We start from the raw sequence: 71438 nt of genomic DNA, 5'->3' as shown, positions 1-71438 counted from the left end.
CAAACCCAATCCCCCTCATTAAGACATTAAGAACTAGCTCCTTTCTTCCTCTATTGCCTTTAGTTGAATACACCTATGTTTGGTTCTCTATTTGGTTCTTAACCCTCTCATGCAAATTTACAAACTCTAACCTAGATTCCCCTTCTTTATGTATAAAAGAAGTGTCAAGTGGGAGAGGAATGAGGTCTAAAGGTGTTAGGGGATTTGGTGGAAGCTTGCTTGTGGAGCTTCTATGGAGGCTGGATCTTTGAACTTCAATGAGGTCCTTCAATGGCGATTTTCCACCATGGAGATGCAACGGAAGGCAAAGGAGAAGAGGAGAGAAGAGGCACCATCCACAAGGGAATAAGCTAAGGAAGAAGTAGCTTCACCACCAAGAATATGCCTTGGATAAGAAGCTTGAGGAGGATTCTTTAATGGAGGAAAAGAGAGAGAGAGAGAGAGAGAGAGAGAGAATGAGAGAGGGGGGAGCATGAAATTGAAGGAAGAAATGAGGGAGAGAAGGGGAACTTTGAAGTGTGTCTCACAAGACCTTCATTCATCAAAGTTCCACTTCTCTCCCTCATTTCTTTCTTCAATTTCGTGCTCCCCCCTCTCTCATTCTCTCTCTCTCTCTTTTCCTCCATTAAAGCATCCTCTTCAAGCTTCTTATCCAAGGCACATTCTTGGTGGTGAAGCTCATTCTTCCTTGTCTTATTCCCTTGTGGATGGTGCCTCCTCTCTCCTCTTCTCCTTTTCCTTTCGCTGCATCTCCATGGTGGAAAATCACCATTGAAGGACCTCATTGAAGTTCAAAGATCCGGCCTCCATAGAAGCTCTATAAGCAAGCTTCCATCAAGTGGTAATCATGGCACAAGAACTTCAAGTAGGTGCTCCTTAAACCTCCATTAATTTTTAGCTTTACCTTCTCTTCCATTGTTGTTTCTTCATTTTTCTCCATGTATCTCCTCACATGTCTTGTGCTAAATGTTTTTAACATGATTCTTTAGAGTTTTCACCGATTAAACTTTCTATAGAAGCTAGATTTGATTTTCTATGGTTCAAATTTCTTGTTCTTGTTCTTGAACCATGAATTGTGTTGAGTTTAGGTTCCTTTGAGTTTTGTCTTGTTATTTTTTGTGGCTGAAACCTAAACCATAAAATTCTTACAAAAACATTAAAGTAGAAGAAAACCTCAAAAATCTAAAGTGACTTGTTCACCTATTGTAGTTTTGTCATAGAAGTCATGTCTAGTCATGAAACTTGTCACATAAGATTTCTTATGTTGTGCTGAATTTTATTTTTCTTGTTTCTTTGTCTAACTCATTTGTTCATGAGTGTATGAAATTCTTTTAGCCTATTATTTGATTTGAGTCAAATCTTTCATGTAAATTAGTCCTTAACATGTCCATGCAAAATTCTTAGAGAGTCTTTGATTGTGAACTTTTTCTTGAACTTTTAGGTTTCCTTATAATTGTGTCTATTGTGAATTTGAGTTTTGGTGATTGAATTGCTGCCTGAAATTTTGATCCTAAGTGAATATTAAACTCCTAAAACTGTGATAAACAAGCCTAGTGAGTTCAACATACATAGGAAGGTTGAAAGTAACCCCAAGGCAATCAATATTCCATGCTAAAAAAATCAAAATCTGAAATCGCTGGTGGTGGCAGCTTGAACATATGAACTTGTAAAAACTACAAAGAATTGGTCACTGTGAATTTTGAGCTGAAATTTTTACTGAATTTTCCAGACATCTAGAAAAAAGTTATAAAAAGGAACCAAGTGATTTGGATAAAATAAAAAAATACGAAAAATCACTCAAGTAGGCAGAAAAATCAGTATTCAAGAAAAATAAATAAGGTGAAAGGGAAGTGTGCTTGTTGTTTTGGCTCACAATTTATTCTATAATTGGTGCCTATTTTATACCAATCTTAGTTCTGAAATTTAAATTGAAAATTAGTGTGAAAACAAGTGCCAAAGCTAGAGGTTTGTTGAGTCTTTTTTTGTTTTTTTACTCTACTCTAAAACCATTCTAAGTTTCTTTTGAGTCCTAGCTTGCTTCTATATGCTTTTCATTGCTTTAATTGTTGAATAATCCTTGAAAAATTGTCTTGTTATAAATCCATAAGTTTCACTTTCATTTCATTTTTTTCTTTGGTTATTGCTTGTCTCTTTGTTTCCTTGTTTGTGAGTTGCCATATAGGGAATTTGAAAAGAGGATTGGTGCCATCCCTTGAAGAATTTGACTCAAGAAGCAAGGGAAAAACCACCTTAAGAGCTATTGGACTAAGAAGCACTCCAATTTGAGTGAATCACCAAAGAGAGAACAACCACCAAAATTGAGGACCTTGTTGTAATTTTGTAATTGACAATTACTTACTTTCATTGCTTTCAAATTTTGTAACAAAAAAGCCTTTCATTGGAAGTAAGTTGGGAGCCTCCAATAGGTCACCCTACTTCCATTTGTGTGTAACAATTTTAGGCAATTTTCTCTTAGGATTCTGAGTGTTTTGTTGGGAACCTTAAATGTGGTCATCCAAACACTCTTAGGATTCGCCTAGTTTACATTTCTTGCTTACTTTCATACCTTATTTCCTTTACCTTCCATTGTCAAACCACCTAGATAGCTTGCAATTTACCAATTAGTTTTTTCCTTATCTTTCACACCTCTTTTAGTGTTTATTTTGGCTAGTTTCAACCATAGTTTCCTTTACCTTTTGTTTTCAAACCCCCAACAAGAAAGAACCATAACTTAGGAACCAACATGAGTCTTCATTCTTCATCTAGTGTTAATGGTGAGGGTTCTACTCCTAAGGACCCCTTGTATAAGATATTAGATGAGTTGAGATCCCTTAAGTTATGGAAAGAATAACAAGAGAGAAAAGAAAAAGGTAAAAAAAGAATGGAAGAAATAAGTCAAGATGAAAGAGAGAAAATAAGAGAGGAAGAAAGAAGAAAAATAATGAAAAAAATGAAAAGAGAAAAATATGCCTCCTATAGTAGTCATGACTCTTGCAAGAGTTTAAGTGAAGAACTAAGAGAATATTATAGAGGGCGCCATAGTTCACATACTAAACATCACTCCCAAAGAAGAGAAAAGGATATAAGGCCTAAAGAGGTTAACATTAGCCTCCCATATTTTCGTGGAAAAAATAATGTTGAGGCCTACTTAGATTGGGAAATGAAGATTGAACAACTCTTTTGTTAGTGCTTAGCTTTACTGAGTTTTAAAAGATTGGCTAAAATTTTGTTAAAACATAAGCACTTAGACAATGAAGGAAAGCTGGAGTTGCTGCACATGATGTCAAGGAATCAGATCGGGCTGCACAATGCACAAGGCAAGATAAAATGTCAAATGAAGAATTGAAGCTGCAGGATCCACGATGTCGGATACAATGTCCAGGACATCCTGCCCGAAAATACTGGACACATAAATCTGTTAACAGATTGTGCAGGATCCACGATGTCGGATACAATGTCCAGGACATCCTGCCCGAAAATACTGGACACATAAATCTGTTATCTCTTTAACAGATTATTGTGCAGTTAGCAACAGATTAGACGATCTATCTCTAGGAACGAATTAAAAGATAATTAAAGTTCGAATTACAAACTTGAAGAGTTCGTTCAGGGATTAAAAGATTAAAGATAAAAACTAGAAGATCAAACTTTATCTTTTAGATCTTTAAGTGCAGATTTTCAGGAGAATGATAGATCTCATCCAGCGCAAGTAGTTGCAGCCCAGATACGCACACTGCTATATAAACATGAAGGCTGCACGAGTTTTCTACCAAGTCCGAGATTGAAGAGTTATTTTGTGAGTTTTTGGAACTTGAGTGTTTTGTGAGCCACCTTGATGTCACCCTAACATCAAGTGTTGGACCTGAGTGTGTAGAGTTGATCTCTATAGTGTGTAGAGTTGATCTCTTTTGTTCAGAGAGCAATCTCTGGTGTGTCTTTGATTTAATTGTAAACACGGGAGAGTGATTGAGAGGGAGTGAGAGGGGTTCTCATATCTAAGAGTGGCTCTTAGGTAGAGGTTGCACGGGTAGTGGTTAGGTGAGAAGGTTGTAAACAGTGGCTGTTAGATCTTCGAACTAACTCTATTTTAGTGGATTTCCTCCCTGGCTTGGTAGCCCCCAGATGTAGGTGACGTTGCACCGAACTGGGTTAACAATTCTCTTGTGTTATTTACTTGTGTAATCTGTTCATACTGTCAAATATAATCTGCATGTTCTGAAGCGTGATGTCGTGACATCCGGTACGACATCTGTCATTGATATCAGAATTTCATCTTTGCTTGCCATCATATTAGCGAAGAGGGAAAACTTCCATTGGCTACCCTTAGCTTTCAAGGGTATACCCTCTTTTGGTGGACTTCCCTTGTTAGGGAACGAAGGATTCATAAGGATCCTCCAGTAGAGTATTGGAATGATCTTAAGAGTGCCCTTAGGAAGAGGCACATTCCCTCCTACTATGAAAGGGAGCTTATGGACAAGCTCCAAAGGCTTAAACAAGGGAGTGTGAGTGTTGAAGAATATAGGCAACAAATGAAACTACTCTTTTTAAGAGCTAGACTTAGGGAGGAGGAAGGAACAAGCATAGCTAGGTTCCTTAGTGGGCTTAATATGGAAATGAGGGACAAGGTTGAACTCCTTCCATATAGGGACCTAGATGAGCTAGTCCAACTTTGTATAAGAGTCGAGCAACAACTTAAAAGAAAGCCTTCTTCAAAATCTTATGGCTCTCACTCTTATCCAAGGAAGGACCAAGCCCAGCGAATTTTGGCGACTAGACCTTCAAAACCCAAGGAAGATAAGGGTAAGACCATAGATAAATACACCCCTAAGACTAGTTCCCAGGAAAGGACTAGCAACATTAAATGCTTCAAAAGTCTTGGGAGAGGTCACATTGCCTCTCAATGCCCCACAAAGAAAACCATGATCATGAGGGGTCAAGACATTTATAGTAGTCAAGAGGAGACTACTTGTTGCCCTTCCTCTAGTGGAAGTGAAGATGAAGTAAGGGGTGAAGAGTCTAGTGAGGAAGTCTACCCCCATGAAGAAGGTGACCTCTTAATGGTTAGAAGGCTCCTTGTAGGTCAATATTGTGATCTATCTCAATCCCAAAGAGAGAACATCTTTCATACAAGATGAAAAATTTTATATAAAACTTGTTCTCCCATTATGGATAGTGGATCTTGTTGCAATTGTTGTAGCACAAGATTAGTTTCCAAGTTGAACCTCACTATCATTCCCCACCCAAAACCTTATAAACTTCAATGGCTCAATGAGCAAGGGGAAATGATAGTTAACCAACTAGTGAAGGTACCTTTCTCTATTGGGACATATAAGGATGAAGTTAATTGTGATATAGTTCCCATGGAGGAAGGACATATCCTTTTAGGAAGGCCGTGGCAATTTGATTGGAAGATCATTTACAATGGCCTAACAAATGATATTACCCTCACCCATCTTGGCACTAAATTTGTGTTGCATCCTCAAACACCTTCACAGATGGCCAAAGATCAACTAACTATGAAAGATAAGAGGGATGAGGAAGAAAAACTAGAAAAAACAAAAGAAAAAGAAAGATAGTAAGGCCTTGTCTTCAAAGGCCAAGGGGAAGGAAAAAGAGGAAAAGGATTCCTCCAAGAAGATTGTTAAGAAGGAAAATCATTTTGCAACAAAAGGTGATATTAAAAGAGCATTCCTTCTTAAACAATCTTTCTACCTTCTCCTATCAAGGAAAACATTCCTTAGCACTGTCACAATTCCTACATTTGAGACCTTACCCCCGAAGGTCCAAGAACTCTTACATGAATTTGGTGATATATCTCTCAAAGAGATACCCCCTGGGCTACCTCCTTTAAGGGGAATAGAGCACCAAATAGATTTAGTCCCAGGAGCAAGCCTTCCTAATAGGCCAACCTATAGGACTAACCCTCAGGAGACTAAGGAGATAAATTCTCAGGTTAAAGAATAGTTGGAGAAAGGCTGGGTCCAAGAGAGCCTAAGCTCATGTGCTGTGCCAGTGTTGTTGGTGCCCAAAAAGGATGGTACATGGAGAATGTGTATAGATTGCAGGGCCATCAACAATATTACTGTAAAGTATAGGCACCCCATTCCTAGACTTAATGATTTTCTTGATGAGTTGCATGGTGCCAGCATCTTTTCGAAAATTGATCTTAAAAGTGGTTATCACCAAATCAGAATGAAAGAGAGGGATGAGTGGAAAACCGCTTTCAAGACCAAGTTTGGTTTGTATGAATGGCTTGTGATGCCTTTTGGGCTCACAAATTAACCAATCACCTTTATGAGGCTTGTGCATCATGTCTTTAGGGATTTCATAGGTAGATTTGTAGTCAAATCAATTTGGGCTCACTAATTAACCAAGCATCTTTATGAGGCTTATGCATCATATGTTATCAAATCCTAAAATTTGAGCTCCTAGGGAGCAAAGCAATGTGTGTCTCCTAGAGAGGGCATCAGCTACCATATTTTTTTTTACCTTTTTTGTATTTGATAACATATGGAAATTGCTCTAGGTACTCTACCCATTTTGCATGCCTTTTGTTTAACTTTCTTTGCCCTCTAATGTACTTAAGTGATTGATGATCACTATGAATGACAAATTCCTTGGAAACTAGGTAATGTTCCCAAGTTTGGAGGGCTCTAATTAAGGCATAAAGCTCTTTATCATAGGTGGAGTAGTTGAGGGTGGCACCATGAAGTTTTTCACTAAAATAAGCAATAGGGTTCCCACCTTGTAACAATACAGCTCCAACTCCCACTCTAGAGGCATCACATTCTAGCTCAAAAGTTTTAGAAAAGTCAGGAAGAGCTAGAACATGTGCCTTAGTAAGCTTTTCTTTAAGCAAAGCAAAGGCTTGCTCTTGTTTTTCACCCCAGGTAAATGCCACATTCTTCTTCACCAACTCATTGAGAGGTGAGGCAATTGTAGAGAAATTAGGAACGAACATTCTATAGAAGCTTGCTAACCCATGGAAGCTCTTAATATCTCTGACACTTTTTGGGGTGGGCCATTCTTGGATGGCCATGATTTTCTCAGGCTCCACTTGGACTCCATTTCTACCAACAACAAACCCTAAGAAAACTATATTATCTTCACAAAAGGTATTATTCTCTATATTTGCATAGAGGGTGTTTTTCATAAGGACTAAAAGAACTTTCCTGAGATGTCCTAAGTGATCATCTAGGCTCCTACTGTACACTAAAATATCATCAAAATAAACAACTACAAATCTACCTGTGAAATCCCTTAAGACATGATGCATAAGCCTCATAAAGGTTCTTGGTGCATTAGTGAGCTCAAAAGGCATCACTAGCCATTCATACAAACCAAACTTGGTCTTGAAAGTGGTTTTCCACTCATCACCCTTTTTCATCCTGATTTGGTGATAACCACTTTTAAGATCAATTTTGGAAAAGATGTTGGCACCATGCAACTCATCAAGCAAATCATCAAGTCTAGGAATAGGGTGCCTATACTTTACAGTAATGTTGTTGATGGCCCTACAATCTGCATACATTCTCCGTGTACCATCCTTTTTGGGCACCAACAACACTAGCACAGCACAAGGGCTTAGTCTCTCTTGGACCCAGCCCTTCTCCAACAATTTTTTAATCTGAGACTCTATCTCCTTAGTCACTTGAGGTTTAGTCCAATAGGCAGGCCTATTAGGAAGGCTTGCTCCTGGGACTAAATCTATTTGGTGTTCTATTCCCCTTAAAGGAGGTAGCCCAGGGGGTATCTCTTTGGGAAATATATCACCAAATTCATGTAAGAGTTCTCAGACCTTTGGGGGTAAGGTCCCAAATGTAGAAATTGTGGCAGTGCTAAGGGATGTTTCCCTTGATAGGAGAAGGTAGAAAGATTGTTTAAGAAGGAGTGCTCTTTTAATATCACCTTTTGTTGCAAAATGATTTTCCTTCTTAACAATCTTTTTGGAAGAATCCTTTTCCTCTTTTTCCTTCTCCTTGGCCTGTGAAGACAAGGTCTTACTATCCTTCTTTTTCTTTTGTTTTTCTAGTTTTTCTTCCTCGTCCCTCTTATCTTTCATAGTTAGTTGATCTTTGGCCACCTGTGAAGGTGTTTGAGGATGCAACACAAATTTAGTGCCAAGATGGGTGAGGGTAATCTCATTATTTAGGCCATTGTAAATGATCTTCCTATCAAATTGACATGGCCTTCCTAAAAGAATATGTCCTGCCTCCATGGGAACTATATCACAATTAACTTCATCCTTATATGTCCCAATGGAGAAAGGTACCTTCACTTGTTGGTTAACTATCATTTTCCCTTGCTCATTGAGCCATTGAAGTTTATAAGGTTTTGGGTGGGGAATGATAGTGAGGTTCAACTTGGAAACTAATCTTGTGCTACAACAATTGCAACAAGATCCACTATCCACAATGGGAGAACAAGTTTTATCTAAAATTTTGCATCTTGTATGAAAGATGTTCTCTCTTTAGGATTGAGATAGATCACAAGATTGACCTCCAAGGAGCCTTCTAACCATTAAGAGATCACCTTCTTCATGGGGGTAAACTTCCTCACAAGATTCTTCACCCCTTACTTCATCTTCACTTCCCCTAGAGGAAGGGCAAGAAGTAGTCTCCTCTTGACTACTATAAATGTCTTGACCCCTCATGATCATGGTTTTCTTTGTGGGGCATTGAGAGGCAATGTGACCTCTCCCAAGACATTTGAAGCATTTAATGTTGCTAGTCCTTTCTTGGGAACTAATCTTAGGGATGTATTTCTCTATGGTCTTACCCTTATCTTCCTTGGGTTTTGAAGGTACAGCCCCCAAAATTCCATGGGCTTGGTCCTTCCTTGGATAAGAGTGAGAGTCATAAGATTTTGAAGAAGGCTTTCTTTTAAGTTATTGCTCGACTCTTATACAAAGTAGGACTAGCTCATCTAGGTCCCTATATGGAAGGAGTTCAACCTTGTCCCTCATTTCCTTATTAAGCCCACTAAGGAACCTAGCTATACTTGTTCTTTCCTCCTCCCTAAGTCCAGCTCTTAAAAAGAGTAGTTCCATTTGTTGTCTATATTCTTCAACAGTCATACTCCCTTGTCTAAGTCTTTGGATCTTGTCCATAAGCTCCCTTTCATAGTAGGAGGGAATGTACCTCTTCCTAAGGTCACTCTTAGCATCATTCCAATACTCTACTGGAGGATCCCCATGAATCCTTCGTTCCCTAACAAGGGAAGTCCACCAATAAAGGGCATACCCTTGAAAGCTAAGGGTATCCAATGGAACTTTTCCTTCTTCGCTAATATGATGGCAAGCAAAGAGTTGTTCAACTTTCATTTCCCAATCTAAGTAGGCTTCAACATTATCTTTTCTACGGAAATATGGGAGGCTAATGTTAACCTCTTGATGCCTTCTATCCTTTTCTCTTCTTTGGGAGTGATGTTTAGTATGTGAACTATGGCGCCCTCTATAATAGTCGCTAAGTTCTTCACTTAAACTCTTGCAAGAGTCATGACTACTATAGGAGGCATGTTTTTATCTTTTCATTTCTTTCATTATTTTTTTTTTCTTCCTCTCTTATTTTCTCTCTTTCATCTTGACTTATTTCTTCCAATCTTTTTTTCCTTTTTATTTTCTCTCTTTTTTTCTTTCCATAACTTACGGGATCTCAACTCATCTAATATCTTATACAAGGGGTTCTTAGGAGTAGGACCCTTACCATTAACACTAGATGAAGAATGAAGACTCATGTTGGTTCCTAAGTTATGGTTCTTTCTTGTTGGGGGTTTGAAAACAAAAGGTAAAGGAAACTATGGTTGAAACTAGCCAAAATAAACACTAAAAGAGGTGTGAAAGATAAGGTAACAACTAATTGGTAAAAGTCAAGCTATCTAGGCAATTTGACAATGGAAGGTAAAGGAAATAAGCTATGAAAGTAAGCAAGAAATGTAAACTAGGTGAATCCTAAGAGTGTTTGGATGACCATATTTAAGGTTCCTAACAAAACACTCACAATCCTAAGGGAAAATTGCCTAAAATTATTACACACAAATGAAAGTAGGGTGACCTATTGGAGGCTCCCAAGTTACTTCCAATGAAAGGCCTTTTTGTTACAAAATTTGAAAGCAATGAAAGTAAGTAAATTGTTAATTACAAAATTACAAAAAGGTCCTCAATTTTGGTGGTTGTTCTCTCTTTGGTCATTCACTCAATTTGGAGTATTTCTTAGTCCAATAGCTCTTAAGGTGGTTTTCCCCTTGCTTCTTGACTCAAATTCTTCAAGGGATAGAACCAATCCTCCTTTCCAATTCCCTATATGGCAACTCACAAACATGGAAACAAAGAGATAAACAATAACCAAAGACCAAAAAAATGAAATGAAAGCTAGACCAATATATTTTTAACAAGACAAATTTTCGAGGATTATTCAACAATTAAAGAAATTAAAAGCACATAAAAGCAAGCTAGGACTCAAAGAGAAACTTAGAATGGCTCTAGAGTAGAGTAAAAAAATCTAAAAAAAAGACTCAAGAAAACTCTAGTTTTGGAACTTGTTTTCTCACTAATTTTCAATTGAAATTTCAGAACTAATATTGGTATAAAATAGGCACCAATTATAGAACAAATTTCGAGCCAAAACAACAAGCATACTTCCCTTTCACTTTTTTTTCCTGGACACTAATTTTTCTGCCAACTTGTGTGATTTTTCTTATTTTTTCCTATAATATAAATCGCTTGGTTCTTTTTTTATAATTTTGATCTAGATGTCTTGAAAATTTAGAAAAAATTTCAGCTCAAAATTTGTAGTTATCAATTCCCAGTAATTTATACAAGTTCGTATGATCAAGCTGCCAGCACCAGCGATTTCAACCTAGAAATCAAGAGTAGTGTTTATGTTGCTTAAGGCTTGGATAGTTACAATTTGTATTTGCTTATACTCAATTATCTTGAATAACATAATTCAAGAGAGCTTAAGACTTATTGTGATTAACAAATCCAGCCACAACTCAGCACCACAACTCAACTTTATCATAGGCATCATGTAGGAAACTTAGAAAACAAAAAAAAAAGTTCAACAACAGGACTACTTCTGGGAATTGATTTAGAACATGTTAAGAACACAAAAACATGATTCAAGAGTATATCTATTAAATTTGAACCATAGAAATGCAAGAACAAGTGTGGATCTAAGATTTAATCAATTTATTTTTTGAATCTACTCTAAACAGCACCAAACCACAAGACAATGGAGGATATACATGGAGAATAAGATGAATAAAAAGGAATTAAAGTGAATTGACCAAACAAAAAGATAGAGGAAGCAAAAGAACATCACCTAGATGAAGATGCTCTTGATACCACATGAAGTAGCTCCTGTAGAGCTTGTTTGCCTTGGATCTTCTTCATCAATGGAGTCCTTTGCTTTGTAAAGTTTGATGGCAGCGGAATGGAGAAGGGGAAGGATGATTGGAGATGCCACTTTAAGGACAAGATGAGTCTAGAAGAAGCTCACCACCATAGGAAGCCATGGATAAGAGCTTGAAGATAAGAGAAGATGAATGGAGGGAGAGGGAGAGAAGGAGCATGAAATTTGGTGCCTCAAAAAAGGTTTGAAGTTTGAAGTTTAATTCTCAAATGATCAAAGTTAAAAAAAATACATACACATGGCCTCTATTTATAGCCTTAGTGTCACACAAAATTGGAGGGAAATTTAAATTTCTATTCAAATTTCACTTGAATTTGAAATTTAATTTGTGGAGCCAAATTTTTTAGCCAAGATGAAAAGCTTGAAAGGGGAGAAAGCATAATGCCCTCACTATTGCGAGCCATAGAAGGGTCTAAGATACACATCATCCTTTTTTCCAATAACTATGCTTCATCTAAATGGTGTCTTGATGAGCTGGTCAAAATCATGGAATGCCATAGAACTTACGGCAAAGAGGTTTTACCCGTATTTTACAATGTTGATCCATCGGATGTACGTAATCAAAGGGGTGATTTTGGACAAGGCTTGGAAGCACTTGCACAAAGATATTTATTGCAAAGGGAGAACGATGTGTTGAAGAGTTGGAAGAGTGCACTCAATGAGGCAGCAAATTTGGCTGGTTGGGTTTCAAGGAATTACAGGTATATCTATGCTTTATAGTTTCATGATTCTTATTGTTTTAGAACGAATGTAAATCACCTTTCCTAATTTATGCACTTTTTTTCATATTATTGAAGGACTGATGCTGACCTAGTGAAAGATATTGTTGAGGACATCATTGTAAAACTTGACATGCACTTATTGTCAATTACCGATTTTCCAGTTGGATTAGAATCCCGTGTGCAAAAACTGATTAAGTTTCTTGATGATCAATCAGGCAGAGGTTGTGTTATAGGGATCTGGGGAATGGGAGGATTGGGTAAAACAACCATGGCCAAATCCATCTACAATAAATTTCGTCGTCAGAAATTCAGGCGAAGTTTCATTGAAACAAATAATAAAGGGCATACTGATTTGCAAGTAAAACTTCTTTCAGATGTCCTACAAACAAAGGTTAAGATACATAGCGTTGCCATGGGGATATCTATGATCGAGAGAAAACTTTTTGGAGAAAGGGCTCTCATTATACTTGATGATGTGACTGAGTTTGAACAATTGAAAACCCTATGTGGAAATTGTAAATGGATTGATCATGGAAGTGTACTCATCATCACAACCAGAGATTTACGCCTGCTTGAAGAACTTAAAGATCACCATGCAGTCTATATATGGAAAATAATGGAAATGGACGAAAATGAGTCCCTTGAGCTTTTTAGTAAGCATGCTTTTAGAGAAGCAAGTCCAACAGAAAACTGGAAGAAACTCTCAATTGATGTAGTTTCTTATTGTGCAGGACTACCACTAGCTCTTGAAGTCCTTGGATCTTTCTTACGTTGGAGGAGTAAAGAAGAATGGGAAGATGTATTGTCAACACTAAAGAAAATTCCCGATCATCTTGTTCAAAAAAAATTAAGAATAAGCTTTGATGGTTTACGTAATCACATGGAAAAGGATATATTCCTTGATGTATGTTGTTTCTTTATTGGTAAAGACAGAGCCTATGTTACAGAGATACTAAAGGGCTGTGGACTATGTGCCAGTTTTGGAATAACAGTTCTCATAGAGCGTAGCCTCATAAAAGTTGAAAAGAACAACAAACTTGGAATGCACCCTTTGCTCCGAGATATGGGAAGAGATATAGTTAGTGAAAGATCAACAATTGAACCTGGGAAGCGCCATCGATTATGGTTTCAAAAGGATGTACTTGATGTATTGACAAACAATACTGTAAGTGAATTCTATGTATACATTTTCTTTTAACACTTGGTAGTATTTGCAATTTTTTCATGAGCAATACATGTGTGGTCGGGCTGAGCTTTAAATGAGTTTCTTGTGAGCTAATAATAGAGATTTCCTAATCTTTTTATTTATTTATTTTGCTCTTATCATCACAGGGGACAGAAACTATTCAGGGATTGGCTATGAAATTACATTTCACCAGCAGAGATTGCTTCGAAGCTTATTCGTTTGAGAAAATGAAGGAATTGAGACTGTTGCAACTTGATCATGTACAACTCTCTGGAAATTATGGGTATCTTTCTAAGCAACTGAAATGGATCTGTTGGCGAGGGTTTCCTTTAAAATACATACCTAACAACTTTCATCTGAAAGGTGTAATTGCGATTGATTTTAAATACAGTAAACTTAGACTACTCTGGAAAACACCCCAGGTATATGTTACATGCCATGTTCATCTAAAACTCATAGGTTATTTAAAGTAGTATTAGTTGCCACTTACTACTATTTCCCTTTTTATTTTCTTCTATTATTCTTTTATCAAAAACTATTTGTTGTAGGTTTTTCCGTGGCTGAAATTCCTCAATCTTAGTCACTCCAAGAACTTGACAGAAACCCCTGACTTTTCTAAACTGACAAGTCTTGAAAAGCTCATTCTCAAAAATTGTCCAAGTTTGTGCAAGGTACACCAATCCATCGGAGATCTCCACAATCTTATTTTGATAAATTTGAAGGGCTGTACAAGCTTAAGAAATCTCCCAAGAGAGGTATATAAGTTGAAATCTGTGAAAATTCTGATCCTATCTGGTTGTTCAAAAATTGACAAGTTGGAAGAAGATATAGTGCAGATGGAATCCTTGACAACTCTAATTGCTGACAATACTGTTGTGAAACAAGTGCCCTTTTCAATAGTAAGCTCAAAAAGCATTGGATATATATCCCTTTGTGGATTTGAAGGATTATCACGTAATGTTTTTCCTTCTATCATTTGGTCTTGGATGTCACCAACAATGAATCCGCTATCTTATATTGGTCATTTCTATGGCACATCATCATCTCTAGTTTCCATGGATATACGTAATAATAATTTTGGTGATCTTGCACCAACGTTTACAAGCCTATCAAATCTTCGCAGTGTTTTGGTGCAATGTGACACGCAAATTGAACTATCTAAACTATGCAGAACAATTCTGGATGATATAAATGGTTCAGATTTTACTGAATTACGAATGACACCATATATATCACAATTTTCAAAGCATTCCTTGAGGTCATATTTGATTGGAATTGGAACTGGAACAGGAACTTACCAAGAAGTCTTCACTACTCTCAACAATAGCATATCTAAGGTTCCTTCTATTTATCTTTATTATCTTGACTTCTATATTCATTTTGGCTGTTAATTAAGTGAACATTAAACAACCCGAATGAAATATCTGAAGGAAACTTCAACACCTTTTTTTTTTAATATTGTTTCCCCTCTGTACACATTGCTGTATTTTAAAATACCTTATTTTAATACTCAAAAAGCCAAGTGACAATGGTCATATTAAGCGCTAGGGAATTGATATCCACTCTCTGCTATACTTGCTTCATATTTGTTATATTCCCATTGATCATAAAAGAATTACTGGAATGTAAATTGAAAGACCTCTATGTCCTACAGCGAATGTATAGTAATGATCTACCGTTGATTGATACACTATAGTAATGTTTAAATTTCTGCAATACGTTGTTATTTTCTTAAAAGATCCCATATATGATGATTTGGAATGACAAGATAATGATTGAAGAAGTCCATTTATATATTACAATAGCATAAATGACTAAGCTTTTTAGCTCATGCTACAGGAATTGGCAACCAACGTGGCTTGTGATGTTTCTCTGCCAGCTGACAATTATCCCTACTGGTTGGCCCATACAAGTGAGGGACATTCCGTGTATTTCACTGTGCCTGAGGATTGTCGCTTGAAGGGAATGATTCTATGTGTTGTATATTTATCAACCCCTGAAATCATGGCAACCGAATGTCTAATTAGTGTCTTGATAGTTAATTACACAAAGTGCACCATCCAGATACACAAGCGAGACACAGTAATTTCCTTTAATGATGAAGATTGGCAGGGCATAATATCACATTTGGGACCTGGAGACGAAGTGGAGATTTTTGTGACTTTTGGGCACAGATTGGTGGTGAAGAACACAGCTGTCTATTTGACGTACGGTGAATCAATTGACATGGAAATAGAGCCTTCGTCCGAGCAAAAGGAAAATGCCCTCATTAGATTCATAAAGAAAATTGTAATGTGTGACTTCTGGTAAGTCATCTCTCTTTTTTAGGAACAAGTCGGGATCCCTTGTGTTATTGAATTAAATCCTAGTGTCCTTGATTTCAATTTATTTCTTTCCATCTTTCCCTTGTTTCTGAAATATTTTTGCCTTCAGTGAATTCTGTCAACATAGTTTTCAGTGCTCTCAACTGAACTCAAGGTAGATGCTCGAATCCCCGAAACGATGGCAAATTAAGACACGAGTAGAAAAATGTTCTCAGTAATAACAAAGCACTCTGAACAAGATGATTATGCCTTCCATATGCATATACATTGCAATCAAAAGTCAAGGTTGCCAATGTCCGGATGTTATGATTCATGTTTTGCATTGTTAACCAATTTTATGGTAGTTTTATAGTCAGAAGTATTAAAAAGTACATATTGCCGGATTGAAATATAAGAAAAAAAAATTGAATCACATCCACTTAGAAAATTAGTTAATATCACTTAATTTTGATAGTTTCAATAGAAAAGTTAGTTTCCTAAAATATCCTCTACATTAATTGCATAGGACAAAAAAATAGAATGTTGTTGAAAATACAAATGGCTGACTTTAAGAATTCGATAACTAAGTAAAAATTAAATACAAATGGTAGATAAGGAGCTCTTTTAAGAAATTGATTAGTTGTCGAGGGTATAGAAGGTGTCGATATTGGGATGAGTATTAGGTCTATTGACAGAATGACAGACGAAGCCCAACTATTTAGAAAAGATTGTTAGTAACTGAAGATAGGGGGATTAATGAGGTCAAAGCTAGGTGGAAGGAGCAAGGAAGAGTAGTGGATCAAACCATTTTCAATGATAAGATCCCAATTTATGTGAATCAATACATTAGTCTATAAATATTTGAAATTGTAACTGGAAAAAGACCTTCAACTCAAATTCAAATGAATTTATTTTATTTCCAGATATTATCTTTTCACAATTTATTAGCTTTCTATTATTTTCAGCTTTTCAAGTCCCTTTACCGTTTTTGAGTTAGTTTCTTGATGAACTACTTCACCAACACTAAGTCCTTTTTTGAGTGACTTGGGAATTCCATTGTTAGGAAGCAGATCTCATTTTCTAACGTCAATCGCTTAAACATTATTTTGGAATCGTGTTGAAGCTTTTAGCTGGTACATCGATTTGTTTTCACTGACAACACAATGATGCTAGTCTTAATTAACATGCTCCTCAATAATCACATTGTTTCTATTAAAACATTTTAATTTTTCTCAACTACTGTGACTGGCTTAGAGACAACCAAAGTTGGGTTGCAATTTCATGCCTTTGTTTTAGGCATTGCCTCTGTTTCATTTTGACTTGTCTTTCAGACCTTTCAATTTTAAGGGATGTGAAGCAATTGATTTGTTCATTACGAATTTGATTAGCAATTACAAATCAAATTTCAACTTAAAGGCAAGAATTAAGTCAAAATCTCAATTCGGTATCTTCGATCAACTATTTGATTAGTAAGAATTTGATTCGTTTAAATTGAACTTCGCAGAAATGTCAACTTTTAAGATTTTGGACAAATGTTTGAACTTGTACCCGAAGCATTGTTAGATTTTGTATAAATCGAATTTTATATGAATTTAACTTTCAAAAAAAAAAGTTCCTGGTTAACATTCAATAAATTTTGCTTTAACCTGAAATGCAATCTTCGAATGTAAAGACTGTGAAATAAGAAATATAAATACATAAATGAAAATAACGTATATATATAGTGCAGTAAGTAAAATAAATTTATCTTCCATGTATGAAGTAATTTTGTTTTTAGGGAAAAGTATGAAATACTGTAAACTTACAAAAATGCCAAAAAAATCTTATGATGGGTTAAATAATTTTGATTTTATGAGACAAATGAAACAAGTCTCATCAGGCATTGGTATGTATACTACTATATTTACACAATGTATGACAGTCAACCATGCATATATATACTTCATAATAAGATGTTCAAAAGTCAGGCCCCCAGGAAATTGCATACATAATTAACAATTAAAGCAAACAACTTTGGCCACACTTGCAGAACACAACATCCTTCTGCATTGCTCAACAGACAAACCTACCAAGACATTGTTGCAACGTGATCTTTCGTTAATCTATCTTGTAGGCCCATCCATGTTTGTCCAAGAATGCCTCCACCGCTTCCTTAATGGCCAAGTTTGGCACTAACTGTGATGGATCAAGGGGTTCTCGTGTGATTGGGTCGAATTTACCAACCTGTTTAAGAAGTTGAATTATTGCACATTGACTTCATTGAAGTGGAAAACATTCAATAAAGAAGATGAAACATGCAAATCAGGTTACCTTCTGAAGATGTTCAAGAATCACAGCTCTCTCATATGTAAGTCCACTTGGAGTGATAACAGGATCATGAAAAATGTCGAGTGTGATTCTACAGCACAAATAATCTGGCACCTATAAACTCAACAACCCAATCTGTGTGATTAATAAAATGGTAATCTCCCGGGCACCACTAAAAAAGATTTGATGAAGATAGAATTAAAAAAAAAAAGCCATATGCACACCTCAGTAGGTGTGTCAGCTTCTGCAGCTGTATTGAAGACTCTTTCTAAAGCCTCTAATTGTTCTGAATGGGAAGTAGTAGCGTCATCCACAAATCCTTCCATTTGGGAGTAATCAAGAAAATGTTTTTCCTTCAAAGCCGACTCACAAGCTTCTCTGAGACATTTAACACATTTTATGACGACACTTGACACAGGACACTAAATAATAATCACTAGACAAAAAATAATAGATAGCAGGCAAACTTAAAACAAATCATGCATTAGGTAATAACAAATAAGATACGGACAACAGAACTGCAATCATTGCTAAAGGACCCTCGGATAATAGGTCTGACAATCACCAGAAAAACATACTTCAAGCTCTGCAATTCCCATGATCGTTTGGACAATGATCGCTCCCACTCAAGGTATTTTGCCTTTGCAAGCTCTTGCCATATTTCTTCTACCATATAGCCCTTGGGATTGGCACCTCTTCCAAGATCCAAAGCCTTATTATGATCACAAACAATAGGAGAATCATCAGACATTTGAAATGAAATTAAAAAAAAAGGATAAAATCACTGTTAATATCTCAGAAAAGATCATCTGCTCGGAAGGTAGAACAATGTTATTAGACGATCTGCCTTGTTAGTCATTTTCAATAAAGTGAAAATCTCAGTCAGGTAAATAGTCTTCTATTTTTCTTTTATTTTTTTACTTCTAATCAACAATATAACTTTGTGCCATGACTTGCAATGCATACTGTGTGCCTTACGTAGTAACATTTGATATGCATGTATATATTCTTCAAGACTCACCCCAAAAGATTGAAATCTCAAAACTTGAAAATATGATAATCACTAATCTCCATCAAACCAACCACCACTTTCATATATCACATACGATTGTTATAGATATGTCACCGTGAGCTAACTGAAGGGCAGTTACATACAATGGTATGGTAACAGTTATAAAGAATGAAGGGAGAAGCAATATCGTTTTAAGAAACCTAAACTAAACTAACCTTCACTCAAAAAGACAACTAATAAAATATAAGTCATAATTTGTAGAATAAATAAACCACAACAAATCTCAGGGTAAAACATGAAATATGTGACTAGTTATTGCTTATTTTTGGGTTGTGCTGTGACATTTCTCAACTGTATGAAGTTCTTAAATTCACTAAGTCCCAAACACAAAGTATGCAACAAAACATTGTACAAGTTAAACACTTCAACAGCAGGATTCAATCTTACTAACAAGCAATTAAGCACTAAACGGATTCTTGCAGCAGATACAATATAACAAATTAATAAATGTGCAAGAAACAAACCAAAAAGGTCTTCAATGTCAACAAACCTTCTCCAATTCTTTGATTCCCTTGGCAGATTCTTGTCTCTGTAGCAATGCAAGCCCCAACATGTAGTGGGCCTGAAATGTATACAAAAAGAAAATTCAGCTGGAAAAAAAGACAATCAACACAAAGAACATAGATTAACAATGAAAATAATAAATGATCCATATGCAACAAATATCAGATATAAAATGTAGCTGCCAACAACTTCCACCAAGACACTGGTTTTAAGAATTCTATACAGCTCTACCACAAACCAATACACAGTAAATATCCCAGGATGAAAGTTAATAAGAAACTGCTTCAAGAGTTTACCTAAAACTAATGATGTGAACACACACATGCCTGCACACACAGATATACACACTCCATTTTATCAAACACATTCATGCCAGGTACTGATACACAGTCAGTACACTTGAATACTAGCTAGCCCATTTCCCCACCAAAAAAGACGACTGTTCCAACGAATGTCTTTTTGAGTAGAATTGTAAAAGAAATGTCCATGCCCTTCCTCCAGCTCAGTTGGACATTATTTTTTTTGTTCCACCTTTATCTATTTAAGTGCTCAACCACTTTTCATTGACCATCCTTTGTGCACTGTTCTGATTTTGTCTTGTTTTTTAATTTCATTGACCATCCTTTATGCCTTCTCAATCAAGGGCTCATGGCATCATCTACTAAGAAGCTTGAACTTAATAGAGTTTTTGTTGTTATTGCCTAGTGTGTTTATTAATTATGAATATGTCTCTCATTTTATGATTTTTTATTTTTATTTTTCAGCATTTATAATACATTACTTGATTTGTAACCATATAGTATTTACTATAACAGTCATCCTGCTAGAGAAATCTTAGTGTTGGCCACTCCACGCCACTATTCAGGATTGATAACTATAGCTTATGCTGAAATGTAACTAAGAAAATTTAATATCTAGGCTGAAGATTTATTCCTATAATTTGGCTGGTTTTCATTCTTAGAATGGGCAGATTTGATGTGATATGATTCAATTTGATTCGATTTGTTTAATGTTTATTTATTCCCTTCTATTTCCTTAATTAGGTGAGATACAGTCTATAAATACTATTTGCAATCTCGCTGTAAATACAAGTTAAAAATGCAATTCAGGACTTTTCTTTCAAGTCTTTCTGTCACTACTTCACTGCCAAGTTCCCTAAAATTTGGAGATTTACTTGAATTTCTGCCTCTCGTAAATTAATGTACACTGCTGATCTATTTTTATCTGTTAACAAACATTTTCTAAGATTTAATCAATTTATTTTTTGAATCTACTCTAAACAGCACCAAACCACAAGACAATGGAGGATATACATGGAGAATAAGATGAATAAAAAGGAATTAAAGTGAATTGACCAAACAAAAAGATAGAGGAAGCAAAAGAACATCACCTAGATGAAGATGCTCTTGATACCACATGAAGTAGCTCCTGTAGAGCTTGTTTGCCTTGGATCTTCTTCATCAATGGAGTCTTTTGCTTTGTAAAGTTTGATGGCAGCGGAATGGAGAAGGGGAAGGATGATTGGAGATGCCACTTTAAGGACAAGATGAGTCTAGAAGAAGCTCACCACCATAGGAAGCCATGGATAAGAGCTTGAAGATAAGAGAAGATGAATGGAGGGAGAGGGAGAGAAGGAGCATGAAATTTGGTGCCTCAAAAAAGGTTTGAAGTTTGAAGTTTAATTCTCAAATGATCAAAGTTAAAAAAAATACATACACATGACCTCTATTTATAGCCTTAGTGTCACACAAAATTGGAGGGAAATTTAAATTTCTATTCAAATTTCACTTGAATTTGAAATTGAATTTGTGGAGCCAAATATTTTAGCCAAAATTTCACTAATTATGATTAGTGAATTTCAATTAGGGTTCATCCCACTAATCCAAGATCAAGTCCAAGATTCTCTATTAAGTGTGTTTAGGTGTCAAGAGGCATGTGAAGCATGAAGGACATGCACAAAGTGTGACTATATGATGTGACAATGGGGTGTAGCAAGTAAATGCTCACCTCCTGCATCTGTGTGACCTCCTGCATCTGTGTGTGTGTGTGTGTTAATGTTTTTATCCGAAAGGTTTTAATTTAAATATTCATTCTTGTAATATTCCCTTGGGGGAGATGACCTAAGTTTCGGTTCAGTATTACAATTGGAATTCGGTTACACTTGGCTGACCGTAAATCCTAATGTAATTAAAACATTAATAGATTTTTTGCTTTTTCTTCAAAATTTTAAAAGTAGAGGGTGTAAATAGCAGTATTTAGGTTGAGAATAGCAATCTCCCAATAAAAATGTTTACCGCGTTTCTGATGCACCATTGCTGACTTTATTAGTAGAACATTTTTTCTGAGAATACGCAGTGAAATAATTAACAAACCTCAGAACCTAAAAGCATCACTCTCTCACTCAGTCAACGCCCCCACACACAGCCTCAGAACCGCAGCACACATATATTCTCAAGTTTGATCTGCTGCCACTGGCGTCGGATCTGCTCCGTCACAGATTTCTGCCGCCTGCGATCCTCTACTCAAATAGGTACGACCTCTCTTCCTTTTTTTCTCTGTATAATGCTCCGACACTCGGTTCTAGCGGCCATAATCTTCGAATTCCCTCCCAGCAATTGACACTCTGCTGTGGCTTTTTGTTGTTTGCATTCTTAGTCTCTTTCCACGAAATTGCAATTCAAAGTTGGTGGTGCCAAAACTTGTCATTAGTACTGTGGAGAAACCAGGGAAGCGACATGCCATTTTACGTGACCTGTGTCTGAAGGTATCAACAAAATATAACACTACTCATAGCAAAGCAAAAGTGTACTGTAATTGTTGAAGGCTGATGGAGAGTTTTTTAAATGATCCTGACATTAAAGAAAGTATTCGTCGAAATTTGATGGTACAAAAAGCCGCCAAAGAATTCATCCTCAAGGTATCTATTTTTGTTCAACATATTTCGATGCTCCAATGATATATTTTCGATAAAGGATAGACTTCCACAAAAAAAAAAAAAAAAAATTAACATATATAAAGGATCGATTTCGGTGGGAAAAAAAAGGATATTTCCTATTAATTGCACTTTTTATTCGCCTGATTATGCTGTATCTGTCGGGTGCTATATGTTGATGCCCAGCTACATCGATCTTACTCCCATGTGTTTAAACGAAACTGTTACTAAAAATTAATGGGCATTAAATAATTCTGCTTTTCATCGTTCTTAATTTTGTTTTTCTTGTTTTTTTTTTTTTGTGTTGTTCTTCAAGTGTTTAAATACATGACATAGCACACTAAATAACTAATTAAATGTCTAGGAGATATTTGTTGGACTCTTCAGCTATGTCTTCCTTTCATAGCCTCATACTTGTAATTGGTTTTCTTTCTTCCTCTGAACATAGAGTCATAAACTATATAGTCAGTTTTTATAGTCAAGCTGATAGTACCTTGTACGCAAAAGTTGAATGGTAAATGCTCCTCACCAATTGATCCAACCTTATTGTTGGCATTAACTAATTTCGTTAATCCCGGTAAATTAGTAATTAAATATATTTATTGCATTTTTATTGGATGGAATACAAGTCAACATGTGACTTAACCTAGTACAAATTGAAAAATATTAACGTAATTAACCTGATACAAATTGAAAAATGATTGAAGCAAATGGATGGTTGCATTGTGATTTCTAAGCTAAGCATTGTTTCGAATTCGTTTCCGGGACTCAATGTCGTCTTCATCCTCCCAGATCATGCAGTACGACGTGTTCTTGAGCTTTAGAGGAACAGACATTCGTAGTGGTGTCCTCTCACACCTTATAGACGATCTCTCAAAAGCGGGAGTCAACACTTTCGTGGATGAAAGCTTGAAAGGGGAGAAAGCATAATGCCCTCACTATTGCGAGCCATAGAAGGGTCTAAGATACACATCATCCTTTTTTTCCAATAACTATGCTTCATCTAAATGGTGTCTTGATGAGCTGGTCAAAATCATGGAATGCCATAGAACTTACGGCAATGTGGTTATACCCATATTTTACAATGTTGATCCATCGGATGTACGTCATCAAAGGGGTGATTTTGGACAAGGCTTGGAAGCACTTGCACAAAGATATTTATTGCAAGGGGAGAACGATGTGTTGAAGAGTTGGAAGAGTGCACTCAATGAGGCAGCAAATTTGCCTGGTTGGGTTTCAGGGAATTACAGGTATATCTATGTTTTATAGTTTCATGGTTCTTATTATTTTAGAACGAATGTAAATCACCTTTCCTAATTTATGCACTTTTTTTCATATTATTGAAGGACTGATGCTGACGTAGTGAAATATATTGTTGAGGACATCATTGAATGACTTGACATGCACTTATTGTCAATTACCGATTTTCCAGTTGCATTAGAATCCCGTGTGCAAAAACTGATTAAGTTTGTTGATGATCAATCAGGCAGAGGTTGTGTTATAGGGATCTGGGGAATGGGAGGATTGGGTAAAACAACCATGGCCAAATCCATCTACAATAAATTTCGTCGTCAGAAATTCAGGCGAAGTTTCATTGAAACAAATAATAAAGGGCATACTGATTTGCAAGAAAAACTTCTTTCAGATGTCCTACAAACAAAGGTTAAGATACATAGCGTTGCCATGGGGATATCTATGATCGAGAGAAAACTTTTTGGAGAAAGGGCTCTCATTATACTTGATGATGTGACTGAGCCTGAACAATTGAAAGCCCTATGTGGAAATTGTAAATGGATTGATCATGGAAGTGTACTCATCATCACAACCAGAGATTTACGCCTGCTTGAAGAACTTAAAGATCACCATGCAGTCTATATATGGAAAATAATGGAAATGGACGAAAATGAGTCCCTTGAGCTTTTTAGTAAGCATGCTTTTAGAGAAGCAAGTCCAACAGAAAACTGGAAGAAACTCTCAATTGATGTAGTTTCTTATTGTGCAGGACTACCACTAGCTCTTGAAGTCCTTGGATCTTTCTTACGTTGGAGAAGTAAAGAAGAATGGGAAGATGTATTGTCAACACTAAAGAAAATTCCCAATTATAAAGTTCAAGAAAAATTAAGAATAAGCTTTGATGGTTTACGTGATCACATGGAAAAGGATATATTCCTTGATGTATGTTGTTTCTTTATTGGTAAAGACAGAGCCTATGTTACAGAGATACTAAAGGGCTGTGGACTATGTGCCAGTATTGGAATAACAGTTCTCATAGAGCGTAGCCTCATAAAAGTTGAAAAGAACAACAAACTTGGAATGCACCCTTTGCTCCGAGATATGGGAAGAGATATAGTTAGTGAAAGATCAACAATTGAACCTGGGAAGCGCCATCGATTATGGTTTCAAAAGGATGTACTTGATGTATTAACAAACAATACTGTAAGTGAATTCTATGTATACATTTTCTTTTAACACTTGGTAGTATTTGCAATTTTTTCATGAGCAATACATGTGTGGTCGGGCTGAGCTTTAAATGAGTTTCTTGTGAGCTAATAATAGAGATTTCCTAATCTTTTTATTTATTTATTTTGCTCTTATCATCACAGGGAACAGAAACTATTCAGGGATTGGCTATGAAATTACATTTCACCAGCAGAGATTGCTTCGAAGCTTATTCGTTTGAGAAAATGAAGGAATTGAGACTGTTGCAACTTGATCATGTACAACTCTCTGGAAATTATGGGTATCTTTCTAAGCAACTGAAATGGATCTGTTGGCGAGGGTTTCCTTTAAAATACATACCTAACAACTTTCATCTGAAAGGTGTAATTGCGATTGATTTTAAATACAGTAAACTTAGACTACTCTGGAAAACACCCCAGGTATATGTTACATGCCATGTTCATTTAAAACTCATAGGTTATTTAAAGTAGTATTAGTTTCCACTTACCACTATTTCCCTTTTTATTTTCTTCTATTATTCTTTTATCAAAAACTATTTGTTGTAGGTTTTGCCGTGGCTAAAATTCCTCAATCTTAGTCACTCCAAGAACTTGACAGAAACCCCTGACTTTTCTAAACTGACAAGTCTTGAAAAGCTCATTCTCAAAAATTGTCCAAGTTTGTGCAAGGTACACCAATCCATCGGAGATCTCCACAATCTTATTTTGATAAATTTGAAGGGCTGTACAAGCTTAAGAAATCTCCCAAGAGAGGTATATAAGTTGAAATCTGTGAAAATTCTGATCCTATCTGGTTGTTCAAAAATTGACAAGTTGGAAGAAGATATAGTGCAGATGGAATCCTTGACAACTCTAATTGCTGACAATACTGTTGTGAAACAAGTGCCCTTTTCAATAGTAAGCTCAAAAAGCATTGGATATATATCCCTTTGTGGATTTGAAGGATGATCACGTAATGTTTTTCCTTCTATCATTTGGTCTTGGATGTCACCAACAATGAATCCGCTATCTTATATTGGTCATTTCTATGGCACATCATCATCTCTAGTTTCCATGGATATACGTAATAATTATTTTGGTGATCTTGCACCAACGTTTAGAAGCCTCTCAAATCTTCGCAGTGTTTTGGTGCAATGTGACACACAAATTGAACTATCTAAACTATGCAGAACAATTCTGGATGATATAAATGGTTCAGATTTTACTGAATTACGAATGACACCATATATATCACAATTTTCAAAGCATTCCTTGAGGTCATATTTGATTAGAATTGGAACTGGAACTGGAACTTACAAGAAAGTCTTCACTACTCTCAACAATAGCATATCTAAGGTTCCTTCTATTTATCTTTATTATCTTGACTTCTATATTCATTTTGGCTGTTAATTAAGAGAACGTTAAACAACCCGAATGAAATATCTGAAGGAAACTTCAACACCTTTTTTTTTTAATATTGTTTCCCCTCTGTACACATTGCTGTATTTTAAAATACCTTATTTTAATACTCAAAAAGCCAATTGACAATGGTCATATTAAGCGCTAGGGAATTGATATCCACTCTCTGCTATACTTGCTCCATGTTTGTTATATTCCCATTGATCATAAAAGAATTACTGGAATGTAAATTGAAAGACCTCTATGTCCTACAGCGAATGTATAGTAATGATCTACCGTTGATTGATACACTATAGTAATGTTTAAATTTTTGCAATACGTTGTTATTTTCTTAAAAGATCCCATTTATGATGATTTGGAATGACAAGATAATGATTGAAGAAGTCCATTTATATATTACAATAGCATAAATGACTAAGCTTTTTAGCTCATGCTACAGGAATTGGCAACCAACGTGGCTTGTGATGTTTGTCTCCCAGCTGACAATTATCCCTACTGGTTGGCCCATATAAGTGAGGGACATTCCGTGTATTTCACTGTGCCTGAGGATTGTCGCTTGAAGGGAATGATTCTATGTGTTGTATATTTATCAACCCCTGAAATCATGGCATCCGAATGTCTAATTAGTGTCTTGATAGTTAATTACACAAAGTGCACCATCCAGATACACAAGCGAGACTCAGTAATTTCCTTTAATGATGAAGATTGGCAGGGCATAATATCACATTTGGGACCTGGAGACGAAGTGGAGATTTTTGTGACTTTTGGGCAAAGATTGGTGGTGAAGAAGACAGCTGTCTATATGACGTACGGTGAATCAATTGACATGGAAATAGAGCCTTCGCCCGAGCAAAAGGAAAATGCCCTCATTAGATTCATAAAGAAAATTGTAACGTGTGACTTCTGGTAAGTCATCTCTCTTTTTTAGGAACAAATCGGGATCCCTTGTGTTGTTGAATTAAATCCCAGTGTACTTGATTTCAATTTATTTCATTCCATCTTTCCCTTGTTTCTGAAATTTTTTTGCCTTCAGTGAATTCTGTCAACATAGTGTTCAGTGCTCTCAAATGGTTGACTTTAAGAATTCGATAACTAAGTAAAAGTTAAATACAAATGGTAGATAAGGAGCTCTTTTAAGAAATTGATTGGTTGTGGAGGGTATAGAAGGTGTCGATATTGGGATGAGTATTAGGCCTATTGACAGACGAAGTCCAACTATTTAGAAAAGATTGTTAGTAACTGAAGATAAGGGGATTAATGAGGTCAAAGATAGGTGGAAGGAGCAAGGAAGAGTAGTGGATCAAACCATTTTCAATGATAAGATCCAGTGTTGTTAAATGGCGGCCATGGCGGCGCCATGGCGGTTTTCCGTGGCGGAATTTCGAAAAAACGCCACCGAATAGCGGTGGCGTTGCGGGTTTGGGATGGCGGCGCCATGGCGGCCGCCATAGCCATGGCGGTCGTGGCGGGGTGGCGGAAATGGCGGAAATGGCGGATTTCGTGGGTTTTTGTCCGCGGTAGGAGTTGGGCCGACCCGACCCAACCCTACCCGGCTATTCTTTAAATAAAAAACTTCATCCTTACCTGCCTTCAGCCTACCCACGAACGAACCGCACGCGACTTCTACAGCTTACCCAGCCGCACGCACGAGAACCGCCGTGACGAGCCTACCTGCAGCCGCGACGACACCACCCAACAGCCTACCTGCAGCCGCGACACCACCCAGCCGCCGCGACACCACCCAGCCGCCGCCGCGACACCACCCCCTGCAGCACGCACGAACGGCGGCGACGAGCGAAGAAGAAGACCCCGGCAACGCACGAAGAAGAAGAAGACAGGAAGAAGACGAACGAAGAAGAAGAAGACGCGGTCTGCTTCTTTTTTTTTTTTAATTTTTTTTGGGCTTTTTGCTGTTTGACACCCCATTTTTCTGTCTACAGCTTTTTTTTTTCCTTTTGCTATTTGACACCCCTTTTTACTGTCAACAGTCTGTTTTTTTTTTTTTTTCGTATTTGACACCACAATTTTTTTTTTTCTGTTCAGACCTCTTTTAAATGGCTGAACCATCATCCGATGCTGCTACTGCAAGTGCAACGAGGAAAAATAAGGCAGACCCAGGCTGGAAATATTGCCATTCACTAGTGGAAGGAGATACAAACACCATTGTTTGTAATTTTTGTGGAAAAATCACTAAGGGAGGAATAACCCGAGCCAAACAACACCTGATTGGGAAGTCGGGCAACGTTGCAGCTTGCAAGAAAACTCCCCCAAATGTAATCGAAGAGTTGAAGGAATATATGGCTACAAAAAAAAGTGGGACCACTTACAGTACTTCTGGCAGTGGTAATATGGCAAATATAAGAGATTTTGAATTTGGTGAACCGATTGGATGTGATGGAAGTGAAGAAGATGAGTTTGCGGACTCTTGTAATGCTGCTGCAAGTGCAAAGACAAAGTGTGGGACTAAAAAAGGACCAATGGACAAATTCTGTAAGAATCCAGAAAATGCAATCAATCGGAGAAAAATGGAGATGCTGAGGCAAATGAACATAAGAGAGTCAATGGATAAGAATGAAGTATTGAAGGTGCATCAACATATTGCTCGCTTTTGGTACCAAGCAGGTTTGTCATTCAACCTCATTAAATTGAAAAGCTTTGAGAACATGGTTGCAGCCATTGGTCAATATGGGCCACATTTGCCCATTCCTAGCTATCATGACATCAGAGTTCCACTCTTGAAGAAGGAAGTTGAATATACTGAAAATTTGATGAAAGGCCATAGGGAGCAATGGGTCAAGTATGGTTGTACTATTATGTCCGATGCATGGACTGATCGGAAACAAAGATGCATCATTAATTTTTTGATTAACTCTCAAGCTGGTACCATGTTTTTGAAGTCTGTTGATGGCTCTGATTTTGTGAAGACAGATGAAAAGCTTTTTGAGTTGCTTGATGCCATTGTGGAGGAAGTTGGAGAAGAGAATGTTGTTCAAGTTGTAACCGATAATGGGAGCAACTATGTTTTAGCGGGTAAGTTGTTGGAGGAGAAAAGGAAACATATTTATTGGACTCCTTGTGCAGCTCATTGTATTGATTTGATGCTTGAAGATATTGGGAAGCTTCCCTTGATAAGGAAGACCATTAGAAGGGCAATTAATCTAGTTGGGTTTATCTATGCCCATTCTAGTACCTTAAGTTTGTTGAGAAATTTTACAAACAAGAGGGAATTGGTGAGACATGCTATTACTAGATTTGCCACTTCTTATCTAACCTTGGAAAGGCTTCACAAAGAGAAAGCCAATATTAGAAAAATGTTTACTTCTGATGAATGGACCTTGAACAAGCTATCTAAGGAGCCTAAGGGAAAAGAAGCTGCAAAGGTAGTGCTCATGCCTTCTTTTTGGAATAGTGTGGTTTACACTCTTAAAGTCATGGCTCCACTTGTGAAAGTGCTTCGTCTTGTGGATGGTGAAAGGAAACCAGCCATGGGCTATATTTATGAAGCAATGGACAAGGCAAAAGAAACAATTATGAAGTCTTTCAACAACAATGAAAGCAAGTACAAAGATGTGTTTGAAATCATTGATAAAAGATGGAATTGTCAGCTTCATAGGCCATTGCATGCAGCTGCCCACTTCTTAAATCCAGAGTTCTTTTATGACAACACTGACTTAGAGTTTGATTTTGAGGTCACCAATGGTTTGTTTGAGTGCATTAAGAAGTTGATTCCACAATTTGATGTGCAACAGAAAATTCTAACCGAGTTGCATCTTTACAAGATTGGTGCTGACCACTTTGGTTCCGACTTTGCAATGGCTCAAAGGAAAACCCATTCTCCTAGTAAGAAACTTTTATCATACTATTTTTTTTATGTATTAGTGTTAGAATTCAGAATTCTAAGTTATGCTCTTGGTTGGTAATTGGTATTGCAGCATATTGGTGGCGAATGTTTGGGTCACAAACTCCAAATTTGCAGAAGCTGGCTATTAAGATTTTGAGTTTGACTTGCAGTGCTTCAGGATGTGAAAGAAATTGGAGTGTGTTTGAGCAAGTAATTGTGACAAAACTCTAACTATACTTTTTAATTTTATTTAATTTTGATGATCAAGTTATATTTGGAGTATATTTGAGATTGAAATCAACATTTATTTGTTATGTTGTAGATTCATTCCAAAAAAAGAAATAGGCTTGAGCACAAGAGGTTGCATGATTTGGTGTTTGTCAAATACAACCAACAATTGAAGCAAAGATATAATGCAAGAGATGAAATTGATCCAATTTCTCTTAATGATATTGATGTATGCAATGAATGGCTCGTGGGAGAGATGGATCAAGATGATGATAATGATGCTGGAAATGATTTGGTATTTGAAGATGATGATGCTCTAAATTGGGCAACTGTGTATCAGGCTTCGGGGGTTGGAGAGTGTAGGATGTATACTAGGCGGAAAAAGCAAAAAACAAGTGTTGCTGCTGCCCAAACTTCTAAAAAACAGGCAATGGTTGTTGGATCTTCATCAAGGAAGCAAAAAGCAGTCCAAGAAAATGATGAGGATCTAGATGTTGAGGAGAATATTGATGTTGAATCTGAAGAAGAAGAAATCATGGTCAATTTTGAGGCGTCTGATGGGGAAGAGGGAGAGGGAGATGCTCCATTACCATATGATAACAACGAAGATGATTATGTTGGGATTGGAGAAGATGATTAGAGCCTCAACCTTCACTTTGCACTTTGCATTATGTTTTTATCATTTTCTTATTTTGAACTCTTTAATGAGTTTATTTGGTGTTGGTACTTGATTATTGTATGAACTCATGAAACTTTTTTAGTTTATTTGAATGCAATCCTTTGTTTTTTTCAATTTCAATGAGTTTATATATATGTTTTTTTTTTTTTTTTTGTGTCCGCCATGACATCCGCCATTTTCCGCTACGCCATCCGCCATATTTTTATGGCGGATTTTTGACTTTCCGCCATGAACCGCCATCCGCCATTAACAACATTGATAAGATCCCAATTTATATGAATCAATACATTAGTCTATAAATATTTGAAATTGTAACTGGAAAAAGACCTTCAACTCAAATTCAAATAAAGTTATTTTATTTCAAGATATTATCTTTTCACAATTTATTAGCTTTCTATTATTTTCAGCTTTTCAAGTCCCTTTACCGTTTGAGTTAGTTTCTTGATGAACTACTTCACCTACACTAAGTCCTTTTTTGAGTGACTTGGGAATTCCATTGTTAGGAAGCAGATCTCATTTTCTAGCGTCAATCGCTTAAACATTATTTTGGAATCGTGTTGAAGCTTTTAGCTGATACATCGGTTTGTTTTCACTGACAACACAATGATGCTAGCCTTAATTAACATGCTCCTCAATAATCACATTGTTTCTATTAAAACATTTTAATTTTTCTCAACTACTTTGACTGGCTTAGAGACAACCAAAGTTGGGTTGCAATTTCATGCTTTTGTTTTAGGCATTGCCTCTGTTTCATTTTGACTTGTCTTTCAGGCCTTTCAATTTTAAGGGATGTGAAGCAATTTGATTTGTTCATTACGAATTTGATTAGCAATTACAATTCAAATTTCAACTTAAAGGCATGAATTAAGTCAAAATCTCAATTCGGTATCTTTGATCAACTATTTGATTAGTAAGAATTTGATTCGTTTAAATTGAACTTCGCAGAAATGTCAACTTTTAAGATTTTGGACAAATGTTTGAACTTGTACACGAAGTATTGTTAGATTTTGTATGAATCGAATTTTATATGAATTTAACATTAAAAAAAATTCCTGGTTAACATTCAATAAATTTTTCTTTAACCTGAAATGCAATCTTCGAATGTAAAAGACTATGAAATAAGAAATATAAATACATAAATGAAAAAAACGTATTTATATAGTGTAGTAAGTAAAATAAATTTATCTTCCATGTATGAAGTAATTTTGTTTTTAGGGAAAAGTATGAAATACTTTAAACTGTCAAAAATGCCAAAAAAATCTTATGATGGGTTAAATAATTTTGATTTTATGAGACAAATGAAACTAGTCTCATCAGGCATTGGTATGTATACTACTATATTTACACAATGTATGACAGTCAACCATGCATATATATACTTCATAATAAGATGTTCAAAAGTCAGGCCCCCAGGAAACTGCATACATAATTAACAATTAAAGCAAACAACTTTGGCCACACTTGTAGAACACAATATCCTGCTGCTTTGCTCAACAGACAAACCTACCAGACATTGTTCATTTGCAACGTAATCTTTCGTTAATCAATCTTGCAGGCCCATCCATGTTTGTCCAAGAATGCCTCGACCGCTTCCTTAATGGCCAAGTTTGGCACTAACTGTGATGGATCAAGGGGTTCTCGTGTGATTGGGTTGAATTTACCAACCTGTTTAAGAAGTTGAATTATTGCACATTGACTTCATTGAAGTGGAAAACATTCAATAAAGAAGATGAAACATACAAATCAGGTTACCTTCTGAAGATGTTCAAGAATCACAGCTCTCTCATATGTAAGTCCACTTCGAGTGATTACAAGATCAAGAAAAATGTCGAGTGTGATTCTACAGCACAAATAATCTGGCACCTATAAACTCAACAACCCAATCTGTGTGATTAATAAGATGGGAATCTCCCGGGCACCACTAAAAAAGATTTGATGAAGATAGAATTAAAAAAACAAGCCATATGCACACCTCGGTAGGTGTGTCAGCCTCTGCAGTTGTATTGAAGACTTTTTCTAAAGCCTCTAATTGTTCTGAATGGGAAGTAGTAGCGTCATCCACAAATCCTTCCATTTGGGAGTAATCAAGAAAATGTTTTTCCTTCAAAGCCGACTCACAAGCTTCTCTGAGACATTTAACACATTTTATGACGACACTTGCCACAGGACACTATAAATAATAATCACTGAACAAAAAATAATAGATAGGAGGAAAACATAAAACAAATCATGCATTAGGTAATAACAAATATGATACGGACAAAAGAATTGCAATCATTGATAAAGAACCCTCTAATAATAGGTCTGACAATCACCAAAAAAACATACTTCAAGCTCTGCAATTCCCATGATCGTTTGGACGATGATCGTTCCCACTCAAGGTGTTTTGCCTTTGCAAGCTCTTGCCATATTTCTTCTACCATATAGCCCTTGGGATTGGCACCTCTTCCAAGATCCAAAGCCTTATTATGATCACAAACAATACGAGAATCATCAAACATTTTTGAAATGAAATTAAGAAAAAGAAGATAAAATCACTGTTAATATCTTAGAAAAGATCATCAGCTCGGAAGGTAGAACAATTTTATTTTTCCTTCACTTCTTCCCAAGTGTTGAGACTTTTTTTTGGATGTGATTGGAGCCATGCCTTTACTTTACCTGTCAAGGAGAATGAGAAAGCTCTGAGGTAGACAACTTCAACATCTTCATCAAAAGCTCCCATGGTACTACATAACTCCATGAAGGTAGACAAATATATGTATGGATCTTCATGATCCATTCCAGCAAAAGGGTGTGAACCAATCCAACCGAGCAATGTTGGCTTCAACTCCAAAACCTTGTTACCAAAAGGAGGAATGACTGTTGTTTTAATGTTTTGGTTCTTATTGATAAGCATAGTCACCAAGAGTCCTCCTTGGTGTTCTATTTCTTTCCCCTCCTCTATTAGCCATAATATCAATTACAAGTGGCCTTTCTGGTAAAGGAGAACCAATAGCGGAAGATTCACCAGATGGCTTAGTGGTTGCTTTTTTCTTTTTTGTCATGTTCTTCCTTTTAGTCTTGACAATTTTTGGATCAAATAACAATTTATCTGCAGAAAATTTGCCTTGGATAAAGAAAAAGGAACAAACTACAATAAGTCGTAAGCACCAAGGTTAGGGAAAATAAAATATAACATGAGAGAATTTATAGAAAATCAAAATTAAATAAATAACTGAAATAAGGAAAATGACCTATTAAAATGAAAAATTAAATCTTAACTAAGTGAGCAACTCAAGTCCCCAACAACGAAGCCAGAAACTTGTTAGACTATTGGCAAACATACCAATGTCGTCATAGGTTATAGATTTTATAAAAGAGGTCATCTCCACGGGACTTGAGTTACTCGATTTCTCAAAATAAAAGTAAACAATTCAATAGTTATGTACAACAAATTCAATCGAAACCTCATGGGTTTAATAGAAATAATGAAAGTAGCAGAAATAACAGAATTAGTGCGTCGGAAATATGTAAAATTACAAAAACAAGTAAAATGAAATTAATTAATTCAAAATAAACGTAGGATTGAACTTCATTGTTCATACCCTCAATATCCAAATAGTATTAATACATATGAATCATTTTCTAACAATGCTGATGTACACATTAAATCACCCCTGAATCGATCCCTCACATTTAAGAATCCTAAGAATATTAACTGAATATCGATTCCTCACATGTGAAATAAAAATCTCAGCATTACACTCATAATCTCATGTTATTTACAATCAAAATGTTATACTCTATTCCTAGTAACGTAACGTAAAGAGTAAATTCATTCAATTCAAATTCTAAGAGTAATTTCGAGTCAAACTTGAAATTCAATTTCATGAAACTAGTGATCAAATAGAATCAAGCATTATGAACATAATGAAATCACCACTAATGAGTAGAAAAGATTCATATATATTATATAGAATATCAAAAAAGATACATAAATGTACAAAAATTACATCCAATCCTTCGGAGAAACTAGTCGATCATTGTGTAGAGCACAAGATCAACAGAAGAAATGATGAAGGATGCGACCCACATCCACTTCTTTGCAGCTCCAGCTCTGCCTTTTCTCTTTTCTCTCTCTTTGTTTGTGCTTCTTCCTTTGGTTTCTACACTACATAGCTACTGGTTTCTCCTTTTTCATGGCTATTTAAACAAAATGGTCCAAAATGTGTCAGACCAACTCGCCCAAGCAAGTTGGTTCCTTCAAGTTGAAGTAATCTCACTAGCCCAAGCGAGTCGATTGCTAGCCCGAGCGAGTGGCACTCTAAAATTCTTCAAAAATGACCCTTTTACTCTTCATCTCGGCATGATTTTTGGATCCAACATACAACCATTAGAACATAAGAAATTACGGATGAATCTTCCATATTTAAACAAAAACATTTATAAATATACAATATATAAAACAACTAGAAATTAAGGTAAGTTTATAAGAAAAGTATTAAAATCAAAAGATAAGTGCTAACATTCTAATCCCAAAACTAACTAAAATATGGCACTTGTCAATCTCTCCATGGCAAATGGTCATCTTAGTCTCAAGATACCCACAATAAGCCATTTTGCTTTGGCAGAGAGGGATCTCACCATAGCGAAATTGACTCATAGAGGTGAAGCACTCTTTGCCTGTAAGCTCGCTCTGGCAGAGAGGGATCTTGCACAAGCGAGAGCTTTGTAATTGTAAACAAAATAAAAAATTAATAAAAAAACAAAATAAATATAAATATGTGGTATTTGACCTGAGTATTTCTACCCATTTTTGCCAAAGCAAATTGACAACTTGTTGAAGTGAAAATTGTATGAAATTTATTTGGCCAATTGGATCACATTTGGTCCAATTGAATTTATGCACCCATTTTTGCCAAAGAAAAGTGACAATTCACTGTAGCAAAAGTGGACATGAGTTTATTGGATTAGATGTACCACAATCATTGTGGAGAATTAACATTTCGCTGCAATGAAAATTTAGAAAGTGAGGGTAACTAAAATATTTTTCCCTCTTTTAATCTTTCATTTTTACTCACACACATAATTTGGCTCAAGAGCTTTCTCAAAGGAGAACCCTAATCCCTGATCCATTCTCATCATTTCCTTACTCAAATCACCTCACTACGCTCACACCTTTCACCACTTTTTGTCATTTCATTTCACTTTCCATTTTCATTTTCATTCAATCGCTATTCAAGTAAGTTCTCTATTAGTTGTTTTGGTTTATTTTGCTATTTCTTTAGTTGGTAAACAATGAATATTTGAGAAATAGCAAAAAACAATTATACATAAAGTGCTTTTTACATTGCTTAGATTTAGGTTTTAGGATTTTTCCTGAATTCTACGATAGGAATTAGGGATCTTAAACCCTAGATTTGTAGATAGGTTAGTTTAGGAAGTTCTGTAGTTGATGCTTGTTGGTGTTTGTGTTGGAATTTTTGTGATTGGTTCTGCATAACCATGTCAGAAGTGATTTTTCCAAGGCGAGGATTCTAGTCGCCATGGTGAAATTAAACAAAAATAGTTTAAGTGTGTGTGTGTGTGTGTATAAATAAATAAAAGAAATAAGAGATCAAATTTAATTAAAAGTTTTTTTGAAATACATTTAAATACAAGCCTTTTAAAAGGGTAAAAGGCTTACATTCACTTTTCTAACACCATAATAAAACTTGTTCAAATAATTAATAATTCATTTCGGCTCAAAACAAGGTTGTCCAAGAGCTCATACAATCAATATAGAACCTTATACCCTAATGTCACATCCTATCAGAACATTGTGTCCCGACGTCCTTCAGCTTAAGGTTCCTTAAAACAATTCACCTAGTCATCTGCTCCCCCGAACACAAAGTTCAAGATCATCACAGGATCCAAACACAAACAACACACAGAGAGTGAGTTATCACATTCCTAAATAATAGAGAAAAATAAGACAACATATAGGTATAAATATTATATAACAAAATACAATTTACTTGAGCATAACACACGTTATTTCATCACACGTCTCACTCGTTTTCACAACATTCGCATACTCAATAATCAAAACACAATATCATCAAATCTATCAATATAGAACAATACACAAGCATTATGCAGCAGATACACTAAGACTCAATCCTATATGCAATGTGGTACAATGTCAGTGAAAAACCTCGTCGAGCGCCTAGGAGTACATGACAAGACAAACCACACACTAGCAAGTCAAGTCACTCTCACTAGGTAATATCATAGTGAGACCAGTCAAGGTCACAGTGTTTTGCGAGAATGCTCCAACCATGTGTGATCGGCACATGCTTAAAGGAGCACTCAAACCGGGTAACCCCCAAGGCCTACACTCCGAAGAGTCCGTCAGGGCCTCTCCCTCCTGATTCAGGTCCAACCTAGAAAACATTTTAGCACACAAACTCTATCTATGAACTGTACAAAACACACAACTCCTCAATTGTTCTCAAATATTTTTAACTCGTCGCCCTTTAAGGGTCTTAGCGTTAACTCGTTGCCCTTAAAGGGTCTTAGCATTAACTCATCGTCCTTAAAAGGACTTAACATTAACTCGTCTCCCTTAAAGGGTCTTATAGTCGTGTAATTGTACAATCCACAGTTTACAACTCAATGCACACAACATCTCAATCACATGCATACTCAATTTATCACAAACACTCGATCTCAATTCATGAATCATACGCACTTTACCTATGAACTATGCAACACACACAACTACTCAATTATTTTCAAAATCATTTTAACTCGTTGCGATTGTGATTAAACTCGTCGGGTTCTCACAATGGATCTCATCACAATACTCGTCGCGCAAAACTCGTCGCCCTTAAAAGGTCTTATAGTTGTGTGATTGCACAATTCATAGCTCACAACACAATACACATCTCAATATACATGTATTTTATCATTCATCACATGTTCAATTCATCACATACTCACAATTTGAATCACCATTTCATATCCTCAATATAACAATTTATACAAAAGACTATCACAACCTGGGGAGTAAAATCCCTCAAATAATATTACACAATTATATCAAAATCATAGGTCAAAATATACAAATATCAAGAGCACAAATTATCAAGCAATTCTCATCAGAACATCGATATTTTATTTACAATCATAAAGGAAAAATTGCAATTTAATAAATATCCCAAAATAAAACCCCAATTCAATCCTCTAAGGATCCCTACACATGTTCTCACTAATCCCCAATTGTGAATAACACATCCTTACCTCTAAGCGGGCTCATGTGTCTTCCGACAGTGATAGTGGCATCTCTAGCGGTTCCCTGAGATTCCTCCAATTTTTTCTCTGACTGCTCTGATAGAGTTCCCAAACGTCGGAGGGACAGAGAAAGGATTCAAGTCTTCATTTGTACTGTCTTTGCGCGATTACTATTTCTATCTCCATGAACAAAATCTCGCAAATCCCAATGGTAAAGGTGTGCGGAAATAAATTCCAAACAACATATCAAAATTTCAATAAAATCCAACGGTTAACAAATCCGGAATTGTAACTTTACCGAGACAGCTCTGGGTTTCTGCGGGAAAAGAAAAAGTCACAATGCGAACAATATTTCTCTCAGCTCCGACATAATTTCGTAATTCCTAACGGTGAGAATGCTCATAATTGAGTTTCGAACTTGGTGATTACATTTCATGACAATCCAACGATAAATGAATCCGAGATTGTCATTTTTATTAGACAGGTTTAGTGGTCTGTGAGAAAAAGAAAGGATTTTGGGAAGAGAAGAGAGAAAAACGAAAATGAGAAAAAGATGAGGCATCGTCAGTCTAAAAAACTGACTTAACATGTCTCTACTTATACTTAGGGTACTTACAACTTATTATTTACTTTATTTATTTATTTTTATTATTTTATAAAAAAAACTTTATTTTATTCTCTATCAAATGAATAAATAAAATACCTTTTTTTTATTTTCTCTCAAACCATTATTTTATTATAATTATTTTTCTTTATTTATTTAATTATGAAACATCATCATTCTCTGAAATTTTATTTACGAAAATGGGATGTTACAGTTTTGTTTTAAAAAAAGAGAGGATAGTATAGAAGACTTACCACATTGCCTTCTTTCCAGTACTTTCATTGTTTATTTCTACAGTTCATAGTCTGATCTTAAGTTTGCGGTCACCATGGAAACCCATGCTTTCGCTTTAGCAAAATGAATCGCAGAGACTGATAAATCTATAGAGGTCATTTTTGCTATGGTTAGAATTCATTTCGCCAAGGTGAAAGGACTTCCAAAGATTTTCTTTGCTTTCAAGATCCATTTAGCTACAATGAGACTATCATTTGCCAAAGTGAAATGATTTCTAGGGGCTATTTTAACTTCAGGGGTCCAAATCACCATGGCAAGTGTATGTTTTGCTTTGCCGAATGCAGTTCCACAGGCTTGAAGAGTTTCAGGGTCAATTTTTCAATGGCAAGATTTTATTTTATTATAGCAAAATGACCAACTAATGCAAAAAATGCTCTTTATAACTTCTCTTGGTTTAAATTTTTCAATGCTCATTCTTTACTAACAAGCTAGAAATTGTGTATCCTTTGTTTGTGTTGTAATTTTGCAAATGGCAAAGACAAAGAGTCAGTCATACAAGGAGTCAACTTCCTCTAAGAAGAGGAAGCAACCAGATGAAGGTACTCCTTCAAGGAAAGCTCCTGAAACTTCAACTCTCAACAATCTCAAGTGTGATATGAACATGCTAACGATGATGAGAGGTTGTTCAACAAGTATGTTGAGGCTAGATATTATGTGAGTCTCAAGAGGAGGATCTATACTGAGAGTACTCTCTCTAGAAAAATATATCTTTTATGTTTTGTTTTGATTAGTTTTAGTTTTAGGTAGTTTAAAATATAAAAACACAAAAATATTTTTATCCGAAAGGTTTTAATTTAAATATTCATTCTTGTAATATTCCCTTGGGAGATGACCTGAGTTTCGGTTCAGTATTACAATTGGAATTCGGTTACACTTGGCTGACCGTAAATCCTAATGTAATTAAAACATTAATAGATTTTTTGCTTTTTCTTCAAAATTTTAAAAGTAGAGGGTGTAAATAGCAGTATTTTGGTTGAGAATAGCAATCTCCCAATAAAAATGTTCAAGTAATTGGTATCTTTACGCATTTTGGTGGTTATTGTTGATTTATTTTTATCTAAATAAGCATCCTTACCGCGTTTCTGATGCACCATTGCTGACTTTATTAGTAGAACATTTTTTCTGAGAATACGCAGTGAAATAATTAACAAACCTCAGAACCTAAAAGCATCACTCTCTCACTCAGTCAACGCCCCCACACACAGCCTCAGAACCGCAGCACACATATATTCTCAGGTTTGATCTGCTGCCACTGGCGTCGGATCTGCTCCGTCACAGATTTCTGCCGCCTGCGATCCTCTACTCAAATAGGTACGACCTCTCTTCCTTTTTTTTCTCTGTATAATGCTCCGACACTCGGTTCTAGCTGCCATAATCTTCGAATTCCCTCCCAGCAATTGACACTCTGCTGTGGCTTTTTCTTGTTTGCATTCTTAGTCTCTTTCCACGAAATTGCAATTCAAAGTTGGTGGTGCCAAAACTTGTCATTAGTACTGTGGAGAAACCAGGGAAGCGACATGCCATTTTACGTGACCTGTGTCTGAAGGTATCAACAAAATATAACACTACTCATAGCAAAGCAAAAGTGTACTGTAATTGTTGAAGGCCGATGAAGAATTTTTTAATTGATCGTAAAATCGCCATCGAAGAACAAAAGCGCTTTAGTAATAAAATTACTGAGAGAATGAGGACAGCAAGAGCTGTAAGCCAAGCCGCCAAACAATTCAATGACCTGGTATCTATTTTTGTTCAACATATTTCGATGCTCTAATGATATATTTTAGATAAAGGATAGACTTCCACAAAAAAAAAAAAATAACATATATAAAGGATCGATTTCGGTGGGAAAAAAAAGAATATTTCCTATTAATTGCACTTTTTATTCGCCTGATTATGCTGTATCTGTCGGGTGCTATATGTTGATGCCCAGCTACATCGATCTTACTCCCATGTGTTTAAACGAAACTGTTACTAAAAATTAATGGGCATTAAATAATTCTACTTTTCATCGCTCTTAATTTTGTTTTTCTTGTTTTTTTTGTGTGTTGTTCTTCAAGTGTTTAAATACATGACATCGCACACTAAATAAATAATTAAATGTCTTGGAGATATTTGTTGGACTCTTCAGCTATGTCTTTCTTTCATAGCCTCATACTTGTAATTGGTTTTCTTTCTTCCTCTGAATGCATAGAGTCATAAACTATAGTCAGTTTTTATAGTCAAGCTGATAGTACTTGTACGCAAAAGTTGAATGGTAAATGCTCCTTATTGAACCAACCTTATTGTTGGCATTAACTAATTTTGTTAATCCCGGTAAACTACTAATTAAATATATTTATTGTATTTATATTGGATGAAATACAAGTCAACATGTGACTTAACCTAGTACAAATTGAAAAATATTAACGTAATTAACCCGATACAAATTGAAAAATGATTGAAGCAAATGGATGGTTGCATTGTGATTTCTAAGCTAAGCATTGTTTCGAATTCCTTTTCGGGACTCAATGTCGTCTTCATCCTCCCAGATCATGCAGTACGACGTGTTCTTGAGCTTTAGAGGAACAGACATTCGTAGTGGTGTCCTCTCACACCTTATAGCCGCTCTCTCAAATGCGGGAGTCAACACTTTCGAGGATGAAAAGTTTGAAAGGGGAGAAAGGATAATGCCCTCACTATTGCGAGCCATAGCAGGGTCTAAGATACACATCATCCTTTTTTCCAATAACTATGCTTCATCTAAATGGTGTCTTGATGAGCTGGTCAAAATCATGGAATGCCATAGAACTTACGGCAATGAGGTTTTACCCGTATTTTACAATGTTGATCCATCGGATGTACGTAATCAAAGGGGTGATTTTGGACAAGGCTTGGAAGCACTTGCACAAAGATATTTATTGCAAGGGGAGAACGATGTGTTGAAGAGTTGGAAGAGTGCACTCAATGAGGCAGCAAATTTGGCTGGTTGGGTTTCAAGGAATTACAGGTATGTGTATGCTCTATAGTTTCATGGTTCTTATTATTTTAGAACGAATGTAAATGACCTTTCCTAATTTATGCTTTTTTTTCATATTATTGAAGGACTGATGCTGACCTAGTGGAAGATATTGTTGAGGACATCATTGAAAAACTTGACATGCACTTATTGCCAATTACCGATTTTCCAGTTGGATTAGAATCCCGTGTGCCAAAACTGATTAAGTTTGTTGATGATCAATCAGGCAGAGGTTGTGTTATAGGGATCTGGGGAATGGGTGGATTGGGTAAAACAACCATTGCCAAATCCATCTACAATGAATTTCGTCGTCAGAGATTCAGGCGAAGTTTCATTGAAACAAATAATAAAGGGCATACTGATTTGCAAGAAAAACTTCTTTCAGATGTCCTAAAAACAAAGGTTAAGATACATAGCGTTGCCATGGGGATATCTATGATTGAGAAAAAACTTTTTGCAGAAAGAGCTCTCATTATACTTGATGATGTGACTGAGTTTGAACAATTGAAAGCCCTATGTGGAAATTGTAAATGGATTGATCGTGAAAGTGTACTCATCATCACAACCAGAGATTTGCGCCTGCTTGAAGAACTTAAAGATCACCATGCAGTCCATATATGGAAAATAATGGAAATGGACGAGAATGAGTCCCTTGAGCTTTTTAGTAAGCATGCTTTTAGAGAAGCAAGTCCAACAGAAAACTGGAATAAACTCTCAATCGATGTAGTTGCTTATTGTGCAGGACTACCACTAGCTCTTGAAATCCTTGGATCTTACTTACGTTGGAGGACGAAAGAAGAATGGGAAAGTGTATTGTCAAAACTGAAGAAAATTCCCAATTATAAAGTTCAAGAAAAATTAAGAATAAGCTTTGATGGTTTACGTGATCCCATGGAAAAGGATATATTCCTTGATGTATGTTGTTTCTTTATTGGTAAAGACAGAACCTATGTTACAGAGATACTAGATGGCTGTGGACTACATGCCAGTATTGGAATAAAAGTTCTCATAGAGCATAGCCTCATAAAAGTTGAAAAGAACAAACTTGGAATGCACCCTTTGCTACGAGATATGGGAAGAGAGATAGTTTGTGAAAGTTCAAAAAATGAACCTGGGAAGCGCAATCGATTATGGTTTCAAAAGGATGTACTTGATGTATTGACAAACAATACTGTAAGTGAATTCTATGTATACATTTTCTTTTAACACTTGGTAGTATTTGCATTTTTTTCACGAGCAATACATGTGTGGTCGGGCTGAGCTTTAAATGAGTTTCTAGTGAGCTAATAATAGAGATTTCCAAATTTTTTTATTTTTTTATTTTTGCTCTTATCATCACAGGGGACAGAAACTATTCAGGGATTGGCTGTGAAATTACATTTCACCAGCAGAGATTCCTTCGAAGCTTATTCTTTTGAGAAAATGAAGGGATTGAGACTGTTGCAACTTGATCATGTACAACTCTCTGGAAATTATGGGTATCTTTCTAAGCAACTGAAATGGATCTGTTGGCGAGGGTTTCCTTTAAAATACATACCTAACAACTTTCATCTGGAAGGTGTAATTGCGATTGATTTTAAATACAGTAAACTTAGACTACTCTGGAAAACACCCCAGGTATATGTTACATGCCATGCTCATTTAAAACTCATAGGTTATTTAAAGTAGTATTAGTTGCCACTTACCACTATTTCCCTTTTTATTTTCTTCTATTATTCTTTTATCAAAAACTATTTGTTGTAGGTTTTGCCGTGGCTGAAATTCCTCAATCTTAGTCACTCCAAGAACTTGACAGAAACCCCTGACTTTTCTAAACTGACAAGTCTTGAAAAGCTCATTCTCAAAAATTGTCCAAGTTTGTGCAAGGTACACCAATCCATCGGAGATCTCCACAATCTTATTTTGATAAATTTGAAGGGCTGTACAAGCTTAAGAAATCTCCCAAGAGAGGTATATAAGTTGAAATCTGTGAAAATTCTGATCCTATCTGGTTGTTCAAAAATTGACAAGTTGGAAGAAGATATAGTGCAGATGGAATCCTTGACAACTCTAATTGCTGACAATACTGCTGTGAAACAAGTGCCCTTTTCAATAGTAAGCTCAAAAAGCATTGGATATATATCCCTTTGTGGATTTGAAGGATTATCTCGTAATGTTTTTCCTTCTATCATTTGGTCTTGGATGTCACCAACAATGAATCCGCTATCTTATATTGGTCATTTCTATGGCACATCATCATCTCTAGTTTCCATGGATATACATAATAATAATTTTGGTGATCTAGCACCAACGTTTAGAAGCCTCTCAAATCTTCGCAGTGTTTTGGTGCAATGTGACACAGAAATTGAACTATCTAAACTATGCAGAACAATTCTGGATGATATAAATGGTTCAGATTTTACTGAATTACGAATGACACCATATATATCACAATTTTCAAAGCATTCCTTGAGGTCATATTCATATTTGATTGGAATTGGAACTGGAACTGGAACTTACCAAGAAGTCTTCACTACTCTCAACAATAGCATATCTAAGGTTCCTTCTATTTATCTTTATTATCTTGACTTCTATATTCATTTTGGCTGTTAATTAAGAGAACATTAAATAACCCGAATGAAATATCTGAAGGAAACTTCAACACCTTTTTTTTTTAATATTGTTTCCCCTCTGTACACATTGCTGTATTTTAAAATACCTTATTTTAATACTCAAAAAGCCAAGTGACAATGGTCATATTAAGCGCTAGGGAATTGATATCCACTCTCTGCTATACTTGCTTCATATTTGTTATATTCCCATTGATCATAAAAGAATTACTGGAATGTAAAAGACCTCTATGTCATACAGCGAATGTATAGTAATGATCTACCGTTGATTGATACTCTATAGTAATGTTTAAATTTTTGCAATACGTTGTTATTTTCTTAAAAGATCCCATTTATGATGATTTGGAATGACAAGATAATGATTGAAGAAGTCCATTTATATATTACAATGGTATAAATGACTAAGCTTTTTAGCTCATGCTACAGGAATTGGCAACCAACGTGGCTTGTGATGTTTCTCTCCCAGCCGACAATTATCCCTTTTGGTTGGCCCATACAAGTGAGGGACATTCCGTGTATTTCACTGTGCCTGAGGATTGTCGCTTGAAGGGAATGATTCTATGTGTTGTATATTTATCAACCCCTGAAATCATGGCATCCGAATGTCTAATTAGTGTCTTGATAGTTAATTACACAAAGTGCACCATCCAGATACACAAGCGAGACACAGTAATTTCCTTTAATGATGAAGATTGGCAGGGCATAATATCACATTTGGGACCTGGAGACGAAGTGGAGATTTTTGTGACTTTTGGGCATAGATTGGTGGTGAAGAAGACAGCTGTCTATTTGACGTACGGTGAATCAATTGACATGGAAATAGAGCCTTCGCCCGAGCAAAAGGAAAATGCCCTCATTAGATTCATAAAGAAAATTGTAACGTGTGACTTCTGGTAAGTCATCTCTCTTTTTTAGGAACAAATCGGGATCCCTTGTGTTATTGAATTAAATCCTAGTGTACTTGATTTCAATTTATTTCTTTCCATCTTTCCCTTGTTTCTGAAATATTTTTGCCTTCAGTGAATTCTGTCAACATAGTGTTCAGTGCTCTCAACTGAACTCAAGGTAGATGCTCGAATCCCCGAAACGATGGCAAATTAAGACACGAGTAGAAAAATGTTCTCAGTAATAACAAAGCACTCTGAACAAGATGATTATGCCTTCCATATGCATATATATTGCAATCAAAAGTCAAGGTTGCCAATGTTCGGATGTTATGATTCATGTTTTGCATTGTTAACCAATTTTATGGTAGTTTTATAGTCAGAAGTATTAAAAAGTACATATCGCCGGATTGAAATATAAGAAAAAAAAATTGAATCACATCCACTTAGAAAATTAGTTAATATCACTTAATTTTGATAGTTTCAATAGAAAAGTTAGTTTCCTAAAATATCCTCTACATTAATTGCATAGGACAAAAAAATAGAATGTTGTTGAAAATACAAATGGCTGACTTTAAGAATTCGATAACTAAGTAAAAATTAAATACAAATGGTAGATAAGGAGCTCTTTTAAGAAATTGATTGGTTGTCGAGGGTATAGAAGGTGTCGATATTGGGATGAGTATTAGGTCTATTGACAGAATGACAGACGAAGCCCAACTGTTTAGAAAAGATTGTTAGTAACTGAAGATAGGGGGATTAATGAGGTCAAAGCTAGGTGGAAGGAGCAAGGAAGAGTAGTGGATCAAACCATTTTCAATGATAAGATCCCAATTTATGTGAATCAATACATTAGTCTATAAATATTTGAAATTGTAACTAGAAAAAGACCTTCAACTCAAATTCAAATGAATTTATTTTATTTCCAGATATTATCTTTTCACAATTTATTAGCTTTCTATTATTTTCAGCTTTTCAAGCCCCTTTATCGTTTTTGAGTTAGTTTCTTGATGAACTACTTCACCTACACTAAGTCCTTTTTTGAGTGACTTGGGAATTCCATTGTTAGGAAGCAGATCTCATTTTCTAACGTCAATCGCTTAAACATTATTTTGGAATCGTGTTGAAGCTTTTAGCTGATACATCGATTTGTTTTCACTGACAACACAATGATGCTAGTCTTAATTAACATGCTCCTCAATAATCACATTGTTTCTATTAAAACATTTTAATTTTTCTCAACTACTGTGACCGGCTTAGAGACAACCAAAGTTGGGTTGCAATTTCATGCCTTTGTTCCTGGTTAACATTCAATAAATTTTGCTTTAACCTGAAATGTAACATTCAATAAATTTTGCTTTAACCTGAAATGCAATCTTCGAATGTAAAGACTGTGAAATAAGAAATATAAATACATAAATGAAAAGAACGTATTTATATAGTGCAGTAAGTAAAATAAATTTATCTTCCATGTATGAAGTAATTTTGTTTTTAGGGAAAAGTATGAAATACTTTAAACTTACAAAAATGCCAAAAAAATCTTATGATGGGTTAAATAATTTTGATTTTATGAGACAAATGAAACAGTCTCATCAGGCATTGGTATGTTTACTACTATATTTACACAATGTATGACAGTCAACCATGCATATATATACTTCATAATAAGATGTTCAAAAGTCAGGCCCCCAAGGAAACTGCATACATAATTAACAATTAAAGCAAACAACTTTGGCCACACTTGCAGAACACAACATCCTGCTGCATTGCTCAACAGACAAACCTACCAAGACATTGTTAATTTGCAAGGTGATCTTTCGTTAATCTATCTTGTAGGCCCATCCATGTTTGTCCAAGAATGCCTCCACCGCTTCCTTAATGGCCAAGTTTGGCACTAACTGTGATGGATCAAGGGGTTCTCGTGTGATTGGGTCGAATTTACCAACCTGTTTAAGAAGTTGAATTATTGCACATTGACTTCATTGAAGTGGAAAACATTCAATAAAGAAGATGAAACATGCAAATCAGGTTACCTTCTGAAGATGTTCAAGAATCACAGCTCTCTCATATGTAAGTCCACTTGGAGTGATAACAGGATCATGAAAAATGTCGAGTGTGATTCTACAGCACAAATAATCTGGCACCTATAAACTCAACAACCCAATCTGTGTGATTAATAAGATGGTAATCTCCCGGGCACCACTAAAAAAGATTTGATGAAGATAGAATTTAAAAAAAAGAAGCCATATGCACACCTCAGTAGGTATGTCAGCTTCTGCAGCTGTATTGAAGACTCTTTCTAAAGCCTCTAATTGTTCTGAATGGGAAGTAGTAGCGTCATCCACAAATCCTTCCATTTGGGAGTAATCAAGAAAATGTTTTTCCTTCAAAGCCGACTCACAAGCTTCTCTGAGACATTTAACACATTTTATGACGACACTTGACACAGGACACTATAAATAATAATCACTGGACAAAAAATAATAGATAGCAGGCAAACTTAAAACAAATCATGCATTAGGTAATAACAAATATGATAAGGACAACAGAACTGCAATCATTGCTAAAGGACCCTCGGATAATAGGTCTGACAATCACCAGAAAAACATACTTCAAGCTCTGCAATTCCCATGATCGTTTGGACGATGATCGCTCCCACTCAAGGTATTTTGCCTTTGCAAGCTCTTGCCATATTTCTTCTACCATATAGCCCTTGGGATTGGCACCTCTTCCAAGATCCAAAGCCTTATTATGATCACAAACAATAGGAGAATCATCAGACATTTGAAATGAAATTAAAAAAAAAAAGGATAAAATCACTGTTAATATCTCAGAAAAGATCATCAGCTCGGAAGGTAGAACAATGTTATTAGACGATCTGCCTTGTTAGTCATTTTCAATAAAGTGAAAATCTCAGTCAGGTAAATAGTCTTCTATTTTTCTTTTGTTTTTTTACTTCTAATCAACAATATAACTTTGAGCCATGACTTGCAATGCATACTGTGTGCCTTACGTAGTAACATTTGATATGCATGTATATATTCTTCAAGACTCACCCCAAAAGATTGAAATCTCAAAACTTGAAAATATGATAATCACTAATCTCCATCAAACCAACCACCACTTTCATATATCACATACGATTGTTATAGATATGTCACCGTGAGCTAACTGAAGGGCAGTTACATACAATGGTATGGTAACAGTTATAAAGAATGAAGGGAGAAGCAATATCGTTTTAAGAAACCTAAACTAAACTAACCTTCACTCAAAAAGACAACTAATAAAATATAAGTCATAATTTGTAGAATAAATAAACCACAACAAATCTCAGGGTAAAACATGAAATGTGACTAGTTATTGCTTATTTTTGGGTTGTGCTGTGACATTTCTCAACTGTATGAAGTTCTTAAATTCACTAAGTCGCAAACACAAAGTATGCAACAAAACATTGTACAAGTTAAACACTTCAACAGCAGGATTCAATCTTACTAACAAGCAATTAAGCACTAAACGGTTTCTTGCAGCAGATACAATATAACAAATTAATAAATGTGCAAGAAACAAACCAAAAAGGTCTTCAATGTCAACAAACCTTCTCCAATTCTTTGATTCCCTTGGCAGATTCTTGTCTCTGTAGCAATGCAAGCCCCAACATATAGTGGGCCTGAAATGTATACAAAAAGAAAATTCAGCTGGAAAAAAAGACAATCAACACAAAGAACATAGATTAACAATGAAAATAATAAATGATCCATATGCAACAAATATCAGATATAAAATGTAGCTGCCAACAACTTCCACCAAGACACTGGTTTTAAGAATTCTATACAGCTCTACCACAAACCAATACACAGTAAATATCCCAGGATGAAAGTTAATAAGAAACTGCTTCAAGAGTTTACCTAAAACTAATGATGTGAACACACACATGCCTGCACACACAGATATACACACTCCATTTTATCAAACACATTCATGCCAGGTACTGATACACAGTCAGTACACTTGAATACTAGCTAGCCCATTTCCCCACCAAAAAAGACGACTGTTCCAACGAATGTCTTTTTGAGTAGAATCGTAAAAGAAGTGTCCATGCCCTTCCTCCAGCTCAGTTGGACATTATTTTTTTTGTTCCACCTTTATCTATTTAAGTGCTCAACCACTTTTCATTGACCATCCTTTGTGCACTGTTCTGATTTTGTCTTGTTTTTTAATTTCATTGACCATCCTTTATGCCTTCTCAATCATGGGCTCATGGCATCATCTACTAAGAAGCTTGAACTTAATAGAGTTTTTGTTGTTATTGCCTAGTGTGTTTATTAATTATGAATATGTCTCTCATTTTATGATTTTTTATTTTTATTTTTCAGCATTTATAATACATTACTTGATTTGTAACCATATAGTATTTACTATAACAGTCATCCTGCTAGAGAAATCTTAGTGTTGGCCACTCCACGCCACTATTCAGGATTGATAACTATAGCTTATGCTGAAATGTAATTAAGAAAATTTAATATCTAGGCTGAAGATTTATTCCTATAATTTGGCTGGTTTTCATTCTTAGAATGGGCAGATTTGACGTGATATGATTCAATTTGATTCGATTTGTTTAATGTTTATTTATTCCCTTCTATTTCCTTAATTAGGTGAGATACAGTCTATAAATACTATTTGCAATCTCGCTGTAAATACAAGTTAAAAATACAATTCAGGTCTTTTCTTTCAAGTCTTTCTTTAAACATGGTATCAGAGTGGTACCATCCGTGACCTATCCTGTCACTACTTCGCTGCCAAGTTCCCTAAAATTTGGAGATTTACTTGAATTTCTGCCTCTCGTAAATTAATGTACACTGCTGATCTATTTTTATCTGTTAACAAACATTTTCTACTGTTCATCTCTTGTTGTTTTGTTTTTACCTTTGATCTTTGAATTTTTCTTTCAAAAGATTCACCTGTTGACTGTTGTCTGGCTGCTGCCTCGATTTCTGACTTTTTGTTCGATGTGCCGCTTTTTTTTGTTGCATTTATTGCAACATTTGGCACTTTCATGTTTTGTGCTCCTTAATTACAGCATTTGGCACCTTCAGTGTGTCCCTTCTCTGCTGTCTTGATAGCAACATTTGGCATGGCACCTTCATTCTGCCCTTTTTTTGCTGCCTTCATTGCAGCATCTGTCACATTCATAGGCTACCTTCATTATAGCCACTTAGCAATAGCCTACATTTTTTTTCTTTGCACCCCTGATAAACTGAAACCACTGCCAGAAGGTTCACATGGTCATTTTCCAATTAGAGCTTAGCCTATATTCATCAAGGGACTTTAGACAGAGCACTTTTATGACCGAACTTTAAAATTGTGAATGATAGACATCCATTCACCAGCTTGAGGGGGATCCTTGAAATGTAATCCTAAAAATTTGTTTTATTTTATTCTTGTAATTAAGCTGAAGATTTATTCTTATAATTAGTTTGATTTTTCTTTCTTAGAATAAAGCAGATTTTGTGATGTGATGTGAAGTGAAGTGATTTGATTTGTATAATAGTATTATTTATTATTTATTCTCTTTTATTTGATTAATTGGGTGAGGTGAAGTTTATAAATATCATATGTAATTTCTATATCAAACAATGTTGTTAATGGCGGATGGTGGTTCATGGCGAAAAGTCAAAAATCCGTCATAAAAATATGACGGATGGCGTAGCGGAAAATGGCGGACAAAAAAATAATAAAAATATACGTATAAATATAAATAAAAAATTAAAAAAACAATGGATTACAAAAAAAAACAAAAAACGGGTGTCAAAAATAAAAAAGGGTGTCAAATAGAAAAAGGAAAAAAAAACTACCCTCATCAAAAACGGGCGTCAAACAGAAAAAAGAAAACGCCCTCAAGAAAAAAGAAAGCAGACAATTCTCAAATGCCTACAAGACTTTCTTCCTTCTTTGTTTGAGAGGCCAGTCTGCCATGGACAAAACAAAAAAAATGAAACGCACCAGAACACTGCCGTCGTCGTGTGTCATGCGACGGTCACGTGTGACGGTCGCGTGCGTCATGCGTCGTTCGCCGGTCTCTCGCGTGCGCCGTTCGTCGGTCTCTCGCGTGCGTCGTCTGCTGGTCTGCTGCCGTCGCGCTAGAGAACGTCGTCTGCGGTTGTCGTGTGCATTGCCGACGCTTACGCCGTCGTTCGTCGCGCTGGAGACTGCTGCTGGTCGCGCCGCTGAAGAGGAGAAACTCGGGTATGGTTGGCTCGAGTCAGCCCAACCCTGTCGCGCACGTTTTTTAAAATAAAAAATCCGCTATTCCACCATTCACGCGATTCCGCCATGACCGCCATGACTGGCCGCCATAACGCCGCCATAAGCAACCCGCAACGCCATCGCTATTTGGTGGCGTTTTTCCAAAATTCCGCGACGCCATTCCGCCATGGCCGCTTTTTAATAACACTGCTATTAAAACAATTCAGATTTATTCTTTTCTTTCGAGTGTTTCTTTAAACAGTTTAGAAACACAACTCAACATCGTTGCATCACTAATATAAAATAAATAAAAAATTGGTTTAGAGCATCTTACATATCACATGAAAAGCATGACACGTTATACAATTTTACCCCAAAACAGCAAGTTACCGTTTGATTTAATGGAAACAGAAGGGAGGGAGAAAGGATGAAAATTCCAAATTTCTACTTTTTGTTTGAGAAAGAGAAAGGGAAAAAGGGAGGGGGAAAAAAAGCTTCCCCCTAAATAAGGGAGAAAGTGGGGGGTGGAAGTTAATTTTCTTTTTTTGGCTTTAATTTCCTTAAAAATCAAATTATTTGTAGAATAAATAAATTCTTTTATATTAAGAAAAATAATATAGTAAATAGTTTAGTTTAATAATTAATTAATATAAAAAGCTTAACTATCTCTCTTCTACTTCTATCCTTCCAAATTATCTATTATTTTTTTCTCAAACTATTTCACATCTAATACAAATAGGTATTAGTGAAACAAAGTTGTCATTTAAACTGGCGCCCTGACTTCATTGATTTTTTACCTCTACCAAGCACATAATTAATCCTTGAGTTACAAAATCTAGCAATTGTTTTACACAATCCAACCACTGAAAAAGGATCACTTCAGATTCAGATTTCCTAAAAAAGCCTTTCTGAATGGACTAGATCCTATTGCAATAAGCAACTATCACAAGACATGCAGGTTTCACTTTGAGAAGTAATAGGAAATGTGGAATAGTAGAATTGGAATTGACAAGGCCAATCCACCCAAGGAAATTGCTTAAATTTTGGGTAGCATGGAAAAGATTTGAAATTAAAGGATTTGAGTGGTATGAATCTATCCCCACAGTTAGAAATGCAATATGTATCATGTCAATGTTTTCACAGAGAACTACTGAAGTCCCAATACTAAATAAAGTTTTTTTATCCGTAGGAATCAAAGACAGATACAATGAAGTTAGCAACTCATGCAACCTGCTCAACCAACTAAGCTACCTCTTGGTCAATAACTAATAAGTTAAGTACAATGCAACATAGATACAGAGTCGGGAAATTCTTAAAAATTCAAGATATTATATACAGCCTAAATACATTACCATAAATTAAATAAACATATTTTATATAAATGCACAATATATCTGTACAAAGACATTGATAATTTCTCAATAAAACATAATGACATCAGAGGATGATAATCACAAAAAAAATCATAACAAAAATCCCTAGTTATATAACTTTCTTTCTCTTGCCCGTATCAGAACAAAATCATTTCTCCTATGGAGATGTTACAAAAAATTACATTTTTCCCAACTAATGTCAATAAAAAGGTGTCACTAATCCTATCAAAAGAAGCCTGGACTCTATAAAACTGTCTACCTTTTACTAGCTTTAAGGATAGAGATGAAACGGAATTCATAGTATCAATCTCATATCCCAAACGCATTGATCAATAAAAGTTAAAAAAAAACAAGGAAAACACTGTCATGCTCATATTGGTATCAAACATGCGTCTGGCACTGATCTTTGCCATTTTCTTAGTATCTGAGCTTCATAGTTCACATTTCAAGAATCTATGGCCATCATGAAGTTTTATACACCATGGATCACCAAGAACAAATACATCTATTCAAAAGAAGCCTATATAATTGTCTAACATTTACTATAGATCAGTGTTGTTAAATGGCGGCCATGGCGGCGCCATGGCGGTTTTCCGTGGCGGAATTTCGAAAAAACGCCACCGAATAGCGGTGGCGTTGCGGGTTTGGGATGGCGGCGCCATGGCGGCCGCCATAGCCATGGCGGTCGTGGCGGGGTGGCGGAAATGGCGGAAATGGCGGATTTCGTGGGTTTTTGTCCGCGGTAGGAGTTGGGCCGACCCGACCCAACCCTACCCGGCTATTCTTTAAATAAAAAACTTCATCCTTACCTGCCTTCAGCCTACCCACGAACGAACCGCACGCGACTTCTACAGCTTACCCAGCCGCACGCACGAGAACCGCCGTGACGAGCCTACCTGCAGCCGCGACGACACCACCCAACAGCCTACCTGCAGCCGCGACACCACCCAGCCGCCGCGACACCACCCAGCCGCCGCCGCGACACCACCCCCTGCAGCACGCACGAACGGCGGCGACGAGCGAAGAAGAAGACCCCGGCAACGCACGAAGAAGAAGAAGACAGGAAGAAGACGAACGAAGAAGAAGAAGACGCGGTCTGCTTCTTTTTTTTTTTAATTTTTTTTGGGCTTTTTGCTGTTTGACACCCCATTTTTCTGTCTACAGCTTTTTTTTTTCCTTTTGCTATTTGACACCCCTTTTTACTGTCAACAGTCTGTTTTTTTTTTTTTTCGTATTTGACACCACAATTTTTTTTTTTCTGTTCAGACCTCTTTTAAATGGCTGAACCATCATCCGATGCTGCTACTGCAAGTGCAACGAGGAAAAATAAGGCAGACCCAGGCTGGAAATATTGCCATTCACTAGTGGAAGGAGATACAAACACCATTGTTTGTAATTTTTGTGGAAAAATCACTAAGGGAGGAATAACCCGAGCCAAACAACACCTGATTGGGAAGTCGGGCAACGTTGCAGCTTGCAAGAAAACTCCCCCAAATGTAATCGAAGAGTTGAAGGAATATATGGCTACAAAAAAAAGTGGGACCACTTACAGTACTTCTGGCAGTGGTAATATGGCAAATATAAGAGATTTTGAATTTGGTGAACCGATTGGATGTGATGGAAGTGAAGAAGATGAGTTTGCGGACTCTTGTAATGCTGCTGCAAGTGCAAAGACAAAGTGTGGGACTAAAAAAGGACCAATGGACAAATTCTGTAAGAATCCAGAAAATGCAATCAATCGGAGAAAAATGGAGATGCTGAGGCAAATGAACATAAGAGAGTCAATGGATAAGAATGAAGTATTGAAGGTGCATCAACATATTGCTCGCTTTTGGTACCAAGCAGGTTTGTCATTCAACCTCATTAAATTGAAAAGCTTTGAGAACATGGTTGCAGCCATTGGTCAATATGGGCCACATTTGCCCATTCCTAGCTATCATGACATCAGAGTTCCACTCTTGAAGAAGGAAGTTGAATATACTGAAAATTTGATGAAAGGCCATAGGGAGCAATGGGTCAAGTATGGTTGTACTATTATGTCCGATGCATGGACTGATCGGAAACAAAGATGCATCATTAATTTTTTGATTAACTCTCAAGCTGGTACCATGTTTTTGAAGTCTGTTGATGGCTCTGATTTTGTGAAGACAGATGAAAAGCTTTTTGAGTTGCTTGATGCCATTGTGGAGGAAGTTGGAGAAGAGAATGTTGTTCAAGTTGTAACCGATAATGGGAGCAACTATGTTTTAGCGGGTAAGTTGTTGGAGGAGAAAAGGAAACATATTTATTGGACTCCTTGTGCAGCTCATTGTATTGATTTGATGCTTGAAGATATTGGGAAGCTTCCCTTGATAAGGAAGACCATTAGAAGGGCAATTAATCTAGTTGGGTTTATCTATGCCCATTCTAGTACCTTAAGTTTGTTGAGAAATTTTACAAACAAGAGGGAATTGGTGAGACATGCTATTACTAGATTTGTCACTTCTTATCTAACCTTGGAAAGGCTTCACAAAGAGAAAGCCAATATTAGAAAAATGTTTACTTCTGATGAATGGACCTTGAACAAGCTATCTAAGGAGCCTAAGGGAAAAGAAGCTGCAAAGGTAGTGCTCATGCCTTCTTTTTGGAATAGTGTGGTTTACACTCTTAAAGTCATGGCTCCACTTGTGAAAGTGCTTCGTCTTGTGGATGGTGAAAGGAAACCAGCCATGGGCTATATTTATGAAGCAATGGACAAGGCAAAAGAAACAATTATGAAGTCTTTCAACAACAATGAAAGCAAGTACAAAGATGTGTTTGAAATCATTGATAAAAGATGGAATTGTCAGCTTCATAGGCCATTGCATGCAGCTGCCCACTTCTTAAATCCAGAGTTCTTTTATGACAACACTGACTTAGAGTTTGATTTTGAGGTCACCAATGGTTTGTTTGAGTGCATTAAGAAGTTGATTCCACAATTTGATGTGCAACAGAAAATTCTAACCGAGTTGCATCTTTACAAGATTGGTGCTGACCACTTTGGTTCCGACTTTGCAATGGCTCAAAGGAAAACCCATTCTCCTAGTAAGAAACTTTTATCATACTATTTTTTTTATGTATTAGTGTTAGAATTCAGAATTCTAAGTTATGCTCTTGGTTGGTAATTGGTATTGCAGCATATTGGTGGCGAATGTTTGGGTCACAAACTCCAAATTTGCAGAAGCTGGCTATTAAGATTTTGAGTTTGACTTGCAGTGCTTCAGGATGTGAAAGAAATTGGAGTGTGTTTGAGCAAGTAATTGTGACAAAACTCTAACTATACTTTTTAATTTTATTTAATTTTGATGATCAAGTTATATTTGGAGTATATTTGAGATTGAAATCAACATTTATTTGTTATGTTGTAGATTCATTCCAAAAAAAGAAATAGGCTTGAGCACAAGAGGTTGCATGATTTGGTGTTTGTCAAATACAACCAACAATTGAAGCAAAGATATAATGCATGAGATGAAATTGATCCAATTTCTCTTAATGATATTGATGTATGCAATGAATGGCTCGTGGGAGAGATGGATCAAGATGATGATAATGATGCTGGAAATGATTTGGTATTTGAAGATGATGATGCTCTAAATTGGGCAACTGTGTATCAGGCTTCGGGGGTTGGAGAGTGTAGGATGTATACTAGGCGGAAAAAGCAAAAAACAAGTGTTGCTGCTGCCCAAACTTCTAAAAAACAGGCAATGGTTGTTGGATCTTCATCAAGGAAGCAAAAAGCAGTCCAAGAAAATGATGAGGATCTAGATGTTGAGGAGAATATTGATGTTGAATCTGAAGAAGAAGAAATCATGGTCAATTTTGAGGCGTCTGATGGGGAAGAGGGAGAGGGAGATGCTCCATTACCATATGATAACAACGAAGATGATTATGTTGGGATTGGAGAAGATGATTAGAGCCTCAACCTTCACTTTGCACTTTGCATTATGTTTTTATCATTTTCTTATTTTGAACTCTTTAATGAGTTTATTTGGTGTTGGTACTTGATTATTGTATGAACTCATGAAACTTTTTTAGTTTATTTGAATGCAATCCTTTGTTTTTTTCAATTTCAATGAGTTTATATATATGTTTTTTTTTTTTTTTTGTGTCCGCCATGACATCCGCCATTTTCCGCTACGCCATCCGCCATATTTTTATGGCGGATTTTTGACTTTCCGCCATGAACCGCCATCCGCCATTAACAACATTGCTATAGATTTAAAGATATAAAGGAAAAGGCATTCAAATTAACAAACTACCAAAGTCATGTCCCAGATGCACCTGTTGAAAATCAGAATTAATATTCTGATTCTAGTATTAATTACAGTTTATAGGAATATCATCTTTGATTTAGAGAAAACAAAATATCCTCTATTTATGTATAATTAATGTAATTATCCTATATAACCAAACATTTGTTGTGTACTCTAACAAAAGTATTCACTTTATTTCCCTTTATTTTCTTCAATTTTACATGGTATCTAGAGCTAGGTTGAAGGAATAAGGAAAAACCATCCCTCACCAAGGACAGTGGGTCCTTGATGAGCCCTTTTGCTCGCTACCCTCTTCCGATAAACCCTATCTCCTTTTCTAGCAACTTCTTTCACATTTCTCCCAGCTTCTCTATACCCGCGACCTTTTTCCTTTTTCCGCATTCCAGTGGACCCTTCTACTAGTAGCCCCTTATCTCGTCCCCTGTTCCAGCGACCTTTTTCTCTGTTTTCCAGTGTTTCTTTTTCTGCCAACCACCGCTGCTCCGATCACCACTTCGGTCGGTGACCCCACCATCAGCATCACCATCCACCAATCTATACGATGGTGGTCACGGTGTCATGAACGGTCCAGCGACACTCCTGCGCACGCTCTCTCTTTGCCAGCCAAACAACAGCCGCATGTCACTGTTCTCCAATGCCTGACAGTACCTTTGTCGGCATACTTCCACCTCCCTCGACGTCCCTTCCTCTTGCACCTACCCCTGCAGTTTCAGGCCATTCCGACCTCTTTCGACATGGTCTCTCTTTTGTAACCCATTCATTTTTCCAGCTTCTTTCTTTTGTTGCAGATACTGTTTGTTTGTCCTTTTTGCTGCACTCTCATGGCTGCTTTGAGTTCCTGTGAGAGTTTTAGCCAATGGTTTGCCGCCGCCTCCTACTTGCCGTTCATTTTCAGGCGAAGAACTTCAATCGCCTATTCTGCAGCGGACTTTTTCAATGTGTTTTCCGGCCACCACCTTCAGCTTGCCGCTTATTTTCCGAGAAAGAACTTTTCGGTTGCCTATTCTGACATTGTTCCTTTCCGGCGTGTTTTTCAGTGACTTCTCTCACTTCCCTGGCTATTTATAACAATTTCGTCTCTTCAATTTGAATAACTTTGGGTCTCCACGCTTCGTTTAAAGCTTTCAAATCTTGGTGTTAAGAAGATTGGAACTTGCTTTGGATTTTTTTATGCTGATGGGTATTCCAGCTCTCTCTTCCTAGCAATATTCCCGGATTTCACCAAGATCCCTGATTTTGTTATGTTTTTTATTTATTAGTGGGAATAAATTTTCTTGTAACAAGTTGATTGCTTAGAGCATCTACAATGCATGATTGCTTAAATGAGTTGATTCTGTTATTTGTGAGCCCTACTATGCCACATAGATTTAAAAACTCTACACAAAAATTTACTCCAATGCTAAAGTTGCTAGAGTGAGTGCTTAACTTGAGCCACATTAAATTTTGTAATTGAAAAATGGTTCTTTAATTGGTAAGAATGAATTAAGGAACTGTTGCTTATATAAACAACTCACTTAAGCATCACATTATTAATCAACTCATGAAGCACCCACGTTGGAGATGCTCTTAGTAAGCTTCAGCTAGAGGGGGAATGTTGAAAATCAGAATTAATATTCTGATTCTAGTATTAATTACAGTTTATAGGGATATTATCTTTGATTTAGAGAAAGTAGAATATCCTCTATTTATGTATAACTGATGTAATTATCCTATATAACCATGCATTCACTGTGTACCCTAACACAGTTTTTAGACCAAATATCCCTCAGTTTCTTCTATTTTACAGCACCGATCAATAAAAGTTCAGGAAAAAAAAGGAAATGGAAAATACTATCGTGCGCATATTGCTATCAAAGTATCAAAGTCATATCCCAATTGCATCAATCAATAAAAGTTCAAAAATATGGACAATATTACCACACATGTATTGCTATCAAATATGAGTCCGGCACCAATCTTAGCCATTTTTTAAGAATCCAGGCTTCTTACATCATATTTCAAGAATCTATGGCCGTCATGAAGTTTTGCAAGCCACAAACCACCAAGCACAAGTACATCTATCCCAAGGTGAAGACACAGTCACACAACTAAACGTGCAGCACACTCAATTCAAAAGAAAATCCCACATCTTAAACCATCAAATGAGCCTATACTCAAAACCAATCATAGAAGCTAACTTATTAGCCAATGCGTATACAACAAAAGGAACTACAATATCACAAGGAGATTGGTCACAATGAGCCTATACTCAAACCAACCATAGAAGCTAAATTATTAGCGATCGCATATACGACAGCAGGAACTACAAAATCACTAGGAGATTGGTCACAAAAACCTTAACTGAATTGCTGTCCAACTGAATTGCCTTCCGAGAATCTTCCTCTACTCTCTCCCAATCACTACAACCAAACCAAACACATTTAAAAAGCATTCTGAATCGCACCACAACCACTAAATTTCCGGAAAATTGCACACAAATGCAACCACAATAAATCAAATTAATACCATAAACAAAACAAAGAACTGCAGAATTAAACGCTCACACATTACATACTTGCGCTTGAGATGGCACAGCGCGCGATTCGTCCAATAAACCGGAACATTAGGGCACAGCGTAATCGCCTTCAAACCCAAACAAAAAACATACAGAGAAAAAAAAAACAAAGGGTTAATTAATCACTCAATTTCTCGGTAACGGTAACGATAAAGGGAACGAGAAGAGTAATACCTCGGTGTAAGCGTCGATGGCGGCACCGAAACGGTCTTTTTTGAAGTAAGTGTTGCCGTCAATTCGGAGTTTCTCCGCTTGTTTCGCCGCCGCCGCGTTTGGACCCATTACGCCGAAATCTCTCGCTCTAGAAAATTCTATCGCACGCGAATGGGTACATGAAAAAACTAAAATGTGTGTGTATTTATTTAATGTGGAAATGTGTGGATATTAGACCGATACAAAGAAATAATAAAAAAATGTTGAATGAAAATGTTTGTGTGTGTATTTATGGATGGATTGGTGAGTTACGGAGGGAGAAGGGGCATTGTTCGAGAATTTTCCCAGGGTTTGAAGGGAGAAGGGGTATGAAAACGACGAAGACGAAGAGAGTAACACAACGTGTTGGGGAAGTTGTCGTTGACCCACTCGGGTTGGGCACATAATTGTTATAAGTTTAATTACCTTTTTATCCCCCATAGGTGTAACCATTGGTTTGAAGGAAGGCTTCTGTGGACACAAACCTAAAACTAAAAGTGATATGTTAGACACAACCAATGAAAAAAACTGCCAACACATTAATTATTTTTTTGAGATTATTCGTTTTTTAACCATTGGACCCTTTCTTTTTCCTCCTCTCACCACTTCTTCCCACCGTGTTCTGCTATTAGGTTGTCGTAGCCCACACCGCACACCTCACTCCTTTGTAAACTGGGTGACGTGTCTTCTTTAAAAATCTATCTTGTGTTAATGGATCAGGTTGAAATACGCAACAGTGTTTGATTAGGTGCTTTTATTATGGTTTTGTAAGAGAAATAAGTGAGTGGAGTACGTGACACGACTACTTAAGTGGCGCGCGGTTGACACAAATGATGCAAAAGCAGTGCGAGAAGGCGCGGTTGACACAAATGATGCAAAAGCAGCGCGAGAAGGCGCGGTATTTGACTTTGACCATTGATCGTCGTTCCCTGTTATTCCTTAATCGCTAACGACCCTTCCGTTATTATCAAAATGTCTTCACCGACCAGGAGGAAGAAGCCGGTTGTTGCGGTGAGAAGAAAGGATTTCGGTGCTTAAAAAAACTTTATTATTTCTTTATTTAAATTTAATTCAATATATTGATATAATGTATTTTAATTTTTATTGGTTGTGTCTAACACGTCACTTTTAGGTTTGTGTCCATGCAGGCCTTCTTCTTCTTCTTTTAAGTAAATTACAAAGACTTGTATTGTTTTTTGCTTTAATTACATCCTATATTCTTTCCCTTTAACATTACTTTAAGCCCTTTTGTCCTAGATGACATCAGGTTCCATTAAAATTATTTAATAATAAATAATAAAATTTTATTTTTTGATAATCCAAAATTGCCCCTTTCATTTAGGGTTGGGGGATGGCTTTTGTTCAACTCTCTCTTAAAGCCTCTCCTTTGCATTCACCATTGATTTGAAAAAATCCATATCTATGACAAGAAAACTCAAAATTGGGAAAATATCTAATGGTGAAGGGAGCACAAGGGAGATGAAGAGGTTACACCCAAAGTTAAAGACGAAGACTTACTAGTTGATTTGTGAACTGACACAAGGACAACATCGCGGTGGTGGTCGAAGGACTTGGTTTTAGTTCAAAGTCATAGTGGTGGTGTTGCTGGTTTGACACGACTAAATCATTGTTAGCACAAACTCTTATTGTTGCTTCTCCTACAAGAACATGCTTGTTACATTCATTGGCTCTAGCATGGCTTTCGTTGTGGAATCCACTACTATTTCAATCTCCTCTATTATTGTGATTTGTAACCTATCCATGCATTATGAGATTAACTAAAAGGTCTTTGTTGATTTTGATTTTTATTTCAATCTTTGTCATTTTGGAAGATTGAAATTTCTCTAATTTTCATTGAACCAAATTAGTGAGTTTGTGGAACTGCTTTTGCAATTTTCATGTATTGAATTTTTTATAATTTTTATTGAACCAATTTTCCAATTGGGATTCGCGGTCTATGGGGTATTGTTCTTTGTTTAGGATTCCTTGGTATTGTTCTATTGTTTAGGATACTTTGGTTTTGATTATTTGATGTGCCCTTTGAAAGTAAATTGAAAGGTATTGATTTTTTTATATTCCTACTATATCACCACCCATATTTCGAGTCCCTATTTCATCCAATTCTTTTCAAATCCTTGAACTTTCTACCATCAATGTTTTGCTGCCTTTTCTTTTTATGTTTATTTTTTTATGTTGGTATTACTTCGTAAAGAGATTCATAGTCATGGTTGGGTTCTTATGGATTTGTGTTTGACATATTAAAGATTATATTCTTGTCTATTTCTTTGGTTGTGCATGCTAGCTCTCTCTTATTTGTTTTGCACAACAATAAAGGTCTCAATTTTGAACTAGCATGTGCAAACTTCCCTTATCATCTTTGTTTATGAATTAAATATTGTTTTGTATTTGATGCAATCCACCCTAGGAAGGGACCAGTTACCAGAGCCATGAGTAAGAAGTTCCAAGAGGATTGGGCTAGAGCTGTTGAAGAAGACCCTAGGGTTCTCATGAACCTCAGGGTAGATTTTTGAGCCCATGGGACAAGGTTGGATCCACTTATCTTTGTACATATTAGATTAGGATTTCATTATTTTTTATCCTTGTATTTAGGGTTCCATAATGTACGTAAGGTACCCTAGAAATGTAGGATTTTTTTAGCCCTTGTATTTTAGGGCACCTAGACTAGTTTTTGTATTAGGGGTAGTTTTGTAATTTCACATGCATTAAGTGAATATTTGTAATTTCACATGTATTAGGGGTAGTTTTGTAATTTCTCATTACCACATCATATAGTCACACTTTGTGCATGTCCTTCATGCTTTACATGCCTCATGATAGCTAAGCACACTTAGTGGATAATCTTGGATTAGTGGGCTGAATCATAACTGAAATTCACTAATCATAATTAGTGAAATTTTGGCTCTACAAATTCAATTTCAAATTCAAGTGAAATTTGAATAGAAATTCAAATTTTCCTCCAATTTTGTGTGACGTTTAGGCTATAAATAGAGGTCATGTGTGTGCATTTTTTAAACTTTGATCATTTAAGAATTAAACTTCAAAGTTCATACATCTCTTGAGGCACAAAATTTTGTGCTCCTTCTCTCTCTCTCCCTCCATTCATCTTCTCCTACCTTCAAGCTCTTATCCATGGCTTCCTATGGTGGTGAGCTTCTTCTAGACTCATCTTCTCCTTGAAGTAGTGTCTCCTCTTAACTCTTCTTCTTCTTCATTCTGTTGCCATTAAAATTAAAGAAGCAAAGGACTCCATTGATGAAGAAGATCCAAGGCCTACAAGCTCCACATGGAGCTACATTAGTACTTTATCACAAGTACATGTGCTCCAATACCAAAATGACAAATTGACATCAATAACATGACTGCTTGAAGAGGAGTCTTACTTCCATTCTTCTCCTTGCTCTCTTCTAGGTATCTCTCATGACTTGCTTGCTCTGGATAGAGCATCTTGAGGGGCATAGTCATATCATATAACTCCATGAACTCGTGTTATTTTTGCAACTTTAAGCTCATGGTAGCAAGCATGAGATATCAAATATCAATGATGCCGTCTAAGTGCTTCTGATAAGCATCTTTGTCAAACTATGATGGATTAGCCACATGTGGCATAGGGGTTTTCTCATTGAGCATGTATAGCTTACATACTTGTTTGAGGATAATCTTCAAGTTTTTATACCAATCTAGAAAGTTATTTCAAGATAACTTGTCCTTCTCATGGATCAATCAAAATGATAATGTTTTTGCATTCATGGTTATTTTAAAACATTTAAATATGCAGATTTTAGTATCACGATTTAAAACATATTTAACAAGGACTTCTGTTAAATATGCTTCCATTATTTTACTCAAATCAATAATCCTCAATATTGACTCAAAAAATCTCATTGAAAGATTTTCTAGTGGACCAAGATCCATATATAATTCATCTTGAGTCAACTTTGACTAATCACCCAAACCTTAGTTAATTAGGTAGGAAACTCTTTTCCAATTGCATTCATATGCAACTTATGAATCAATTAGGTGAATAACTCCTTATTCCAATTGATCTTATAAATTGAAACCCAACTCATGCCTCCAAGCCATTACAACCCTATTGAAAATCGTGGTTAAGTCAAACCCAATGGTTAGCAATTTATTTGTTTAGCATTTGACTTATTTTACAATATCAATATGATGATAAAATGGATTACTATGATGTTTTTACCTCTTTGTCTTATTTGACCTTACAACAATCTTGTTATGCAGGTGTATCTTGACTACCATATGGATTGAATAGCATGGTTGTTGATAAGTAACCCATCAAGCCTACTCAAGGAAATTGATCATATATCTCATGGTCATTAAAGTACAAACTATCATAATATCCATGAGAAGAATGGAATTTTGATCAACCAAGCTCTTCCATACTAATAAATCAAGCAGTGGATGTGCATTCAGGTTGTAGAGGCATTCTTATTCTTTATGAGTAGCTTTGTATAATTGGTTGTTGTAGCTTCCATTAGAGGTATAAATTATTATTGCTCTCCAGGTAAGGGAAAAGTTTATGTAATTGATAAACAACATTGATGTTCAATGGTATATTCTCAAACAACTTTTTTTATTGTTAATATCTAGTCATTTACCATAATCTCAAAATTAAAAACATATGAGTTATCGTCTAAACTTGTTTGTCTTGCTTGCCTCTTTTGTGTTGAAGTTCTTGTTGGTGTGTATAAATGGATGTTTCCTATTGCATATATTTTTTTTGTGTGTTGTCAAATTGAGTTTGATATGGCTTTCTAAGTGGGAGACAACTACCTTATTGTATTTGGTTTTGTGAGAACTAGTGTTTTGTAGGTTAGAACTAGTTCAAGGTTACCAATCTACTTGTTGATATAAAAAAAGGTACCAATCTACTTTTTTGGGGGCCATGGGGGTTAAGCAAGAGTTAGTTGCTTGCAAAATCCTTAGAGTATTTAGGACACTTCATGGGTGGGGCGCTTCTTTCTTTTGTAGTAATTAATCATGTTTGTGATAACAAGTTGAATAGGTAAGATGTACTTTAAAGAGGACATTGGCACAACTATTGATCACTTTCTATGATACTATTTTGGTTGAGTTGTTACCAACAAAACAACTAATGCACTAGCAGTTATATGCAAGCTCATTTACTAGTCCAAATCAAAGCCATGAATCATACTAATACTTATATTTTTAAATTTAGGCTTCAGTGGATGTGTTATTTAGTTGAATTATAATTGTATCTTTTCAAAGTTGATTTGCTTGAAAGGGCAACATTACCTCTTGCTAAGGAATTTGTTATTTATAGTGATCATGAATCACTAAGTACTTGAAAAGGAAAGGTAAACTCAATAAAAGGCATGCCAAGTGGGTATAATACCTTGAATAGTTTCCTTATGTGATCAAACACAAGCAAGGAAAGGTAAATGCAATGGTTCATGCACTTTCTAGAAGGCATACTTTATTAGCTACTCTTGAGACTAATATGCATGCTTTTGAATACATCAAGGAATTCTATGTGCATGATGGCAACTTCTCTAAAATGTATGTTGCATGTGAGAATATGGCACATGGAGGGTTCTTTAGGCAAGATGGTTACTTATTTAGAGGAAAATGTTTGTGTGTGCCTAAGAGCTCTTTGTGTGAATTATTGATTAAGGAAACTCACAAGGGAGAGTTAATGGGGCATTTTAGGGTACAAAAGACTTTAGATATGTTGCATGAGCATTTTTATTGGCTTAGCATAAATCATGATGCTCATAAACTTTGTGAGAGATGCATTGTTTGTAAAAGAGTCAAACCTAAGGTAATGCCTCATGGACTCTATACTCCCCTTGGAATGAGTTGTCTATGAATTTTGTGTTAGGGTTGCCTCACATTAAGAAGAGAAGGGACTCCATTTTTGTGGTTGTTGATAGATTCTCTAAAATGACCTATTTCATCCCTTGTGGCAAGGTAGATGATGCCCTTCATATGCCAGACTTGTTCTTCAAAGAAGTGGTAAGGCTTCATGGGATGCCCATGAGCATAGTTTCGGATTGTGACTCCAAGTTTTTAAGTCATTTTTGGAGGACCTAGTAGAGGGAAACTTAGAACAAATCTTCTCTTCTCTACCACTTGTAACCCACAAATAGATAGGTAAATCGAGGTGGTTAATAAGATCCTTTCAACCATGCTTTGGTCGACCATAAAAACGAACATCAAAACATGGGAAGAATATTTACCTCTTGTTGAATTTGCTTATAGTATGGTTGTGCACGCTACTAATAAATTATCTCCTTTTGAAATTGTGTATGGTTTTAATGTAAACATAAAGATATTGAAGATGATATGAGGCCATTTATATTATGCTGATGAGTTGTAATAATGAATGCTAGTATTCTATTAGAATCTTTTGTTATTGATTTAATGCTTAATTGTATGTGAAAATCTTGTATCCATGCATCCTAGACTAGGATATGTATTTCAACATGCTTAATTGATTGACATAGCATTAATCCATGAAAGTTAGTTAAACAGAATTGAAACTTTCGTAACTTAGCTTATAAAATCTCTTAAGTTTCAATTTTGCATCATAATAATCAACTATATGTTGATATAATTGACTATATCGAGGCTTTGTATCTTAGGATTGAGATTAATTCACATTTAATCAATTATCATTAGTACATAATCAACTATTTGGGTCTAAAGTGTTGGACAAGTGGCCTCAATAACTTAAGAGGGGGTGAATTAAGTTTTAAAAATTTTCCACTAACAAACTTTAACCCCCTTTTAAATGATAGGCTCAGAATGCAGAAGAAGAAACAACAATCAATTTAATCGATGTTCTTTAAATGTGCAAGACAAAATTGATTGCAATAAAATAAATGAGATAAGGTAAGAGAGAAAATGCAAACTCGATTTATACTGGTTCGGCTACTTCCCGTGCCTACATCTAGTCCTCAAGCAACCCACTTAGAGTGGATGATACAAATTGAATACAAGATGATGAGGCTCTGAGTGCAGTTCCTTTATTATTTTTGTCATTCTCTTCATGTTGATGGAGTCTCATAAGTTCCATTTCATGTTCCTGAAGCTTTCCAAAAAGAGTTTCAAGAGACATGTTAATAAGATCTCTTGATTCTGCAATTGCTGTTACTTTTGGTTGTCATTGTCTACTTAAACATCTCAGCACTTTGTTAATGAGATCTTCATTAGGAAATATGTTTCCCTATGATACAAGATGATTAACTATATGTGTAAATCTCTTTTCCATATCTTGTATGGTCTCATTTTGATTCATTCTAAACAGTTCATATTCATGTGTGAGAGTGTTTATTCTAGATCTCTTGACATTAGTTGTGCCTTCATGGGTTATGTTCAGCTTCCGGCAAGTGCACCGGATCACACAAGTAGTATAAAACGGTAAGAACCGAGTATCGAACACTCGGGGAACTTGTGTTATTTGGTAAGCTATTTCAGCAAATAGGCGTCTAGTGTGTAAAAGTAAGTGTGAATATGAACAAGTGTATAAACTATCAAAAAGAAAGAAAATCACGCGAGAGAAATGATGTGTAAAAACAAGTAGAGAACACGTTGGTCATCCTAATAGGTGCTTGATGCTAAAAAGATATTCTCTATCTAACAATGCTCATGTGTTCTTATGGTGTCTCCTGAGATACTAAACCCCGATTCCTCATGATAGTTTAGCCTAATCCTGATCAAGCATCATCCACATATTCCTCTTGTAAGACTAAACTCAACCAGGACCGCATTAAGACACACATACTCAACTAACTTATCGCACCCCGATTCCTCGTGAAAGCACGACAACTCAGCCCAACACTATCAAGGACTTTAGAGTTAGACCAGTTTCCACTGTTGAATGACCCTAACAAAGCATGTATCTACGTGATCAAGGTAAAGGCATACTGGAATGAAAAGCAGATAGCACAAAGAACACACAAAACATCATTAAATAGATAGAAATATATTTACATCAGGTACCTACAGGGAAGATCCAACAAAGGATTTAGCTTTCCATACCAGGAAGCCTTCTTAACAACAAAGAGAAGAACAAGATGAAAGATTGAAAAAATACAAGTGGTGAGGATGTCTCCTTCACCTCTAGAATCTCACAATCACTCACAAACTCATCTCAAGCTCTCAAACCGGCTCTTGCTTCAAGCTCTGGTCTCTATAGATCTTCACACAACAAAATCTCTCAAAACTCTCTGGAACTTGGACATTTCTCTCTCTAGAAACCCTAGACATGCAAAGCTCTGAATCCCAGTCCAAACTCCCTTCACAAAATTTGATTTCAGGCTTAAATAGGTGGCCTTGTTCATGCTCGTGCACTTAGCGCGCGTATGGACCGCTTAGCGCACGTTAGTGATTTTTGGCTTAGCGTGCCTTTCTCGGTTAGCGGATGAACTCAAACAGTGCACTTAGCGAACCTGTACAACTCATATTCTTCTGGATTCTTCCTCGCGCTTAGCCCAGGAGTGTTGTGCTTAGCGGATGCTCACTAAGCCAAGAGATTGGCTTAGTGAGAAAGTGAAAACAGCCTTTTCCAAAGCCTGCCTAATTAACCTGAAATTGAGAGAAAATGATTATTAAACATACAAAATGAAAATACTAAGCATTTATTACCTATACTTAACAGAAAATACTTATAACATTACAAAATAATCATAAATTGAGAGAGTTTGATACAATTTATACAAGTTTTATACACAAAAGTTAGTCGTTTTCACCGATTAACAAGTTACTTGTAATGTATCCCACATTTCTTTTGCATTTTTTCAATTTAAGACTCTAAAATATTCATCCATGCTTAATGAAGAAGTGTTTATATTTTTTGCCTTTAAATTGTATTTAACCCTTCTTCTTTCATCATCATCCTATTCTTCTCTAATTTTTTTATAGTTTCATTTCCCACTGAAATTGTAGGAATCAAGGGACCAATTTCAATGGCTTCCCATATATTTAAATATATGGCTTCTATAAAGATCTGCATTTGGGTTTTCCAATAATGACAATCCTCGCCATTGAAAACAAGAGGCTTATTAATAGAATTTCCCTCAAGAAATGGAAAGTTAGATGAAGCCATAATTATTCTTGAAGTTTTTAAACTTTAAACAATAATCCTGCTCTGATAACACTTGTTGGACAAGTGGCCTCTTTTAAATGATAGGCTCAGAATGCAGAAGGGGGGTGAATTATGTTTTAAAATTTTCCCACTAGCGAACTTTAACCCCCTTTTAAATGATAGGCTCAGAATGCAGAAGAAGAAGTAACAATCAATTTAATCGATGTTCTATATACGTGTAAGACAAAATTGATTGCAATAAAATAAATGAGATAAGGGAAGAGAGAAATGCAAACTCGATTTATACTGGTTCGGCTACTTCTCGTGCCTACGTTCAGTTCTCAAGCAACCCACTTGAGATTTTCCACTATCTTTGTAGATCTTTTATAGACTTTGAACACACCTTGGGATCCTCACCCTTGTGTTCAAGATTCTCCAAGAGATAACCCGTCTCTTGATTACAATTCTCACAATCCAAGAGACAATCAATCTCTTGATTACAACTGACTTTCTGAGATGAACAAAAAGATTTCTCTCCTTTAAAGTGGATGATACAAATTGAAGATCCTAGAGGAATTTCTCTCTTTTAGAGATGATAATACAATTTGAAGTTCCTAGATGAATTCTCAATAGATTTGTAAGTGTTTACCCAAGAGTTGTTGAGAGAGCATTTGACAATTAAGTTCTTTTAAAATCTCTCTTATTTTTTGAAGTTAGACACACATATAAATAGACCCTTCGTGCCTTTACAAAATGGTTTGAAGATATGTGTCTTTTCAAAAAGCTTTTTGTAAAATTCTTCACTGGTAATCGAATACAGATTTCTGGTAATCGATTACATAGTTATATTTTGAAGGGTCATGTCTTTTCAAAGTATTTTCTAAAGTGTCATTGTTGGTAATTGATTACAAATATCTGGTAATCGATTACATGATTCAAAATTCAAATTCAAAACCCTTTTTTAAAAGTTTTTTTCAAAATTGTCTTCTGGTAATTGATTACATTGCCTGGTAATCGATTATTAGAGCCTTGGATGTTGGAAACAATGTGTTTTAAGGAAAAAGCTTGATCAACCAATTATATTGCTTGAGGCCTTATCTTTTTCTTGATCTTATTTTCTTTGACCTTGAATTATTCTTGAAGCAATGCTTAACCTTTGAATGTTTGTTGAAGCTACCTTGTATTAATCTTAAAGCAATGCTTAATCTTTGAATGTTTATTGAAACAACCTTGTTGTTTAATTCTACTTTGGCATCATCAAAACCTTGTATTCATACATTCACATGAAGGTTATTTCATTGCCATAGTTAATCAATTATATGAGAATATGATTGACTTTATGTTCTTCAGGAAACCCAAGTATTGTGTGTTGGACAAGTGGCCTTAGATATCTTAAGAAGGGGGGGTTGAATTAAGATATCACAAACTATTTCCCTTATTAAAATTTTATTTCACTTTCTATTCAAGTTATAAATTCCCTTAAAAATGAACTTCTTAAATATTGATTCAAATAGAGCAATTTCAATATGAATATAAAACAATAATAAATAAAGGAGTTTAAGGGAAGAGAGATTGCAAACTCAGATTTATACTGGTTCGGTCACACCCTTGTGCCTACGTCCAGTCCCCAAGCAACCTGCTTGAGAGTTCCACTATCTTGTAAAAGCCTATTACAAGATCTGAACCACACAAGGACAACCCTTCCTTTGTGTTCATATTTCTTTACAACAAGAGACCCTCGGTCTCTTAATCCTTTTTCAGAATAAAGAAGAAGAAAAGAAGTAATCTCCCTTGAAAGAGATAGATTGAACAATTTGAGCACTCAAATAATTCCTTATTGAATCACAAGTGTTTTGGCCAAGGAATTTGTAAGAGGATAAAATGATTTTGCTTTTTAAGAGGATAAGACCTTTTTGTTCTGAAAAACTCTTAGCAAATTCGTGTCTCAAGTCACATATATATAAGCCTTTGATGGCCATTCAAGAACCAAGTAAAAACATGTGACTATTGA

The 71438-nt window shown here is 36.0% G+C and overlaps 5 protein-coding genes, 1 long non-coding RNA gene and 1 pseudogene across 10 annotated transcripts; 5 read left to right on the top strand and 2 right to left on the bottom strand.

Moving 5' to 3' along the window:
• Window positions 1-11768: 11768 nt before the first annotated feature.
• LOC114390400 (protein SUPPRESSOR OF npr1-1, CONSTITUTIVE 1-like) lies at window positions 11769-15900 on the top strand. Its single transcript, XM_028351128.1, has 6 exons — window positions 11769-12112; window positions 12209-13298; window positions 13466-13741; window positions 13868-14656; window positions 15159-15625; window positions 15753-15900. The coding sequence occupies exons 1-6, from the start codon at window positions 11793-11795 to the stop codon at window positions 15799-15801; spliced, it is 2991 nt and encodes a 996-aa protein (XP_028206929.1). The 5' UTR covers window positions 11769-11792; the 3' UTR covers window positions 15802-15900.
• A 1545-nt stretch (window positions 15901-17445) lies between these two features.
• LOC114390404 (E3 ubiquitin-protein ligase CHIP-like) lies at window positions 17446-60784 on the bottom strand. 2 transcript variants are annotated; one of them, XM_028351132.1, is made up of 8 exons: window positions 60319-60784; window positions 60145-60212; window positions 59926-59989; window positions 19492-19563; window positions 18508-18641; window positions 18154-18307; window positions 17933-18043; window positions 17446-17845 (listed from the first exon to the last, which is right to left on the bottom strand). In XM_028351132.1, the coding sequence occupies exons 1-8, from the start codon at window positions 60424-60426 to the stop codon at window positions 17720-17722; spliced, it is 837 nt and encodes a 278-aa protein (XP_028206933.1). In that variant the 5' UTR covers window positions 60427-60784; the 3' UTR covers window positions 17446-17719. The 2 variants fall into 2 exon arrangements, with proteins under 2 accessions (XP_028206933.1, XP_028206932.1); XM_028351131.1 differs by lacking the exons at window positions 17446-17845; window positions 17933-18043; window positions 18154-18307; window positions 18508-18641; window positions 19492-19563 and adding exons at window positions 47227-47628; window positions 47716-47826; window positions 47938-48091; window positions 48294-48427; window positions 49278-49349 and having other exon boundaries at window positions 60319-60761.
• On the top strand, window positions 23194-27345 carry LOC114390399 (annotated as a pseudogene).
• Window positions 27075-46002, top strand: LOC114390398 (protein SUPPRESSOR OF npr1-1, CONSTITUTIVE 1-like). Of its 4 annotated transcripts, none has more exons than XM_028351125.1 (8): window positions 40274-40505; window positions 40660-40929; window positions 41723-42180; window positions 42276-43362; window positions 43531-43806; window positions 43933-44727; window positions 45225-45691; window positions 45819-46002. In XM_028351125.1, exons 2-8 carry the CDS (start codon window positions 40804-40806, stop codon window positions 45865-45867), a joined length of 3258 nt encoding a protein of 1085 aa, XP_028206926.1. In that variant the 5' UTR covers window positions 40274-40505; window positions 40660-40803; the 3' UTR covers window positions 45868-46002. The 4 variants fall into 4 exon arrangements, with proteins under 4 accessions (XP_028206928.1, XP_028206926.1, XP_028206925.1 ...); XM_028351124.1 differs by having other exon boundaries at window positions 40632-40929; XM_028351127.1 differs by lacking the exons at window positions 40274-40505; window positions 40660-40929 and adding an exon at window positions 27075-27200.
• On the top strand, window positions 28316-31076 carry LOC114390401. The gene is made up of 3 exons (XM_028351129.1): window positions 28316-30134; window positions 30227-30345; window positions 30458-31076. Exons 1-3 carry the CDS (start codon window positions 28349-28351, stop codon window positions 31001-31003), a joined length of 2451 nt encoding a protein of 816 aa, XP_028206930.1. The 5' UTR covers window positions 28316-28348; the 3' UTR covers window positions 31004-31076.
• Window positions 33078-33496, bottom strand: LOC114390405. The gene is made up of 2 exons (XR_003661901.1): window positions 33371-33496; window positions 33078-33168 (listed from the first exon to the last, which is right to left on the bottom strand). It is a non-coding gene; the product is annotated as an uncharacterized LOC114390405 (long non-coding RNA).
• On the top strand, window positions 53101-57303 carry LOC114390403. The gene is made up of 3 exons (XM_028351130.1): window positions 53101-56361; window positions 56454-56572; window positions 56685-57303. Exons 1-3 carry the CDS (start codon window positions 54576-54578, stop codon window positions 56781-56783), a joined length of 2004 nt encoding a protein of 667 aa, XP_028206931.1. The 5' UTR covers window positions 53101-54575; the 3' UTR covers window positions 56784-57303.
• Window positions 60785-71438: the final 10654 nt, after the last annotated feature.

Source organism: Glycine soja, chromosome 16 (genome assembly GCF_004193775.1).
Source record: "Glycine soja cultivar W05 chromosome 16, ASM419377v2, whole genome shotgun sequence".
NCBI lineage: Eukaryota > Viridiplantae > Streptophyta > Magnoliopsida > Fabales > Fabaceae > Glycine > Glycine soja.
Note: the sequence above shows the minus strand (reverse complement) of the source record. Positions and strands in the feature narration are given on the sequence as shown.

Coding starts and splice junctions, on each gene's coding strand:
- LOC114390400 (XM_028351128.1), top strand. CDS start 11,793: ATGCCCTCACTATTGCGAGCCATAGAAGGGTCTAAGATACACATCATC. Junction 12,113..12,208: donor TGGGTTTCAAGGAATTACAG/GTATATCTATGC, acceptor ATATTATTGAAG/GACTGATGCTGACCTAGTGA. Junction 14,657..15,158: donor TCAACAATAGCATATCTAAG/GTTCCTTCTATT, acceptor CTCATGCTACAG/GAATTGGCAACCAACGTGGC.
- LOC114390401 (XM_028351129.1), top strand. CDS start 28,349: ATGGCTGAACCATCATCCGATGCTGCTACTGCAAGTGCAACGAGGAAA. Junction 30,135..30,226: donor AAGGAAAACCCATTCTCCTA/GTAAGAAACTTT, acceptor TTGGTATTGCAG/CATATTGGTGGCGAATGTTT. Junction 30,346..30,457: donor ATTGGAGTGTGTTTGAGCAA/GTAATTGTGACA, acceptor GTTATGTTGTAG/ATTCATTCCAAAAAAAGAAA.
- LOC114390398 (XM_028351125.1), top strand. CDS start 40,804: ATGAAGAATTTTTTAATTGATCGTAAAATCGCCATCGAAGAACAAAAG. Junction 40,930..41,722: donor CCAAACAATTCAATGACCTG/GTATCTATTTTT, acceptor TCATCCTCCCAG/ATCATGCAGTACGACGTGTT. Junction 43,363..43,530: donor ATGTATTGACAAACAATACT/GTAAGTGAATTC, acceptor TTATCATCACAG/GGGACAGAAACTATTCAGGG.
- LOC114390403 (XM_028351130.1), top strand. CDS start 54,576: ATGGCTGAACCATCATCCGATGCTGCTACTGCAAGTGCAACGAGGAAA. Junction 56,362..56,453: donor AAGGAAAACCCATTCTCCTA/GTAAGAAACTTT, acceptor TTGGTATTGCAG/CATATTGGTGGCGAATGTTT. Junction 56,573..56,684: donor ATTGGAGTGTGTTTGAGCAA/GTAATTGTGACA, acceptor GTTATGTTGTAG/ATTCATTCCAAAAAAAGAAA.
- LOC114390404 (XM_028351132.1), bottom strand. CDS start 60,426: ATGGGTCCAAACGCGGCGGCGGCGAAACAAGCGGAGAAACTCCGAATT. Junction 19,564..59,925: donor TGGACAGCAATTCAGTTAAG/GTTTTTGTGACC, acceptor TATACATTTCAG/GCCCACTACATGTTGGGGCT. Junction 18,044..18,153: donor AAGCTGACACACCTACTGAG/GTGTGCATATGG, acceptor TTGAGTTTATAG/GTGCCAGATTATTTGTGCTG.